This window comes from Ctenocephalides felis, unplaced genomic scaffold, assembly GCF_003426905.1.
Source record: "Ctenocephalides felis isolate EL2017-DRISC unplaced genomic scaffold, ASM342690v1 CF-g0.4_SCAFFOLD_01886, whole genome shotgun sequence".
NCBI lineage: Eukaryota > Metazoa > Arthropoda > Insecta > Siphonaptera > Pulicidae > Ctenocephalides > Ctenocephalides felis.
The window spans coordinates 119869954-119942042 of record NW_020538040.1 but is presented as its reverse complement, the minus strand read 5'-3'; positions in this window follow the sequence as shown (position 1 = coordinate 119942042).

Genomic DNA, 72089 nt, shown 5'->3' with positions numbered 1-72089 from the left:
ATTATATTTTTGTTACAATTATGAGTCGTTTAATTGAAATCATTCAAACCTATATATTTCTTGGGAAATGTGTAATACCAAGAATGACTATGATACGAAAGTTTATCATTTATAATTATTTGATCTTCTAGACTTTTAGATCTACAATTCTTTTGTACAAAATCTCACGTCCTCTGTCAATGGATACACTGCCCCACGCTAAGCTTTTGCAGTTAAAATTCCCAATTATGAGTATTGACATGGAGATAGTTTCAAATACATTTTTTAATATTCTTGAAAAATTCCTTAGAGTTCGCCGCACAATAGACTGCGCACATTTAGATAAGATGGCACTAAATTGGGTGGTTAATTTTCTCGCATATTAAGTTATCTTTGACTAGTACGGCATCACCGCCATAACCGTCATCTCTGTCTTCTCGGAAAATCTGATATCCTTTGAGAAAGTATTTGTGACCTTCTTTAAGCAAGGTTTCAGACAGACCTTCCACATTAATTTTATGTGAACACAGATAATGTTCTATACTACTCTTGTTTGCTATCATTGATCTACAGTTATATTGTAAAATGTTTATTTGTTTCATGACGAAAAGAATACTGATTGAATTATTTTTCTGAACCCACAGTTAAATCCTCATTAGATTTTTTCTTTTTTAAGCTTGCAGGATTTATTTTGTGTTTGATTTTTATCATTTTGAGAAAAACATCACTTAACAGATTTTGCAATACGGGATCATTTGGATTATAGATGCTCTTAAGCAGCCTAATGAAATGATTCAGGCCTGATGTGATAGAATCTTCACTTCTTCTATTGGATTTTTCTTTTAATCTGATTTTTTTTTAATCTTTTTCTAGAACTTATATAATTTTCCTTATGTCTGATTACAGCCCCATACTTTTTATTTTTGGTTGTGGGTTGAATTTGAATACTTTTAGGTTTATTTAATGCCCTGAAGTTTGCAAAATAGCCCTGATTTTCCTCCTTTTCCAAGTCCGATAGAACCATGAATTTATTGTTTACTAATGCCCCACTCTGGTTAGGATTCTTAATTGTCATAGGAGGGCAATCTTTCACTTTATTTATGCTGCTAAAATTAACTTTAACTGTTCTAGAGTATTTATCGTTATCAAAGATTTTTTCTGCTTTATTGATTCATTTATAATTTTATATCTTTGATAATTCCTGCAATCTTCATTATAAACTTTGTGATTATCTTTGCACAGACAGCATAGATAGTTAGTATCTTCAGAACATAAGTCTTTAATATGCAGACCTGCACATTTGGCACACTTTCCCAAACATGGCCAAAACGCCAACTTCTGAATAAATGGGCTGACTGGACATTTTACTGAATGTAAACCTACTTTATCAGGCAGATATAAACCTCTGAAAGATAGTTTCATGCATTGCGAGTTAATTTTGCGCTTGTTGATATTTTTCGGTACAAAACACGTTATGTCTATTATCGAAATCACTGATTCTAATATTTCTAATATTTCTCCTTCAGTGAGATTAATGTCTACATCAAAGATTATAACTTCCCTAATTAATAAGTATTTAGAAATGTATGCTTTTAAAGTATTAGCTGTAAAAAAATTATCGTTAAGAAGACTATTTGTTGTTTTACCGTTCCTCAAAACTAGTTTGACTTTATTTTTATCAATCACGATAATCTTCAACAAATCTTCTTTCAGAATCGGTCAGGAACTGTTTAGTAATTTCCCGAGAGCCATAGGGTGTCCAATGTTTCTATTTAAAAACTCTACGTAAATGTAAAAAAGTCCAGTATCACACATATCGAAACAATTAGGTAAATGAATTTAATCAACTATCACTAAGTTCTTGCTTAATCATATCAATGTTTTGTGTTTTATTGTTTTTGTTACTCACATTATCTATATTAATCGACTCTTCAATTACCGTTTCAGCAGTATTAAATTGCATTTGATTATGTTCATTTCTTATTATGCTCCCTTCATTATTTGAATTACATAAATCTGTATTATTTTCATTTCCAACATAGCATTCACATAGCAACACATTCATAGCAACATACCAACACATTCATAGCATTTGCAACAGTCTCGTCAATTTCCGAACAGGTAGGAAGATTTTTATCAGGCGGGCGGCCCTTAATTTGTCCGGTATCGGACTCCATAAAAACACTAAATTTATTAACACAACAGAAATGCGGCTAATTTACTTAATTAACACTTATATTAACATAAATTACTTAATGTCGTACCCCGGCAAGGGGACACGTGTTTAACAGTATATATTTGTACACAATGTAGTCACTGTCACAGGTTACTGGCCAGATAGAAAAAATATTTGCACTTTTTGATGTTTATGTAATGGTATGATGTAAACGGGCTAGCGGTGTCGATATCGGTTAGAGCGTGGGCTAGCAGCAACTAGTTCCGGGTTCGCTGGTTCGATTCCCGCTACCGCCGTAGCACGACATCAGACAGCTTTGATGTCAAATTTCCACTTGGGGTTATAGATCACAATATAATTTCAAGTGTAAATTGTCCTTTGTGGACATAGCTGCAACATCCAATCATATGTTAACTATTAGACGTAAGAGCTAATATCAAAAATATCCCACACGTAAGAGAATGGTTAATCGATGGATTGCCTCTCATAAAATACGTAAAGTAGTCATAAGTCCTTAACAAACAAACAGGTTATAGAACATATAAGAGTTCTGATAGCTGTTCAAACAATAAAAAAACGATGTTAACAGTTCAACGTCTGAACAAGGAATGCAGTTATGAGTTTAATTTTATATAAATTTTTTGCTTCACTTTCTAGCAGTTGCTGCCAACGTCTTCGCGTGCAAAAATAGCGGGCGGTTTAACTACTGTTGTATTTTGACTAGTAGAAGTTGTTTTGTTACTCAGAACATCAAAGAAATTTTTTGTTAGCTTTGGATTTAACCAGTAATCTTTAGTAATTTTTGATTTTTAGTATTTAAAATTTCTCAATTGTAGTCTGATTCGGCCCTGGTAGGCTGTGTGTGTGGTGCTTGTGAATTGTTTTGACTGTATACGACGTCATCGCAAAACATTTCAGTGTCAATTTGTTTACTCTTTATGGACCAAGCGCTGGTGAACCTTTTGAATAACGTTATTCCTGGAAGACTAGAAATTTTTGTACAGATTATTCTTAACGTGCTTAAGTACGGGAACGACGGTCTGGCAGGTTTTAGCCCTGCACATCATGGTCGTTCAGGCGTTTGAAAGTGTAAAATAACCTGAAAATTAAACTTGTTCCTGTAAAGAACTGAGAAGTTGAAAAATCAAATTGCCAGACCATTTCGACCTGCACAAGTACCTACCAGACGAGCCGAAAAGTGACCAAAAAATTACCCAAAACAAACTTTGGCCTGTAAGGCTGATATTTACAAATGTATTTATCTAAGCATTTCTAAAAAGGTCTGTGCAATTGCCAGACCATTCTGGCCTGCATAAACCCTTGCCAGAAGAGGGCAAAAATGCTACGGCGGGAGGCGAGTTCAAACTGTATTATGGGAAATTACAAATTATGATCAAAATAAATTTAATTAGTCACAATAAATATATAATCATAAATTAATCATCATTATCAGATATATCACTAGTTAATACTGTCACGAATTCTCTTTTCATTTATTACTACTCCCCTAATCATGCTCTAATTTGTTATTACTGTTTGTACATTCGCGATCTTTCTACAACCCTACCGAGACGTCGCGATCCTGTAAGAAACTGATTACATTAAATACTACCAATGAAAAGGCGTTTGTTCGTTACTTAATTAGCTAACCTATATTTACACATAATAATCACTTATTCTAAAACATTTCTTATTCTGACATGCACTTATTCTAGACTTATCTTTAATTAACGTGCAACCAGTGTCTATTACATGTCCATACATCGGGCCCGATTCAAATTAATCACTTAACAATCACATTTATGTATTTACACTAAGTATACTTTCGGTTTGGGGACAGCTTCCGAAACGCTGTCCCCCCATGACGTCCTCTGGGCTCACATTAAAAACATTTTATTAACACTTTCGTGCGCTGGACCGCACGTTTGCCGACTCTGAAGCCATGCAGACAACTCACACCCTCGACCACGATTACTTCAAGACTGTCAACCCCGCGGGCCTTCGGACACACTCAGAGATGGTTTTCATACGCATATAGGGGGAGGGGTAGTTATGTGTAATTTTACATCTTTGTGTGGGTGCTCACCCACGCATTCGTAATAATACTTTATCGTCATACGATTCGCCATTGCTGATTCCTTCGTCTATAAAAAAAAAAAAATATATTAATAAGATAATAAGATATCAAATATTACAAATTTGAAACTTTTAACGTTACTGATTATGTGTAGATCAGCTCCGTTTGCATCGTCCTCAGCAATACGAGAAGGATGTTGCGATATTATTTCAAAAATCGAAGAAGGAACGGTATCTCCCTCAAACCAATTGAAATCATATTTTTTTTAAATCAACTAAAAATACTTCATCTTTTCTCTGTATTATTTCCAAGTTCCATAACTCCGCAAATTCTTTCTGAAATATATATATATATATATATATATACAAATATATATATATATATATATATATATATATATATATATATATATATATATATATATATATATATATATATATATATATATATATATACATATATATATATACAAATATATATATATATATATATATATATATATATTTAATAATTAATACAGTTTTTTTCCTCTTCTTAAAAAAGATGGGTTGAAATCGCATCCAGTGGATGAACGAAAACCAGGTAAACTTTGACATATAAGAGACCCCAATTTTATATACGTTATATAATCCATTTCTTTGAATTAAACTTGCCATATTCCATTTAAATTTCAAATTAGTATTACTGAGGTGGTCCATGTTTACGAGCATTATCAATAATATATCTGTGTTTGAAGCTTTTATTAAAACTTTAGATATATTGTTGCCCATGTGGCATATGTGATATATTATTTTTGTATCAGTTTATTCATCTGCTTTTTTATGATGCTTGTGCCAACTGCTCTGGCCCACATGCTGCAAATTATAAAGGATGCCCATATTATCAAAAAGTAAGTAAATCCAATAATTCTACACAAAATACTTCTCCAGTAAATAATAAATACCAATCAAATAATAAAAATATGATTTCTGCTAATAATAAAACATTCAGAATCGCCACCACTAATCATTTGCCATATCTCCAGGCTATTAAAGGTCAACAATCGAATTTAAACAACTCTCCTGTTTCTCAAAAATTTTCTTCAGTTTAATTTTTAAATGAATTTAAAGCGATGTTCAGTCAATTGAACAAAACTCTATGGTATTAAATATGCTATCGACCATCATTAATAAATTTAAATAAGGGCTAAATTCATTAGAATATGCTTATGGAACTCAAACGGCTTGACCCAATATAAGAACGAGCTGAAGCTTTTTTTAATAGAAAATAAAATTGATATCCTTTTAGTGAGTGAAACCCATTTCATTCAATATTCAAATATATATATATATATATATTCCTGACTATAACCTCTATCATACTCAACATCCAGATGGTACTGCACATGGAGGTACAGCAATTATAATAAAATCAAACATTGTGTACTTCGAATTAGAAAAATACTCAAAGGAATTTTTACAAGCAACTTCAGTAACCGTAAAACTTCTATCATACGACCTTACCATCTCTGCTGTCTATTGTCCACCACGACATTCAATAAACAGTGATCAATTTTATGAATTCTTCGAGTCTTTAGGATCCAAGTTCTTGGTAGGGGGAGAATTTAATAGCAAACGCACGCATTGTGGATCCAGGCTAATAAATCCCAAAGAAAGACAACAGTTTAATGTTATTCAGCAACACAATTATTTGTGCTTGTTCACTGGTTCTCCAACGTATTGGCCCAGCGATCCCAGAAAATAGCCTGATTTATTGGATTTTTCTGTAACTAATGTTATAAATCCATCTTACGCAAAAGAACATTCTAGTTAACTTCCCTTAGGGCAAGTTATAGTAATCGCAAAAAAATCGAAAATGACTAGCTGTAAGTGGAATTCTGTCTTAAGGCAATTAAGGCATCGTGTCTTAAGGCAAATTGCTGGAACTTCCCGTACCAAAAATTATTATTTTTTTAAAAACGAATAACATTTTTGAAAAAAAATTACTTCAAAAAAATAAAATTTTTGACAAACAATTAGACAAAAAATTTTTGAAAAAAAAAATTTTTCTTTATTATTTTTTTTTTAATTTTTTTTTTTTTTTGAAAAAAAATGTTTTTTTTATTTTGACATATTTTGAAAGATCTAGACTTTTTTGCAAAGCAATCGTACTGTTTAACTGCATAAAGACGAAATATCAAGCCGCGTAAGCGCCGCGTCGACGTCTAACGCGTAAACATTGGTACGGAACCCATAGGAATGTAAACCAAAATTATACTTATTGTTAAAATCTCTATAAAATATCTGATAATTTGATGTGCATATGTCTAATGCTCATTTTTGACCGCCAAATGGCATTTTTTTTACTTTTTTTATTAGATCTCCGAAACCGCTAGACCTGCCTTTATGAAAATTTGATCGGTTCTTCACCTTGTCAATACAAGTAAAATGTTTTTTGAATTATTAAAATCGGACGCTCCGTTCTCTTAAAAACTGAGTTACCGTTTTCGGCACTTTTTGCCCCGTATCTTCGGAACGGCTAGACCTGACTTTGCCAAAAACTAATCAGCACGTCTCCTCATTAATACGAATCGAATGTTTTTTGAATTATTCAAATCGGTTGATCAGTGTTCCCGAAATCGTCGACGAAAATTTGTATCCGCACATACATACACACACGCGCACACACACACACACACACACACACATACATCCATTTTTTCTAAGGTATGCCAAAATATTCAGACACCTTTAAAACGTCGAGAAATGCAAAAATTTTCATTTTCGATTTTTTGCGATTACTATAACTTGCCTTACGGGAAGTTAAAAATTTGTATATATCTTTACGTTTCAGAGGTTTCTTAACATTTTGGCATACCTTAGAAAAAATGGATGTATGTGTGTGTGTATGTGCGTGTGTGTATGTATGTGCGGATACAAATTTTCGTCGACGATTTTGGGAACACAGATCAACCGATTTGAATAATTCAAAAAACATTCGATTCGTATTGATAAGGAGACGTGCTGATTAGTTTTTGGCGAAAGCAGGTCTAGCCGTTCCGAAGATACGGGGCAAAAAGTGCCGAAAACGGTAACTCAGTTTTTAAGAGTACGGAGCGTCCGATTTGAATAATTCGAAAAAATTTTATTTGTATTGACAAGATGAAGGAGTGATCAAATTATCATGAAGGCAGATCTAGCGGTTTCGGAGATCTAATGATAAAAGTAAAAAAAAATACCATTTGGCGGTCAAAAATGATCATTAGTCATATGCACATCAAATTATCAGATATTTTATAAAGATTTTAACAATAAGTATAAATTTTTTTTACATTTCTATGGGTTCCGTACCAATGCTTATCTTTTAGACGGCAGCGCGGCACTTGCGCGCTTTGACATTTTGTCTCTATGCAGATAAACCAGTACGATTGCTTTGAAAAAAAGTTCAGAATTTCCAAAATATGTCAAAATGAAGAAAACATTTTTCTTTTCAAAAAAATTTTGTTTTCAAAAAAATTTTTTTTTTTTAAAAGTAATTTTTTGTCAAATTTATAGTTTTTCAAAAATCTAATTTTTTCGAAGTAATTTTTTTTTCAAAAATGTTAATCGTTTTTAAGAAAAAATAATAATTTTTGGTACGGGAAGTTTCAGCAATTTGCCTTAAGGCACGATGCCTTAATTGCCTTAAGACAGAATTTCACTTACAGCTAGTTATGATCTTTTTTCCGACCATTTGCCAATAATAGCTAGTATCAGCTCAACTTTTTTCATTTTTTTTGCAATCCGAGATTTTGCAATAACAAGACAAACTGGGAAAAATTTCGTACTTGAGTTGCAAACAATATAAATCTTCAAACAAGGTTGAAGACTGAGACAGAAATTGAAACTGCAATCGAATTACTCAATAAAATTATTCTTGGATCATCTAGTTTTGCAACACCTGATATTCCAAAATCGTCTCATTCAGGTATATCATTGAAAAAGGTTAATAGCCAACAGAAGGAAAGCCAGGCAAAAATGGAAAAATAGCCACTCACCCTTAGACAGACAAAATTTTTATTAATTTAACAATAAGCTCAAAACTAGGCTTAACTAATTAAATGATAATAGCTTTGCCAACTACGTGTCTAACCTCAATCGCTTTGACAATTTTATTTGGCGTCCTATTAAGTCTAGAAATAAGCCGTGCATCAGAAATCCACCTATTCGAAATGATACAGCCGGTTGCTGGGAAAGAGATGACAAGGAAAAAGCAGAACTTTTTGCTGAGTATCTTAGTTCAGTTCTTCAACCGCATGCAGCTGAATCTAATACATACAACTTGTACCCACAGCCTCTCTCACCACATACTTCTGTCAACTTCAAGAAAAGATTATACTTTCTGAAGAAGATTGTTTCAGTTTCAAGAAAGCGTTTTGGGTCATTTTTGTACCTTACATCTACTAGTGATTTTCCAACCATGACGATCTTTACCACTGCTACTTTTGCTGATGATATTGCTATTCTGGTTAGCAATGAAAATCCTACTTTTGCTTCTAATAGCATACAAAATCATCTTAATGAAATAGTGACCTGGACAAAGAAATGCCGCATCAAAATTAATGAAACGAAGTCAAGTCATATTACCTTCACGCTTAAAAAGTCACCTTGTCAAGCTGTGTACATAAATGAAAGACAAATACCAATCAAAGACACAGTCAAGTACTTGGTATTCACATGGATCGCAGATTAACCTGGAAGCCGCACATCGTGGCCAAAATATAACAATTTAAACTTACGCTTTCAAAATTAAATTGGCTTATTGATCAAAAATCAAAATTATCATTAGATAATACGCTTCTAAGTTATAAGCCCATAATTAAACCTGTATGGACGTATGGAATCCAACTGTGGAGATGTTGTAGTAAATCAAATGTGGGACTTGTTCAACGATTACAATCTAAAAGACTACAGACAATTACTGATGCCCCGTGGTTTGTCAGCAACAAAATCATACATGATGACCTCAACATCTCTTCCGTAGTGGATGTCATCAAGAATACCAGTACTGGACATCATGCTAAAATTCTCGATCATCCTAATGCATCTTTGGCTCATCTGCTTGATAATCCACCTATAAGAAGACTACGCAAGAAACAACCTATAGACTTAATGTAAAAAATTGTTTTTCATAGTCAATTGCTTATTGGAGCAATTACTACAATATGTTTTTTTTCTTTTGTTTTTTTTTTTTATTTTTCCTTTATTTATTTTCTTTATTATTAATCTATATATATATATATATATATATATATATATATTATTATTATTTTTATTTTTATTTCTTTCTGTGATTATTATTATTATTATGTGTAATTTAGCCATATAACTCATAGGGTATGTAAATAAATCTGATTTTTATATGATATTAATGAATAAAGAAAAAATGATGCTTGCAAGATAAGTTGTTGTTATGTGCATTATAAACATGACATTCTTTGTAATTTAAATATACTCTTGTACCTCCAATAAAGTTCTGATCAAATAGTCTGACCTAGTCTGGACCAGTTATCAGATATTGTACTCGTATATTGCATATTTCGTGGCGTTGGATTTGTTCATAATTTAATAGAAGGCGAATAATACTGGTCAAAAACTATATCCACTCGTGGAGCATGTGCTGCCGTTGAAATAGATATTATTTTTTTCGAAATATTACAACATGTTTTTGGTACATTTTTCATTGAATGCAGTAAATCAAATCCATCGAAAACAACAGCATCAAATTGTTTTGGTATTGTGTTATCTGTTACATTTGCTTGTAAGGCTTCAATCATTGCTGATTTTGCGGTTTTATGGATAGTTCCATCTGCGTGGCAAAGTGACATTGGAAAAATTGTAATCGGATATAATAATGTTGTTTCAAGATCAATATTATATTGGATTGATAGGTCTAATAGGCGACCAAATAAATCACGTTGAACACAAATTTTGTGAATTTTATTACCAGCTTTAATATGTTTCTTCTTTTTTTCTGAAGACAAATTCATTATTTTCACCTGTCAAATTTTTTCTTCAAATCTCTTACCCTCCGTTGAACATTCAGAAATAAATGTTTCTTTCAAATTTTTACCTATTTTCAGAAATGTAAATAATTTGTCTGTTTCGATATAGAAAATTATTCAAAAGTTAAAAAATTCAATATTTTCAATTTAAATACTTTTGCAATGTCCCCGTCATGTGTAACAATTTACGCACACGAAAATTGCAAACTTCATGAAGCTTGAATTGAAGTATTAATTAGCGATATATTTCATAATAATGATTAATTTATGATTATATATTTATTGTGACTAATTAAATTTATTTTGACCATAATTTGTAATTTTTCATAATATAGTTTGAATATATGCTATAAGTTTCCACGCAACGCCTATTATTCGCCTTCTCGCCATAACATTTTTGCCCTCTTCTAGCATGGGCTTATGCTAGCCAAAATGGTCTGGCGATTGCGCAGACCTTTTTAGAAATGCTTAGATAAACACATATGTAAATTTCAGCCTTACAGGACAAAGTTTATTTTGGGAAATTTTTTGCTCATTTTCCGGCTCGTCTGGCAGGTACTTGTGCAGGTCTAAATGGTCTTGCAGTTTTATTTTCTAACTTCTCAATAAATAAACTACATCGTAAAAAATTTGAACCTTACGGGAACAAGTTTAATTTTCAGTTTTTTTACACTTTCAACCGCCTGGACGACCATGATGTGCAGGACTAAAACCTGCCACAACCGTTGTTTCCGTACTTAGCACGTTAAGAATCACCGGTACAAAAATTTTTATCCTTGCAGGAACACCGTTATTACTGAGAAAACATTGGATTTGTTGAGTTTTGGAATTGGATTTGGAATGGTTTCAGCATTGATTTTGATGATTTTTTTTCAGTGTTTTTAGTTATGCTAGATTTTTTTTAATTGATTTGAATAAATTTTTTTGTGATTTCAATTGAAGGAATATTTTTATTAGATATGTTGTATACAGCGTAAATGGCGTTTGAAACGCACGTTCCGAGTTCCTCAGTTTGACTCCCGTCGTACTCGAATGCATTTTGCTGCCCGTAGGCAGAATATCACATGTCACTTAAACGATCTATATATATATATATATATATATATATATATATATATATATATATATAAAATTACTTCTTGCAATATTCAATTTGATTAATTAATGTGAATAAAATTTTATCAAACAGAAACTAGGCATGTCCCGTTAGAGAACACGCGCCCGAACTGTGACAGGTAAATGTAGATAACACTTCACTTCAGGTAAAATGTGATATCACTACACTTGTTTATATTTTTATTTTACGATCCGACCTCATCGGCGGTTGTCGAAAGAGTGCCTTTTGGATATAATTGATTAATCTCTTTTATATTATTTTTATACGTATTGCGTAATTAAAAATCGCATACAGTCCTAATATTTTGCCCTAATACAACAAACAAGCTAATGAAAGCGAGTTGAGTAGATTTTCTCAATTTTTGAGGAAATTGTTGATTGATGATTACAATTTCCTTGGATAAGGTTAAATGTTGTTCAACAAGGCAAGTTACATGAACTTCTTGATATGTGTAATTAATCGACTTAATAAAAAATAAATTAATTTATGAGTGACTAAAAGTATTCCGAGTGGATTTATTACACATAATTGAAAGCGAATGAACACGTTAACTCTGAGTATTTGCTAAAAGCAAATGTTCAAAAATCAATAATATTTATAATTGAACCAGTTTCCGTAGGACTTTAATGGTTTATTATGTTCATTAAGACCAAGTACACTATCGTTATACCAAGTAAATCGTCTATTTTGATTTTAGCAAACGTCAAAAAACTACTTATTTTCTCAAATTTTGATGACTTTTTAAAATTAAAGTACCTGTCGTAATGCCGTAATAATTTAGTAAGTTCTACAAGGCCATGGTATATATTTCCAAAAAAAGTTTCATTAAAATCAGCTCGGTTTAATTACAAAAAAAAATTTTTTTTGGTAGATTTTCACCGAAAACTAATCAGTATCATTCCCAAATAATATCTTTCGAACAGTTTTTAATTTTTTATAATCGATTCGATAGTATGAGCCTAAATGTGGACAAAAACTTCAACACTTTTTTTCCAAATTGCAAAGAAACGGCTCGGCTGATCGTCGCTTTTAAATTTCTGAAATCGGCTCAGTCGTTTCTGGGCAAACGTCGATAAACGGTGTAATTTTGACAAACGCCGAAAAACGATACTGATTTTTGCAAAGGTTGACAAATTTTTAAAATTAAACGACTTGTCGTAGGGCCGTAATATTTTAGTATAATCTAGAAGACTATGGTATCTACCGTCAAAAAAAAAAAAAATTGTCTAACAAATTTTTTTAACACTTTATTATAAAAAAAAAACGGCCCGGCCAATCTTTACCAAAAACTAATCAGTACGATCTCCAGCCAATATCTTTCGAACAGTTTTTGAATTTTCAAATTCGATTCAGAATTACGGACTAAAACGTGGACAAAAAAAAATTTACTTTTCTGCGATTTACAAAAAAACGGCTTGGCTGATCGTCAAACAATTTGATAAACGCTAGTTCCCGTCGAGATACATCGAATGGCTTGTAAATTTTTGAATTCGGTCTAGCTGTTATTGAGAAATCGTAGATTTAGGGCAAAAAATTTGTTCACATACACATTCACACACACACGGAATAACGATCCGGTTTAAAATTACAAAATCTCTGCATCACAATTTCGCTAAATTTGATTTCTTTTTGATCAGAGTGATAAATTGCATATTCTGGGTTGTTTTTGCAATTTGCAACTTATACATAGTTTCATTTTGAGTTCTAATTATGGATAGTGTCCGTAAAAAACTAAATTTCAAATAATTCAAAACTTTGCGAGATTTCTTGAGCGCGAACCCGTCCGCAGCAGCAATTGCTATCGACGTCTAGCGAAGCTAACGATAAATATGTGTATATCTTCTTATACATAAAAATAGAGCTCTACGTTCTGTTAGGTATGCTAAAACTTAAATTTGGCTGAACAAATTTGATCAGTTTTAGTTTTGATATATTTATGCAAATTAAGAAATTGTGCAAAAAGTGAGAAATTGCTTCAAAACCGCGTAAAAACTTTACGTTTTCAATTTAAATTTTCTTGTAGAAGCGTAACTTAAAATAGAACAATGAACGGTGGCTCATACGTCAAATGTCAAATGGTTTTGACAGATTATGTTTAATAAAATTTTATAGGATGTTTTAGATGAATGAATGATTTATTTAATTGTAGTAAGTAGTTTTATTTTTAGTTTTATTTGTACACACAACATTATTTTATTTATACACACAAACTGGTTGCAAGTGTTATTAGAAACACAAAATATCAATTTTTTGGAATGGTAATATAAAAATACACTTTTTGGCTTATGGCAGTCTATTTCTTGCAATCATAATTTTTCAAATTCATTGCTCTGAAAGAACTCATTTGTATTTATAAAACATTTTTTAGAATATATTATTATTTTACCTGATTTTGAGTTCATTTTTGAGACAATTTAAATAAGAAAATACGGCTGATGACATAAGAACACACGCCTGTAAAAATGTCAATAATGCGCACACAAAATTACAAGATTTTCTGAAACAAAATATTTGTTATATAGCTTGCATTACATCGAGTGTTATCAACACCGGATCCGTTTAAATAGATTTTTTTTTATTTTGGATTGAATTTACATCTGTCCAATAGACATTAGGTAAATTTTATGAATAACAAAATAACAAAGAAGCTGTCTGCAAAATAAACTATTGAATGCTTGAGAGCGTGCACAGTTGCAATCTCTCCTAATTTACAGTCGGTCAAGTAAGAGCGTGGTCGGGTTAATTTATAAAAATAATTATTTCATGAACCTTTAATATTTATATATGCATTGTATACGTTAAAAGCAAGGATGCAATTTTAGTCAATATGTGTCCAGTCACCACCGGAGTCGACAATTGCCTGGCATCTCCGACGCCTCCTTTTTACTAATTTAACGGATTATTTTAGTCCGACGGGTCGTATTTTAATTTAACGGCTCGATGAGGGCAGTACGTGCTCATATAGAACTTTTATAAGTGAAAATGACATTTTCAAAATCTCTAACAATATTTTCATGTGCTCAAGCGGAAAAGGAGCGCACGTTTTTCAGTCGTCAGAGGCTTACCCGTTGTGTTGCGCCATTTCAGATCATGAATACGAAGAAAGGTTCAGATAGTTTTGTAGATATTTTTGTAGATATTTTTGTAGATATTTTTGTAAATATTTCTAAACATTTTGCCATTAATTTTGCTCGTCCTTGCTGCAGTGTTAAAGCAGGATTCCGCAAATACCCATTCACTGTTCTTTTTTATTCTTTTTTATTTGAATCACGTTCTGATAAATCATCGACTTTTTAGCAACTTTATATAGGTGTATCGAATTCTGTACAAATGCCTTCAACTTTCTCATATATTTAGCAGCAGCTGATTGCTACATTTGGGTACCTTTTAGGTGCATGCAAAAGGGCGCAGCCTCGTAGCGCGACGCGTAACTTAGCACTCATGGCGTTTAACGTAATTTTTTTTCAAAAGATCAACTGCAACTAAACCTTTTATGACAATGCATCAAGGACAAAGCTTCACTTTATCGGCTCACGAAAGAATTAGACCGAAATCTTTCATTAACTGTCGTTAAAGTCGACCACGCTCTTACTTGACCGACTGTAAGAAAAGATTATGATCTAGATTGACTTGGGATGCCAGTTAGGTCCAAAGGCGTTTTCCTTTTTAATCTTTTGGTGCAGTTTGCTGAGATGAGTACCTTGGCGAGCCCGTTGGGATGGTTCTCCAGTCGGTGACTGTGTTTGATGGCGTATCTTGTAATTTTTTATGCAAGTATGCAACCGTATGCAAGCCCGTGTCCTGGTGGAGCAGCCATACCGGTACATATTTTGAGGCGTTCAGGATGATCCTTAGTATCTTATTTTAAAACTTTTGAATAATTTTTGTATTGCTCTTAAATGCTGTCCCCCAAAGTTCAATCCCGTAGGTCCATATGGGTTTTAGGATAACTTTGTAGATCAATAGTTTGTTGTATGTAGTTAGTTGAGATTTTCTACCTAGTAGTTTATAGTTTATAGTTTATAGTTTATAGTTTGGTGAAAAGTTTCAGACATAAAGAAATTTCACCTCTAAACGCTTTATTGTACGTTACATAATCATGAACATTACCACTCAATTTCTGAGTGACTTTGAACATGGGTAACGCGTATTTACGCTAAAATATGAAAAAACAAAACAAAAAATTAAATATATATATATCGGAGATCATGAAACCGCAAGTGACACGATTCGAGTTCATCCAAAGTCTGGAATGAAAAGAAAAATTAGATATGTTCAGTTGAGACCAACTGAAACATTTTAGATAATCAATGCATGTTTTCAGAATATGATGCACAATTTATAAACTTTAGGGAAAAGATGACATGAATGAGAGGCAGATGATTACTAAATTATCATTGGTTAGCAAAGTATTGTTTAATATCAAAATTAATAAATTCTGAAATATCATAGAAATATTGAGCTTTTAAGAATTTTACTATAGTATTGTGGAATTTATGATTATTTAGTTTTCGTATGTGAAGTGGTAGTAAGTTAAAAAGTTGAATTCCAAATCCGTCAATTGAGTTAAAAGACGTTGCAAGTTTAAATACTGGTGCTTTAATAGTTAAGTTTCTTGTCTTGTAATGAGAATTCGACATTGAAGACAAATTGAAACGTTCAGGATTATTTTTTATAAACGATAAAGTAATGAGCAAAAATATACTGGGAACGGTAAGAATACTATGTTCACGAAAAATGTTTTTACAAGAAGATAAAGAACTAATAGAAAAAATTATTCTCAAAGCTCTTTTTTGAAGTTTGAAAATGCGGTTAAGAGATGGAGAGAACCCCCAAAACTGGATTCCATATGCGATGTGTGAGTAAAAATTGGAATAGTAAATTGAGAGAAGACAATTTAAACTAACCTTAGATTTAAGAACTCTTAACATAAAACACGTTTTCGTTAAATTAGGTGTTAGTATAGAATCAATGTGATAGTCCCAATTTAAGTTTTTATGCAATTGTATGCCTAAAAACTTTGAAATAGAAGAAAATTTGAAAATAGTATCATTTACGTTCAGCGAGCTTATCTCATTATTAATTTTATTAACGGAACGAAATGACATTATTTGGGTTTTATCATTATTGAGTAAAAAATTATTGGATTTAAACCAATTGGAAATTGAAGCCATTACTAAATTTAATTTGTTACTAATTTCTTCCAAAGAATTTCCCTTAACAATAATACTAGTCAATCAGCAAAAAGAATAAATTTACAAAGATCTGAACAATTTGGAAGATCATTTATATATATAAGAAATAATAAAGGTCCAAGTATTGAACCTTGAGGGACACCGAGTTTGATATTTAATTTGTCTGATATTATTACCGAACCATCATCATTGCTCAAGTAAACAGACTGAGTCCTGGTTGATAAATAAGACGAAAATAAGTCAAGAGCTAAACCACGTACGCCGTATTTTTCAAGCTTATTACAAAGGATATCATGGGAGATACTATCAAAGGCTTTGGACAAGTCACAAAAAATTGTAATGCAAAAGCTACCATCTTCAAAAGAATAAACAATATCATGTAATAAAGTGTATATAGAATGGGATGTTGAGCATTTTTGTCGAAATCCAAACTGATTTTTAAATAGAATACCATTTTTTGTTGAAAAATTATTAAGGCGACTATGTAAGATTTTTTCAAAAATTTTATCAAAAGTATTTATTAATGAAATTGGTCTGTAATTATTAATTAAATCAGTGGCCCCTTTCTTATAAAGAGGCTTAACTTTTGAATGTTTAAGATGATTTGGATAGGTGTCTTTATCGATAGCGTTATTAAAACATATGAGAAGTTTATCAATAAATAATGGGAATCTGGTCCTGAGGAATAAGAATTATTAAGAGAAAAAATTGCATGCGACAATTCCTCGGAGGATATAGGATATAGATAAAAGGAATTTGAATTAGTTTTTATTTTAGAAAAGATTGCATTTGATATGACCGGATCAATAGTTATATTTGAAGTAAAATTAAAAGCTTCATTAACGAAAAAATTATTAAATGCGTTGGCAATTGATAGCTGATTTATATTATTAATATTAAGGCATTCAATATTGGTAGAATTTGCTTTAAAGTTAACTTCCGATTTTATGAGTGACCACATCGCTTTTTGTTTATTATGAGAAGTGGAAATAATATTATCATTGTACTTAATTTTTGTTAGTTCACATAAATCGTTGAAAATTTCTCTATATTTCAAAAAATAAATAATAAAACTAAAATTACTATTATGTTTGGATTCTCTTTCTAAACGCAATAATTTATTATATGAAATACATAGGCCTTGAGAGTACCACGTTTGAGTTTTATTAATGTTCAATTTATGTTTTGATATAGGGAAAGCAGTGTTGAAATTATGTAAAAAGGAATTTATAAATGTATCAAATGTAAGATAACTGGATTGATCCAACATATTCCAAGTCTCTTTTTCTAGTAGTTCATTGAAAAGTAATTTATTTTTTATATTAAATTTTCTTTTTTACCGATACACATGGGAAGTAGAATTAGTAGTATTAGGCAAAGAGAGCGAAATTCCATAATGGTCAGAAAGACCGGTATTAATTACACAGGAATTTACCGTAGATATATTTGTGAAAAAATCAATACAATCAATACAATATGAGGAGGAGATAGTTATTCTTGTAGGGTCTTTAATAGTAGGAAATAATCCGAATGATTCCATGCTAAATTTGAAACTATCACTAATCCGGTCTCTTTTGTTTAAATGGATATTGAAGTCACCGCACACAATTATTGAATCATATTTATTAAAAAGTTCATCTAACAGATTATATACTGAACTTATAAACTTCTTGACGTCTTGGTCAGGAGATCTGTAAACACAAACAACACAAAACGTGCTGTGAGAAAAATGGGTTTCGATGGCACAAAATTCAAAGACTTTTTCGATAGGCAAAATATTAGTTTTGATACTTTTACATTTCAATTTTGTTGAAGCAAAGATACAAACACCGCCGTGTTTGAAGACATTGCGGGCAAAGAAGGAGCATAAATTATAACCATTTAATTTAATTAATAAAAGTTTAGAGTCGGTTAACCAATGTTCAGTCAAGCATAAAAAATTTGGTTTATATTTAGTCAGAACTATATCAAGTTTGTTTAATTTGTTAGGTAAATTTTGTATGTTCTGACAGAGAATAAATGAATTAACGTCATCAGCGAAAGCGAAAGGATTTGGAGTTACCGGAATTTATCAGAGGCAGCATATCTCTTGTGAGAATACGACAAAGCTTCTGTTTGGCACTGGAAATAAAATGAAGGCCGTGCCTGGTGTAGTCAGTTCTGTTAACGAACCTATTGATATCAAAGATCCTAACATTATTGAATTTACCACGACCAAAGTCACGGAAAATTCAACGATTGGCGTTGAAAATTCTGGAATTCAGAGCATAATCGTCATATCGGTAAGGAATTGTAACAATACAAAGATTTGTCTTGCTACATGAATGACGGGCTATCTCTAATGCATCCCGAATAGCATAATTAGATTTAGTGTCATTCGTTCCAGCCAATATAACAACATGATCACGAGCGCCAAAATTCGCAACTAGACCCGAGATATCAGCAAACACGCTAGAGAACCCCGCACCGGGTTTGACCACTCCAAGCACACTGAATTTGGTACCTAACAAACCTCTTAAGAACTCGGACCAAGATCTGCCGTGGCTGTCAGACAAAATCAGTAGTTTAGGAGTGGCCTGGGGAGAGGAGAAAGAAGGAAGTGTGGGAGACGCTTTGGCCGATTGACTTGTACTATTAACTGCTGGGGGTGATGCCCGTAATCCAGATTGCATCTTTGAATTTTCGCCATTCAATTTGGAATTGGCTATTGCCAACTCTTTCGTTAACCTGGCAATAATTCTGTCTTTCTCGTCAAGCGCTGCTTTCAGTAAATTTTTACATTCACGTAAACACAAACACTCGGCGCAGACAACGGTGCTGTCCAAATTAAACGCATCCTCAAAAACCAGTTTCATCTACTGAAATATTACTCAACATTTGACTTCTTGTATTGACCATCTTGACCATAAAGGGCGCAGGTAAAAACTTGTATGGGCAGGTAGTAGAAATCGTCCGTTCGAGTGAGTTCACAACACAATGGAATTAAATGCACCAGGTATATTATATTTCTTAGAAGGTAATAAAGTAACTTATTTTAAAATTAAAATTAAAAAGAAATTGAGAATAATAAATGTGAAAAATATATATAAGAGACTTGTGTACTCTTCCGAGGTCGGCGGCGGAATGGAGTAGCCAATAAAGGCTCTTGAATTTTTCTTCCAGTTATTTTTTTTTCTTCTGAATGTGTGTTTTCCAATTAAGTTTCCTATCCAGATATATACCCAGGTATTTAACGGCAACTGCTTGTGGTATCTGTTCTCCATTAATAAATATTGGTGGGCAAGTATCTTTCCTCAGTGTGAAAGTGATGTGGACTGTTTTTTGGTTGTTGATTCTTAATCTCCAGATTTTGTGCCAAGTTTCAATCATTAGAATGTGACGCTGCAGAAGTTCGGATGCTATTTTAGGGTCTTCATGCTTGGATAGGATGCATATGTCATCTGCAAACGTAGCAATTTCAGTGTCTGGGGAAGTTGGCATGTCGTAGGTAAATATGAGGAATAAAACAGAACCTAGCACGCTACCTTGGGGATGAGGTTTGGTTTGGTTTCTGAGGGATGAGGTTTGGTTTGCCAGGCTAATGTAGAATTTCCTCTCAGTAAGATAGGGTTTTAATATTGCGAATTGTTGTGCTGGTAGAATATTCTTTAATTTATGAAGTAGTCCGGCATGCCAAACCTTGTCATAGGCTTGGGATATATCAAGGAAGCAGGCTGAGCAGTACCTCTTTTCATGTATTGTAGCATTTATCTGTTCAAAAATTCTGTGTGTTTGTTCTATAGTGGAATGTAGCTTTCTAAAACCAAATTGATAGTCCGGAATTATAGATTTGTCATGGAGTATTGTTAGAACTTTTTTGAGCAACAGTTTTTCAAATATTTTAGAGAGGGTTGAAAGTAAACTTATTGGTCGGTATGACTTCAGAAGAGAAGGATCCTTATCTGTTTTGGGAATAAGAATTACTTTGGCTATTTTCCACGCCTTAGGAAACACTTTTAATCTTAGGAGAGAGTTGAACAGAATTGTTATGTACCTCAGAGTTTTTGGTGGGAGCTATTTCAGGATTTGGATTGATTTAAGATCGTGGCCAGGAGATTTACCTGTTCTTGAGACTGAAATTTCATATTTGACTTCTGATGCCAGGAAGCGAATTTGAGTACACTCTTGGTTGGAAAAGTTTTCAAACTGTATTTCATCAGTGGTTTGCTCCTCTTGGAAGCAGTTTTGCGAAAATGGTTGAAATACGTTTTCGAAGAAATCTGCAAATAAATCGACCTTTTCTTGGTGACTTTTTGCCCAGGAGTTATCATTTTTTCTAATAGTAATTACCGGGAGTATAGGTTGTTTGAAATGTTTAGTAGCTTTCCATATAGAGTAAATCGTGTCCTTAGTAGCCGTCAGGTCTATGATTCTTTTTTCAAGTACGTTGTTGTTGTATTCTTTCAGTAATCTTTTTACTTCTTTACAGGCGCTGTTCAATCTTGAGGACATCTTGATTTTTGCCATATTTTTCGCAGTCTTCTTTTAATCGCAATATGTTGTTTGATGTACAGAGGATAGTTGAGTTCATTACTGGTTGTAATTGAAGGAGTGCTATTTAGTGCCGATTGATGTAGTGTTTCGGTGAGATAATTTACCGCGTTATTTATGTCGTTTTCTGACTTTAATAACATATAACAGTTTAAGTTGATATCAAGCAGTTCTCTAAATTTGTTCCAGTCCGTGAATTTGTTGGTCAGGTAAGGTTTTATGAAAATCGGTGGTTGTTTACAAAAAATGGTTAGTATAACAGGAGAGTGGTCAGAGCTCAAATCTAAGCTATTTTGAGATTTCATATTACTGATTGTTATTCCTTTGGTTATGTAGAAGTCTAACAGATCCGGATTTCTGTTCGGGTCGCTCGGCCAATAAGTTGGTTCACCGGCTGTAGAGTTCACGCCTTCTAGGATTGGTAAGTCTTGATCCCCAATATGGATGTTTCGCATTATAGTCACCTCCAACTATAAACTTATTTCCTAGAGCACTGAAAAAAATGTCGAAGTATTGTTTAAATATTTTATGTTTTGGGGGGCAGTAAATGGCAGAAATTGTGATTCTATTTTGAGGAAAATCAATAGAAATGTTCGTGGCTTGTAGAAAATCATTGCAGTGTGGATCTAACAGAGAATGTTTGATTTTAGACTTTATTATGATGGCTGTTCCACCATGTGGTTTGTCGTCCGGATGTCTAGTACTGTATGTTGTATAATGTGGAATGTTGAGGTAGCTTTTGCTAGTAAAATGTGTTTCACTAATTAGCATTATGTCAATATTGTTTTGACGAAGAAATTGTTTTACTTCTTGGTGGTGCTGCGCAAGACCGTTGGCGTTCCATGTACATAGTTTGTAGTATAAGGCCATCATTTTCTCAAAGGTAGAAGGTTTGTCAAAATGTTCAGCATAGTGCTCATTTGGCTCATGAGTGTTTTCATCATATCTTTTAGTTCTTGCATGTCTGTTTGTTGGTTACTTGGAGTAATTATTTGCTGTTGATTGTCTGTCGACAGTCCTCCTTGGTTGTCCCTGTGGTTTCTGTTGCTGTTTATGCTTCTAGAAGTAGCATCTGAGAAGGAAACGTTTGGACGGACGAAAGGTTGAGAATTGTTACTAGGTTGGGCGGGTTGTCTTTGCCTCAGGGGAGGGAATCTGCGTCGTCTTTCTTCTTTATAAATGGTGCACCCTCTATAGCTGGCTGGGTGATTACCAGAACAAAGAGCACATTTAACGCCGGCGTTGACAGGGTCCTTCCAGGGGCAATCTTTTGTTAGATGCTCTTTGTCACATTTTACGCACCGAGCGATGCGTGAACAATAATTTTTCGTGTGTCCAAGATTTTGGCATCTTGTACACTGCGGGACTTCTCTTCTATGGCGCATAGCTTCTATAGTACCTTTTGTTCTGTAGAGGTATTCGATGGAGTGAAAATCTTTATTATTATTGCTTTGCTCAAGTTCCACTACAAAAATGTTAAGTGGAGCTTTTGTAACTCTGTGTTTCATTAAGTAGATGCGTACGACCTTGTGACCGAGTGTAGTAATTTCTCCTGTAAGTGTTTCGATGTCAGTGCTATGGTGCAAATTTTTTACCACTACTTTAAATGTTCGCTCACACTTTGCTTGATAGGAGTGTAATTGTGTGTCCTTTTCACGTAGCAACTTTAAAACTATATTGTAGACGTGAGCATCTTTGGTAATAATTTTGACTTGATCATTTTCTACTATTTTGTATGAGTACTGACCTTTTACGTGGGTCTCAAGTAAACCAAATAAAGGTTTAATGTCGTTTACGCCATGTATAAAGATAGGTGGTGTGTTTGTTGTTTGTTTGTCGGCATTTTTTTGAACTGATGTGCTTGCTAAGACATCAAAGTAGTTACTAGTGGGAGTTGGGTTCAGCCAGTATTCCTTTAAATTATGTTGTTCCATCGGAGTACTTGAATTTTCTGACTGTGAACGTTTTTTATTTTGAACGGTTGTCCAGCCCTGGTTAAGGTCACTAGTATCAATTGATGAATCACTGTCGACGTCGTTCATAGCGGCAACTTCCATAACATTGTGACTTAGTTCTAAATTGCTATGTTCCATTGTTATATTTTGGCTAATTTTACTAGGAATATTCAGTTTAAGTTGTTTATTTTCAATTTTATTGATAGTACCAGATTTTAACATTTCTGGAATAATGTCAATATTTTTTTTATATTTTTTTCGGCATTTTTGCTAATGCTAGGTTTGATTTTATGTTTAATTTTTGAGTTTCCTAATGACTTTTTTTACTTATAATTTCGTTAACCCAATAATCTGCATTGTTTGTGTTATATAATGTTTGTATTGCGCTCGATACGCAAGCACCGATTTTGCCGGGTCGGGTCCCGTTAATTTCGGAATTATTTACCTGCCCGTAGGCAGCGTCACTCATGTCACTAACACTTTTAATTTCACTTAAATTAAACTCAATTGAGTTAATATTTGATAGATGGAAAATTAAATTCACTTGCGTGTACCCACAAGAGGCACATGACGGTTTTAGATATCTACACTGCACAGGTATAATATGTTTATTATTATTTGACTACAAGTAGACTGACTTGTTATTATGTTATACTGATAACACTCTGCGATGTGTACAGTTTGACTGTCGGTAATCGAATGATGACGGTTTAAATAGATATACATTCAATCATTCGATCAATTTACAGTACAGGTACAGGTAAAGAATACTAAAAAGTCTTGATGACAGTATTGGAGTTTTGCAAATATATGGTCGTCTACATTTATATTTAAAGGTTACAGTAGTATTATTTACAATTATACACAAAATCCAGAATCCAAAAAGACTCTGAAAAACTTGAAACGTAATCAATAAATCGAAAGACAAAATATTTAGAAATTGTTTACAATCTACCTTACTTAGCAAAACAACGTTTGCCGGCTAGTATATATATATAAGTGGAGCTCTCAATAAAATGATCCGCTAAAACTCAAACCGATTTGGCCAGACTTTGTCTTGAAAAATTCGTGCTAATCAGTAGATTGTCGGAAAGGCATTTTTAATTTCAGAATTTTTGGTAAACAGCACTTGATTTAAAATGCTTCCTACACAATAATATTCATATGACAAATGAATCGCTTACTCATATGACACATGGTTTTGACAAGTTGAAACAGATTATGTTCAGTGCTAAATAGTGTTGTCATTATTTTAATTTTAAAATTTAATTATTATTGAATATATATATATATATATATATATATATATATATATATTTATATATATATATATATATATATATATATTTATATATATATATATATATTTAAATGTTATTAAGAAGACTTATTTTGATTTTATTTAAAGTTTTTCTTTAATTTTCAAGTGACCATTTGTTTGCTCACTGCCTTTTGTATTCTTTTTTCACACATCCTATTCATTTCAAACTCTGTGCTGTTAATGTACTTTTGGGTTTAATGTGAATAATGTGTTACCAAAACATTTTCTGAATTATATTATTGTTGCATTTAGGTTATTCAAATTAGGATCCTGGATTTGGAATTCATCGAAAGAGACACCATAGGCATTTTTGTCTGATCACTTATTGCGAGTTATAATAGACAGGGATATGAATAAGAAAATTGGATTATAACACAGATAGTAATTTTGGAAATTATATTCATAAACATTTCAATTATGTGTACATGCAAATATAAGATTTTCGGAAACAAAATTGTTTGAAAAATGCTTATAAAGCTCTCTTTATGACATGTGACATTAACATAAGTACAGTACAACATAAATAGATATGGAAGTAATCATTACAAATACATACAGTACAATATATTTACAGTACAAATTCTTCATTACAATACTAGAACGAGTTCTGTAGTTACAAGGTTCATGACATTTATATTTTAGAGTTTGAAAAATGTCACAGTTCACAGAAGGCAACAAATATCACAAAAGAATGGAAAGTACCAGCAGTGCAAACTTGCTTTATATTACATAATTTTATCATCCAAATAGGTCTTCTAATGCATAGAAAGAAGTTTTTCCAGCATTCCAATTTGCAATGAGAAAATTAAAATAGTTAAACATACCCCACATGATATTAATAAAAATTTTACAGAATTTTTCTTATGTTGTTCAGATACTGATGCTTTTACCGATCGGTTCTTTTCCCAATTACTTCCCGAGCATACTATATAAAAGTCATGGTGATAACAAAGATGCCACTAATTTGGATATACGGTTGCAAAAAAGAAAAATCAAAATAAACACATTGAAATTTATAACAGTATGTACTCATGTTAAAAATGTAGATATATGCAAGCAATCCGGGGTAAAACTTTGAAATGGCTGTACGGATTGGGCCAGTCTTAGTCTTAAAAAATTCGTGCTAATTAATAGGTTGTGAGAAGGGCGAGATATTATTTCAATACCGTGTAAAAACTTTACATTTTTAATTTGAAAATTTTTGTAAAATCGTAATTTAAATAAAGCAATGGACTGCGGCTCATACGTCAAATGTCAAATGGTTTTGCCAGATGATTTTCAATTACATTTATTAAGATGTTTTAGGTAAATATTATTTGATTGTAGTAAGTAGTTCTGTTTGTAGTTTTATTTATACACAAAAAACTTATTAAGCGGGCAGCAAGTGTTATTAGAAACTCAAAATATTAAATTATATTAAATGTTAATATGAAAATGCACTTTTTGGCGTTATAGCAATCTTTTGTGCAAATCATATTTTTCTCAAACTTGGTGCTCTGAAAAGACTCATTTGCATAATTTTATATTTATAAAATACTTTCTAGATTATATTATTATTTTATTTAGATTATTTAAATTGAAAACCTAAAGAAAGCGATCAAAGTGGACATTTTGTCAAATAACTTATTCCCAGACTAGAACTTTAATAAAAAGATTTGGTTGATAATATAACTTTGGAACACACACCTGTAAAAATGCCAATACACATTACAAGTCCTCTGGAATAAAATATTTAGAAAATTGATTATAATGCTCGCATTCAATTAAATGTATTAACAGTTTCGGTACTAGAATAATTATAGCAAATAAATGATTCACTAATGTCCTACAATTTTGAAGGAATTCCTTCCAAACGATATGTAAAAATCCATGCATTTTAGACACAGTCAGGTATCGTTCATGTTTTATTAATAAATTGAAAAAGATGAAAGCAATGACTTGAGCAATCATTGGATAATGCAATGTAAAATATAATTCACTAATAGTTACTTTCCACTAATTTTGAATAATAAACTGGAATAATTTTCTATGAATTTATCGAAGAAAGGATGATAATATATGAAGATCCGAGGTTAATAAGGTCCACCACCAACATCTCAAAATCCAGTAAAGTTTAGCATCGTTCAACAATAATATTTGAAAGGAAAGGGAAAAAGATGTATAATCAGCTATAACCTCGATTCTTATGACTTTGCTATTGGGAAATAAACGGTAAAAAAATATTTCCTTCTGTTGTTTGTTTTTTGGGCTGTGAGCATTGTGATTTAGTTTACGGGACCTTAATATAAATTTCAACTATACGCTATTTAAGCAACATTATAAAATGTAATGTTGATTTTGAGTGAGTTTCAACAGTTTTTTTATATAATCACTTTAAAAACTCACTTCTGTGTGGGGCAAAAATGACCAACTAAACATTGACCATGACTAAAGACTGAAAAAAACTTGGATTAAATTATACCATATTTTATAGAAAGTGTATAAAACTTCCAGTTTGATTGTAATAACAAAATATGGACAAACGAATATTGTTATTATCTTCTATATATATATATATATATATATATATATATATATATATATATATAATAAGTCGGTTTCCTTCCTGATGAAATAACTCCAGAACGCACGAACTGATTTCGACAATTTTGCATTCGTTGGAAAGGTCTCGGGCTCCGCAAGGTGGTGCATGGCATAGTGCCCTAATGCAAATTGCTGAAACTTCACGCACCGTAATTAAAAATTCGAGTAATTACATTAGTGAAAATTATCAGAATTATGCTTGATTAAGTCAACGAGCAATTCTTGCCGCAAAGAATAATGATGTACACGCACTGAATTTCACCATTCAATAAAAAATTGCTGGCGATTTGGTGACATACCAATGATTCCGACTGGTCTTCCGTTTGACTTCAAACGATTGCAATTTCCAGTTCGCCTTGCGTTCGCAATAACAAGTCGCAAGGCCAATCGCTTAGTGTTTGCGGAATAAATTTCAAATAGATTATTTAGAAAATCATTGTTTTTTACATGGGCAGTTATACGTTGTCTGTTCACGAGTTGGAAATCCATCCGCTTTGTTTGTGTTAACGTCAGACCAAAAAACAAAAAATGTGGTTTACCAAAGAGCAATTCAATGAAACGGATAATTTGCGGATTCACTTTCATTTACTTAGAGAAGTTCAACTAAAAAACACTTCATTTTTGTAATCGAAATAAATTCATTACTGTTGTATTATAAAATCACATTTTTTCTTTTCAAATATAAAACAAACAAAAAATTTCTTCATCTTTCTCACGAAACCATCAGGTGGCGAAACGGAGTTCGTCGGGTTTAAAAATTATTTCAAAATCGCGTAAAAACTTTACGTTTTTAATTTGAAAATTTTTGTAGAAGCGTAATTTAAATAAGACAATGAAGAGTGGCTAATACGTGACATGTCAAACGTTTTTGACAGATGATGTTTAATTACGTTTAATAGGATGTTTTACGTGGATATTATTTAATTATGATTAAATTGTAGTAAGTAGTTTTGTTCGTAGTTAGATTCATACACAATAACGTTATTAAACGGATCGCAAGTATTACTAGAAACTCAAAATATAAACTTTTTTGAAATGTTAATATGTTGTAGTACTATTTTTTTGCAAATCATATTTTTCTCAAACACGGTTCTTTGAAAGATCTCATTTGTATAATTATATACTCAACGGTATTTATAAAATATTTTCTAGGTTATATTCTTTTTTATTTATGTTATTTAAATTCAGAACCTAAATTTGGTATCGATCGATCAAAGGGATATTTTGATTTGAAAAAAGACTTGGATTGGATTATGCCATGTTTTCTATAGAAAATGAATAAAACTTCCAGTTTGATCGTATTGAGAAAATATAGACAAACTAATGGGGTTTATAATACCTCATTATATATATCATTCAAACAACACATCCTTATACACTTAAAGTATTAATATTTTTGATTCTCTAGAAATTGTTTAGGATATACCTTACTTAGCAAAACAATGTTTGCCGGGGCAGCTAGTATATATATATATATATATATATATATATATATATATATATGTTAGAGAAGTTAGTTTTGATGTTGAGAAATATGAGTAAGTTCTTCAAGGGCATACATCAAATAAAAGGCAAAGATTTAGAAGTTAATCTTTAATTTTTCCAAACGTTTCGACATAGTATTTTATGTCATCATCAGTGGATATCAGTAGCTAGCGCAAGGCACATAATTTTGCACTATTATATATATACACTAACTTGTTTTTTTATATTATTATTTTGTTGAACAGAGCATAGTAAAATATTTGTGAGATATATAATATATTTTGCACAGAGAACGTAGTTTATTTGACCGAGCCCGAGGCTGTAGTCAATGAGTACTACAGCTGGAAAAATTAAAGATTAACTTCTAAATCTTTGCCTTTTATTTGATGTATGCCCTTGAAGAACTTACTCATATATACGAGGTCTGTTCAAAAAGTACCCGGAATTTTCGTTTTTTCAAAAAAATATTTATTTATTCGTCTACATTAATGTGGTCCCCTTCAAAGTAGTCCCCCCCAGATATAATACACTTATGCCAGCGTTTTTTCCAATTTTCGAAGCACCCTTGATATTCACTTTTTGATATGTCCTTGAGCACTCTCAGCGATTTTCTTCAATCGAGGAAAACCGCCGTCCTTTCATGGGTCTCTTCAACTTTGGGAATAGGAAAAAGTCACACGGAGCCATATCTGGTGAATTTTTGCACTTTGCAACACTTTATTTCATTTTTTACGCAAAATTTAATACAAATTCTTTGACTTTTCAATTCTTCCATTGTAAAAATCGCCGAGCTCAGAAAAACACGTCGAACCTTAGCGACTACCACAGACAAAGTAAACAGTGAATATAGCTGAAAATTTCATCATACTTTAGGGGCATGTATACCAACACAATAAAAAAAAATTTTGACAATCAGACACTCCAGACCCGCGAAATTTAATTATTAGTAATTCCGGGTACTTTTTGAACACACCTCGTATATATATATATATATATATATATATATATATATATATATATATATATATATATATATATATATGTAATTAATCTTGAACCTTGGTTTTTATAAATGTTTAATTGTATAGAATGGAATGTTTGTATATTGTAAAATTTAGAAAATGTTGGGAATATTGAATGATTTGGAAAAATTTAGATGTTTAATTTATATATTATATTATATATTTATATATTATTTGATTTTTTAAGCTAAATTGAAACGCAATCAGTATCCTATTGATTGATATTTGCAATAATTATATAAGTCGCAAAGCTAAACATACAAAGTGGGTAAACAGTTTTATTGTATTTGCGAAATATGGTCAAACTAATATTGTTAATATAAATTACATTGGAAAAACTGAAATTGGGGGTTTTATTCTTTTTACAATACCTCATTGTCTATATCACTCAAACACTACATCCTTACACACTTATGAAAAATTAGTAGGTTTTCGACTTCTTTCTAGCAATACATTACGTAGCAAAACATTGTTTGCTAGTTTTTATATATAAATATAGAGGCTGACAATATGTTAGAGATACTAAAACTTGAAAACGGTTGAACCGATTTGCCCAGTTTTAGTATTAAAATATGTGGGATAGTCAAGAGGGAGTCGCAGAGCTGAGAACTTATTTTATATCCGCGTAGAAGCTTCAAAGTTTAAATTTAAAAGATTTAATAAGCGGCGGGAAATACACAATTTTGAGTGGTGTATGAGAAGCTGGCCAGTTGATTTGACAATTGTTAAATGCTTTTGATAAATGATTATGTTATGTTAAGGGTTATGTTTAAATCTTAGTTATATTTAAAATTTACAGCCAGCCATTTTTTAAGTTTTATCAAATAACTCTACAAAAAGTAGATTGAAATTTCTGCATAAAGAAGACGCAACCTGTCACAAAAACCAACATGTATATTTCTTCTTATTTTATTTTACATATAGTCTCTTCTTTACATCGGATCTGTTGGTCCGATTTTAGTAATTATTTTTTGTATACTTGGAGTATACGTTAAAAGCCAATCACTTTTGACAGGCCTAATTTTTTTGGCCCTGTAATATATGCAAAATAGTACTTTGCTATTTTTTCCATTGTATAAGTATGTCATTTTGTCGAAACTTAACAAAAAATGAATCATTGATCAAAATTCCAACTAAGAAGTTTGTTTTTGACAATACACGAATTGTATGATTGAAAAAACATTTGGTTTGCGACAAGCGCGTAGCGTGCCTTGGCGGAGCCCCGTCAAAACTTGTTTGGGAGGCCCTTAAGAAGGGTAATGATTTTTTATAATACAAAATGCATAAAATTAACAACATATTTATTCATCGTCATTCATCTGCAAACTTTCTGAATTCTTTACAAATGATTCCAAACATATATTCACGTTCCTTGCGTTTTGATTTATTAGGTAATATAACCTCATTTTTTCTGAAGATTTTGCTATTAGGGACGATAGTGATTTGTCTAATAGACATTTCTCCCTTGAAGTTCCTATGTAAATTTTAATGAGTCTTAATTTCGAAAAATTTATTACGTCTATTGCGATTGTAACTGGAAGATCGCATGCTGTATAATTTTTAATTTCCCGTAGGGTAAGTTATTGTAATGGGTCGAAAATCAAAATTGAAAATTTTTACATTTCTCGACGTTTTGAAGGTTTCTGAACATTTTGGCAAACCTCAGAAAAAATAGATGTGTGTGTGTGTGTGGGTGTGTATGTATGGATACAAATTTTCAGTCACGTTTTCGGGCGCACAGATCAACCGATTTGAATGGTTCAAACAACATTCGATTCCTATTGATAGGGTGATGAGTTCATTAGTTTTTGGCAAAGACAGGTCCAGCATTTACGGAGATAAAGAGCAAAGAGTGCAGAAAATAGAAATCGAATTTTTGAGAGAACGGAGCATTCGATTTGAATGATATAAAAAACATTCAATTAGTAATGACTGGGAGAAGTGTTTGTTAGTTTTTGGCATAGGCAGGCCCAGCCATTTCGAGGATACGGAACTAAATGCGTAAAAAACGGTAGTTTTTTAAAGAACTTTGCGTCCGATTTAAATGATTCAAAGAACTTTCTGCTTGTCTTAACAAAATAATTTATTTCAGATTTTATTTTTAATTCTGACTATAGTTCTAATATACTTTGAACAAATAATTTCAAATGTGAAATTCAGTTTATATAATTCTTATAAATATTAAACAATGTTACAATATTAATAAGAATCTATTTCAAAACATTCAGTATTCCTCGAACATTTCGTTGCGGTACGAGTAGTTCCAGCAATTTGCCTTAAGGCACGATGCCATGCACCTGACTAGTTATAGTTATAGTTATATTGATTGTCACTGAATGAAGGCTAAGATGCTAGCCGAAATATATGGATTTTAACTAAATTATATAAATAATATAAATAACATATAAATAAAAACTCTCATACTATTCTTATTGATGTAACGCCCGACTTTTAAACTCAAATTAAATATTTCATATCAACATCAAATTCAAGAATATTCAATATATATATATATATATATATATATATATATATATATATATATATATTGTAGAGTTTCGAACAAGAATCCAAAAATAATACAAAATAAAAAACAAGAAAAGTTTTTAAAAAAACAATTTCTTTATTTAATTATTTGTTTATTGTCGACGTTTCGGAACTAGGTACGTTCCATCTTCAGGACATCTGTCAAGAAACATGATCTTGATGAGATTTTAGCAAACAATATGTTTAGGAAAAGAAAATAGATTTTTCTTAAATAATGAATTAAATTGTAAAAAATATAATAATGTACAGAAATATGATAATATGTTCAAAATAAAAATGATAAAAATAAATGAGTGGATTATCAGAACAGGATATTAAACATAATAGAAAATTTTTTTGAAAGTTATGGAAATTTTTTAAGAAAAGGTTAATGACAAAGTTGAATTAATTACCTGTATGTTTGAATATTTGTTAGCACTTTTTCACTAAACAAGCTTTTTTAACAAAAATGATTTTGTGAGTTAATTTTCCGCCGAATAATTAGATTTTGTAAATCATAATTACTAAAAAATTTGTCTTTTTTAAAATTATTATTTGAAAACACAAATAATATTGTTCTCTGGATGTTGTTCGATTGGCTTTCGAAAATTAACTAAATGAAACTGGTGTGCCCTTTGTAACACGTGTAAACACTTGAACGAGAGATGTGAGATTGTATGTGTGTGTTTTTATATGTCAGGGTGTGAATACTTAAATTGTTGATATTAAAAGGAAGTCGATATTAATTGTTTGTCAAAAAGTGTAAAAAATTTAAATATGAATCATGTAATAGGTTGTGATCTGATCTAATGTTGACACTGTTAGAAACATTTATGAGGATGAGACAACTCTCCGCGAATAACCTTCTAAAGATGCAACTTTCGTGATATAAAATCTTTGGAGTGAAATTAAATGAATGGGCGTTTTCTATTTTTTACAATTTAATTCATTATTTAAGAAAAATCTATTTTCTTTTCCTAAACATATTGTTTGCTAAAATCTCATCAAGATCATGTTTCTTGACAGATGTCCTGAAGATGGAACGTACCTAGTTCCGAAACGTCGACAATAAACAAATAATTAAATAAAGAAATTGTTTTTTTAAAAACTTTTCTTGTTTTTTATTTTGTATTATTTTTGGATTCTTGTTCGAAACTCTACAAAATATACACAAATCCAAGACTCTACCATTCAATATATATATATATATATATATATATATATATATATTTATTTATTTTATTAGATATACTTTTTTTACTTGGTGTTACTGCCCGATTCTAAACAATTCATCAATATATATATATATATATATATATATATATATATATGTATATATATATAATATATATATATATATATATATATATATATTAAATGGTAGAGTCTTGGATTTGTGTATATTTTGTAGAGTTTCGAACAAGAATCCAAAAAGTAATAAAAAAAAAACAAGAAAAGTTTTATTTTTAATAAACAATTTCTTTATTTATTTATTTATTTACTGTCGACGTTTTGGAACTAGGTACGTTCCATCTTCAGGACATCTGTCAAGAAACATGATCTTGATGAGATTTAAGCAAACAATATGTTTAAGAAAAGAAAATGGATTTTTCTTGAATAATAAATAAGTTGAAAAAATAATAATGTACCGAAATATGATAATATGATCAAAATGAAAATGATAAAAATAAATGAGTGGATTATCTAACAGGATATTAAAAATGATAAATTTTTTTTTGAAAGTTATGGAAATTTTTTTTAGAAAAGGTTAATGACAAAAATTTAATTAATTACCTGTATGTTTGAATATCTGTTAGCACTTTTTCACTAAACAGGATATTACCAAGAAATGAATTTATGAGTTATTTTGCAGTCGAACAGGTAAATTTTGTAAATCATAATTACTATATGTTTTATCTTTTTTAAAAAATTATTATTTAAAAACACAAACAATATTATTATATGAGGTCGGCTATTGGAAACGAACTGACTAAGTCTGAGTCATACACAAAACACGTGTAAAACACTTGAGAACTATGCGATTGTATGTGTGTGTTTTTTTATGTTTTTTTTTTCATATATATTTTATTTATTCAATTATACATTTATAATTTTACATTACCTTGCATAGATTTTACAATATATTATATAAATAATAACCAAAATTTTCATTCTTTCTTTTAATTTCTTCTTGTCTTTTCAACCTTAAGTTCCTTTCAATTATTGTGATTTCTTCTAATCCTTCTAACAAATTGTGTGAAACGCCAGATAGGAGCCAAACAAAAGTATTAGATATATCTTTTGATCTATATTTAATATCAAATTTTAATAATTTGTTATTATCTTCTATCGATTCCTTGCTGATCTTTTCCAGTTTCTTTCTTAACCAATCCCACACCTTCTTTTTTTGTCCACATTCAGTTATTTTAAACACATTACCGAGTCAGACAATTTAATTTTATATAATTTATTTTTCATATTTACGCATTCATTAACAATTTTATAATTCCAACTTTGCCATTCCGTTGAAATATTTTTATTCCTCACATTTTTAAAAATATTTTCCCAATTGAACTCAGATCTGTCTTCTATTATTTTAGGAATATGTTCTGTAATTAATGTATTATAGATTTTTTTTGTCGTTATTTCTCCATCAACCCATTCTGGGTTATTGGCTATTACTTCCAATCTTTTTTTAATAACATTTGGTGAATTGTTTTGTTGTGACCATAATTTGATAAATTCGTTATTAATATTATTAGTTTTATAGCTTTTTACTATTTGTCTTAACATTAATGCTTCACTTTTTTCTTTAGTACTTATTAAACTTAGACCTCCTTTTGAATCCTTTAATCTTAATTGTTTTCTATTTATTCTTATTTTATGATTATTCCACAAGTAGTATCCTATTAAAGATTCTACTTTTTGTGCATCTAAGGTTCTCATCGGAAGCACTTGGGCTATATACCATAATTTTGAAAGGGCATAATAATTTTTTTTAATTTAATGTACGTTTTACAGTTATATCGGTTTCAATGTCGATATCTATATTTTCTAATAATTCTTGCATAACGTCATCTGTATTCGGTGTTTTTATCTCATTATTTCTATTAACAACGGGTGTTTTTTCTGACTCATTTCTGCATATTTCTTTTTCTTTTATTTCCGTTAGATCCTCAAAGGAAGAATCCTCAATTTGTGTGATTTTAATTTTTTTATTATCTTCTTATATATAAAAATGAATCGCAAAATGTGTTGGTAAGCGCATAACTCAACAACGCCTGGACCAATTTGGCCAATTCTTTTTTTAAAATGTTTGTTGATGTCCAAGGATGGTTGTTACGGCGAGAAAAAATTGAATAATTGCCGGGAAAACCCTAAAAACAGCCCTTTTCTTTTTTAATCGAGTAGGCAACAAAATTTATAGAAAAAACAATAATCTATGTCATGACATTTTGTGTATTTTTTGATAATCTAATTTTTAATATATTTATATAAACATAGAAATATCTTTCTATTAATTAACGAGCTATATTGGCAGCCAAAAACATTGTTGTAAATGAATTGAATTTCAAAATTCAAGAACAAATTACAGGCAAATCATTTGATTCGGCAACTAACCAAGACGATCCACCGGAGTTTTTAAACTCGCTGGATTTGCTAGGACTGTCACCTCACAATCTTCAATTAAAGGTTGGATCGGCAATTATAATGTTGCGAAATATCGACCAACCGCGCCTTTGCAACGGCACAAGGTTAGCGATAAAAAACTATCAAACAACGTGATGGAAGCAACTATATTGAAAGGATTGTATAAAGCAGAAGATGTTCTCGCACCGTGCATCCCAATGATTCCGACTGATGTGCCATTTGAGGTTGAACAACTACAATTTCCAGTGCGCTTATGGTATCATTAAGTGTTTGCGGTATTAATTTGGAAAACCCATGTTTCTCACATGGAAAATTGTATGTTGTCTGTTCATGTATTGGAAAACCATCAGATTTGTTTGTTTATGCGCCAGGTAATCAAACAAAAAACATCTTTTATCAAAAAACACTACAATAAAAATTGAATTGATTTTTGAATTATGATTTACATGATTAAAATTACTTGCTTTTAAATGCATATAGTGTTTTATTTAATTATTTTTAATTCACACCGAATTATTACCAGGGTGACGGTTCTGTTCAGGATAATTTTTTGCAAAGAATAGAAAAAAGGCAGGAACAAAACACCGCCACAATACAAATTTTTTTGACAGGACGAAGTCTGTCGGGTCGGCTAGTTTATAATATTTTTATTTTCCTTTGTATATATTTCTACGTTCATTTCTTCATCTGTATCACTTTTTGGTTGATTTTCTAAGAAGTCATTTTTATCATTTTAGATATTTATGCTTTCGTTTATTTCACAATTATTTTTTTGAATGTTATTATAATTTATTCTATTTGTTGAAATTACATCGCAATCCTTTTATAATGATTCTGACTACCACATTTAAAACATTTACGAGGTTGTCCTCTTATAACTATAATGGAATTTTTTCCATTTAATTTATTTTTTTCTGGTAATTCTTTATTAACAATTATTTGTAGGGTTCTATTTCCCGTATAACATGGAATTACTTCATCTCCTACCCATTTATCTTCTTGACAGTTCAACACTTGTCCATACGTTGACATTTTACTAATAATGTACTCTTTCGTTATTTCCCATTGCACATTTAACAATTTAACCCACTGTGCTGGTTTAGTGGGTTCACAAATTTTAATTTTATAAATTACATTTTCCGATTTATAACTAATTTCATTGCCATATTTTTCCCGTATTTTTTCTATAACATCTTTTTTATTAAATTTTACGTTTAAAATTTTACTTTTCATTCCTATTCCATGGATAACACTAATATTTTCTGAAACACTATTTATTATAATTTTTAGCCAATTATGCACTACAAATGGTGAAATTTTACCTTCCACCATTTCAAAATCGAAAAGAAGCGTATTGACTTGGTCAAAACGCTTGGGTTATTGGCTATTACTTCCAATCTTTTTTTAATAACATTTGGTGAATTGTTTTGTTGTGACCATAATTTGATAAATTCGTTATTAATATTATTAGTTTTATAGCTTTTTACTATTTGTCTTAACATTAATGCTTCACTTTTTTCTTTAGTACTTATTGAACTTAGACCTCCTTTTGAATCCTTTAATCTTAATTGTTTTCTATTTATTCTTATTTTATGATTATTCCACAAGTAGTATCCTATTAAAGATTCTACTTTTTGTGCATCTAAGGTTCTCATCGGAAGCACTTGGGCTATATACCATAATTTTGAAAGGGCATAATAATTTTTTTTAATTTAATGTACGTTTTACAGTTATATCGGTTTCAATGTCGATATCTATATTTTCTAATAATTCTTGCATAACGTCATCTGTATTCGGTGTTTTTATCTCATTATTTCTATTAACAACGGGTGTTTTTTCTGACTCATTTCTGCATATTTCTTTTTCTTTTATTTCCGTTAGATCCTCAAATGAAGAATCCTCAATTTGTGTGATTTTAATTTTTTTATTATCTTCTTATATATAAAAATGAATCGCAAAATGTGTTGGTAAGCGCATAACTCAACAACGCCTGGACCAATTTGGCCAATTCTTTTTTTAAAATGTTTGTTGATGTCCAAGGATGGTTGTTACGGCGAGAAAAAATTGAATAATTGCCGGAAAAACCCTAAAAACAGCCCTTTTCTTTTTTAATCGAGTAGGCAACAAAATTTATAGAAAAAACAATAATCTATGTCATGACATTTTGTGTATTTTTTGATAATCTAATTTTTAATATATTTATATAAACATAGAAATATCTTTCTATTAATTAACGAGCTATATTGGCAGCCAAAAACATTGTTGTAAATGAATTGAATTTCAAAATTCAAGAACAAATTACAGGCAAATCATTTGATTCGGCAACTAACCAAGACGATCCACCGGAGTTTTTAAACTCGCTGGATTTGCTAGGACTGTCACCTCACAATCTTCAATTAAAGGTTGGATCGGCAATTATAATGTTGCGAAATATCGACCAACCGCGCCTTTGCAACGGCACAAGGTTAGCGATAAAAAACTATCAAACAACGTGATGGAAGCGACTATATTGAAAGGATTGTATAAAGCAGAAGATGTTCTCGCACCGTGCATCCCAATGATTCCGACTGATGTGCCATTTGAGGTTGAACAACTACAATTTCCAGTGCGCTTATGGTATCATTAAGTGTTTGCGGTATTAATTTGGAAAACCCATGTTTCTCACATGGAAAATTGTATGTTGTCTGTTCATGTATTGGAAAACCATCAGATTTGTTTGTTTATGCGCCAGGTAATCAAACAAAAAACATCTTTTATCAAAAAACACTACAATAAAAATTGAATTGATTTTTGAATTATGATTTACATGATTAAAATTACTTGCTTTTAAATGCATATAGTGTTTTATTTAATTATTTTTAATTCACACCGAATTATTACCAGGGTGACGGTTCTGTTCAGGATAATTTTTTACAAAGAATAGAAAAAAGGCAGGAACAAAACACCGCCACAATACAAATTTTTTTGACAGGACGAAGTCTGTCGGGTCGGCTAGTTTATAATATTTTTATTTTCCTTTGTATATATTTCTACGTTCATTTCTTTATCTGTATCACTTTTTGGTTGATTTTCTAAGAGGTCATTTTTATCATTTTAGATATTTATGCTTTCGTTTATTTCACAATTATTTTTTTGAATGTTATTATAATTTATTCTATTTGTTGAAATTACATCGCAATCCTTTTATAATGATTCTGACTACCACATTTAAAACATTTACGAGGTTGTCCTCTTATAACTATAATGGAATTTTTTCCATTTAATTTAATTTTTTCTGGTAATTCTTTATTAACAATTATTTGTAGGGTTCTATTTCCCGTATAACATGGAATTACTTCATCTCCTACCCATTTATCTTCTTGACAGTTCAACACTTGTCCATACGTTGACATTTTACTAATAATGTACTCTTTCGTTATTTCCCATTGCACATTTAACAATTTAACCCACTGTGCTGGTTTAGTGGGTTCACAAATTTTAATTTTATAAATTACATTTTCCGATTTATAACTAATTTCATTGCCATATTTTTCCCGTATTTTTTCTATAACATCTTTTTTATTAAATTTTACATTTAAAATTTTACTTTTCATTCCTATTCCATGGATAACACTAATATTTTCTGAAACACTATTTATTATAATTTTTAGCCAATTATGCACTACAAATGGTGAAATTTTACCTTCCACCATTTTAAAATCGAAAAGAAGCGTATTGACTTGGTCAAAACGCTCCATCTTGTTTATATTAGATATACACAGGCCAATGCCTGGTATTCTGAGCCGTATTATATAATATATATTATTTACTATTATTTCGATGTGTTCTATTCTATTGCTCGGTGCGAACTATGTTAGGATATGAATACTTAAATTATTGAACTTAAATGGAAGTCGATATTAATTGTTTGTCAAAAAATATAAAAAATTTAAATATGAATCATGTAATAGGTTGTGATCTGATCTACTGTTGACACTATTAGAAACATTCATAAGAATAAGACAACTTTCCGCAAATAATCTTCTAAAGATGCAACTTTCATGATATAAGATGCTGTACTAGGGTACTTTTAAATTTTTTTTGTTTATGGTGGACCACACTTAGTTCATGTTGTCTCATTCTTTTGTGTACATATTGCGAGGTTTGTCCAATATATTGGAAAGTACAGTCGTTACAGAATACAGAGTATACTACGTTAGTATTGAAATTGGATGGGGTAGGGGATTTAATGTTCGTAAATTTTTTTTTGAAGGAGTGTAAGGCTGAGCCTGATACTAAAATGTTTTCATCTAACAGAGTTTTGGCAAAATAATAATATAATTCTTCCACGTAAGAAATGCTGCAGTAAATAAAATTGGTGTTTTTGATGTTGGTAGTGGTATTGGGAAAATTAATTTGTGTTTTTAAAAAAGTTCGTCTTTTTTGAATAACCGAATGAATAAGATTTTTTGGGTAACTATTTTCAATTAGAGTTATTCTTACCAGGGATAAATTTTGTGGATGGGAAGTTTGGTGAGACAACAACATAGCATGGTCTGTAAGGGAAATAATAGTGTTTATTTTATAGTTTCTGGGACAGTATGAGGAAAAGTGTAAGTATCTACTCGACCATGTAGTTTTTCTATACCAATTTGTTCGAATGATGTTGTTAGTATTGTAAACGGATACATCCAAGAAATTAAGTCTGTTGTTATTTTTTAGTTCATGTGTTAAAGTTATATTATTGTTAAAATTATTGAAACGATCTAGTATTGTGTTTATATGTTTTTTATTAATGATAAAAAAGTGTCATCTACATATCTAATATAAAAGTTAATCTGAAATTTTAAAGTTGAGAAAACGGAAATTTCTAGGGTCTGTAAAACTAAGTCTATTTTCGCAAAATCGCAATCGCAAAAAAATCGAAAATAATTTTTTTTATATATCTTTACGTTTCAGAGGTTTCTGAATATTTTGGCATACCTTAGAAAAAATGGATGTATGTGTGTGTGTGTGTTTTTTTTTTTTGTATAGCGAAGGAAATACGTTTACGTATTCAACAGACGCCGAATTGTCTGGATATGTCGAACTCAAAAATGTTAATACCGACTAAAACCTCCGCTTTCCGCAGGCCTTGTAACCCCCACGGAAACCGCCGTTAGGTATTACTTCGCGGGAAAGGATCTAGCAACAGCTTTTTCTAATTGTAGCTAAGATGTTATATATCTTTTATTACCTCTCTTTCTCTCAATGAAACGTAGTGTTATAATGACTTCTGTAACATACGAACTACTGGCGTTCCAAGCATCTTCTGATGAAAGCATTGATTCAATCAGTGTTTCTGGTTGAATCTTTTGCTTTAAGAATCTTTCCAGTTTATTCCGCTGTGCACTGAAGCGCGGACACACAAAGAAAACATGATCCGCATCTTCATTAAATCCTTGGCAAGCTGGACATTCAGGAGAATCATCGTGCTTAAATCGGTGAAGATAAGCCCGAAAGCAACCGTGTCCAGACAGCATCTGCGTTGAATAATAATTGACCTCTCCGTGTCTTCGGTTCAGCCAAACGTTGACATTAGGTATAAGACGGTGCGTCCATCTACCCTTCTCTGCGGCGTCCCACTGTAATTGCCGTCGTCTTATGCTGTTTTGACGTTCTTCGGTTCTGAGATCATCAGCGCTTAGTGTCGTTGACCTCTTGCGTTGGTAAAGATTTTTTCTTTCCTCAGCTAAGACTCTGAGAGGCAGAGTCCCGGCAATGACACATACCGCTTCCTCAGATATTGTGCGGAAGCCGACAGTGTCCATTCACCGATTTACTTTCTCGAAGGTAATGTTGAAAATATGACGTATTTCGTCTACATGTTTCGCAACGATCACTACGGCTACGTCGTCCGCATATGCCACTAGTTTGGCGCGTCTTGGGATCTTCAATCTCAAAAGCCCGTCATACAAAGCATTCCACAGAAGTGGTCCAAGAACTGAGCCTTGAGGAACACCTCCGGTGATATTATATTCTTTTGGGCCGTTTATCGTGTCGTACTTCAGAACCCTATCTGTAAAATAGCTTGCCACTATTTTACATATGTAACCCGGTACATTCTTTTCTTCAAGAGCTTGCATTATGCAGTCCCAATTTGCGCAGTTGAAAGCGTTCTTGATGTCTAGTGTGGCCACAAGGCAGTACTTTTTGTACCTCCCTTCCATCTTGTTCCTTTGATTGCTTTTTTGGCAGTATCGACAACTAGCTTTATTGCGTCCAGGGTTGATCGTCCTTTTCGGAATCCATACTGGTTGTCCGCCAGAAGTGGGTCAACGACTGCCTCAATTCTTTGGTGAATTATTCGTTCCAATATTTTACCAGCCGAATCTAGCATGCAGAGCGGACGGTAAGATGACGGCTCTTCTAGCGGCTTATTTTTCTTAGGGAGAAGTACAAGCCGCTGTTGCTTCCACTTACTGGGAAAACTCCCTTCTTTCAGGCATGTGTTGTAAACGTCTAGAAATAACGACGGCGCCGCCTTAATAATGGTTTTCAGTGCAATGTTAGGAATACCATCTAATCCTGGCGCTTTATTACTTCCTATACGGTTACATGCCTCCATTAACTCATCTTCAGTGACCAGTGGGATGCCATCCAGTTTAGTTGATGCCAACTGGTAGCTGAAACTGCGTTGCTGTGGAAACAGCGCAGTTACAACTTTCCGAAGAAAATGAAGACACGTAGGCGACTGCACTTGTTGCTTTTTTAGCAGTGTCATGATTACCTTGTAAGGCCTACCCCAAACGTCTTTGTCCACCTCACTAATGAGATCTTTTCAGCATCTTTGTTTACTTTCTTTGGTGGCCCTATTCAATTCTCGACGAGATTTATTGTACTCTGCGATTAGTTCCTCTACTAGTTAGGTTGCTTATAGCCACGCTGTGCTAATCTTCTTTTTTGTGGCATTCTTTACGAAGGACACTGATGTTATCATTCCACCAATAGACGCAGGTCTTGAATTTATGCCACCCTTTTGGGACATACTGGCATCACAAGCCTGGGCCATTCTTTTCATCAGGGTTTTGGTCCTTTCTTCCGCGCATTCAGTGTTGATCGGGCTAACGTCAAGGGCTACTAGCAATGCATCTCGGTTAAAAGATTTTGTTTTCCAACTAGCGCAGTTCACTTGCTTGATAGGTCTTTCAAGATTCTGTTTGGACGATATTTCCCAAAGTATTGCGTTGTGGTCGCTGGCTGTGTACATATCCATCACCCTCCAGTTACAGTTACCTCTGACGAGACTAGTGCTGACAAAAGTGAGGTAATATAATCGAGCTTGCGTCGCCTTTGGTGTAGGTCGGCGAATCGCCACTATTGAGCAGGACAACGTCTAGTTTACTAAAAGCTTCTAGTATTGCTTTTCCTCGTGCGTTTGTGTACTTGCTGCCCCAGTCTACTGCCCAGGAGTTAAAGTCTCCGGCTATCGCAACTCGATGATGTTGCTTAGCGTCCTCGATCAGTCGGTCCAAAAAATCAGTAAATTTCACAAAGGAGAAGCTAGGTGGTGCATAGCAGCTGTAGAAGCGGATGCCATCTATGGTTGCTGATACAAATCCGACGCTGCGTTTGGTAATTGTGCCCCGGAAGGTGAGTTTGTTACTGGACCAAATAACAGCTTTAGTGGTTGTGTCCGCTTTCCATAGTTCGCCAGTTAGATGCTTGTATGGCTCTGCTAGGAGCACAAGATCAAGCTTCAGCTCTCGTACTGTCTGCATAAGCAGATCATGTTTAGCTTCACAATGATTTAAATTTAGCTGCAATATCTTCATGATTTTTTAATTGATGCCTTCTCGAGTGCCTCTTTATATACAGGACATCTGTAGGTTCCTTCATGGTGGGCAGCATCCTCTGCGCTTCGGTGTTCAGCGCATAGTGCACATTTTGCTGGGTTTGGACTTGTGTCCTTCTTGCCCGCATCTAATGCAAAGGTTGGAACGGATCACTTTACTTCTGCACTGAAATCCGTGATGCCCGAAAAGCCAACATTTGTAACACTTGGTTGGCCTATTGGTTGTTTTTATACGGCAGTTTACCCAGCCAATTCGGATTTTGCTGTTTCCTTCAAGCAATTTCAGCGCCGTGGCTGCTGGTAACGTTACTGTAGCTACCTGGGTGCCTCTGTAGGCTTTACTTAACTTAATTGCCTCCGCCGGTGTTTCACTGGCTTCTCCAGGTGCATTTTTTAGAGCAGACTGAATGTCGGCCTTAGTTGTATCGTCATCAATGTCTCTGATTTCGATTATTTCTTGTGGCCCTTTGCAAAATACTTTGGCGTCATCTTTAAGGATGCTCCGTGGTCTTTATCTGCACACTTTCTCGAGATTGTAAGCAACATGTCTCCGGTCCTGGTCTTGTTAATCTTATCTACCGTCGTTCGGACCTGCTCGTCAGGAATGTCCTGTTTTAGTCGACGTAGTATCTCGGCATACTTTGCCTTCTCTGCTGGTCGAATTAGGACTACGTCTGGTTTGATAAATTTCCGCGTTTTTTTCCTCTTAGGTTCCGGCCGGCGCTCTTTTGGCTGCTGCTTTGCAAGCTGTTCTTTGGCTAGCCTTCTTTTTTCTTTTTTTGATTGAACCTTATGCCAATCAGTCACCTCGTTTTGTTTGGCTTTCTGTTCTGCCACAATTTTCGATGGACTTGATTTTAGGTCTTTCTTTTTCACGACCTGACTGTACGTCGGGTCTGGAGAGTTCCGGTCCTTTCTCTTTCCAGTGATCAAGATTTTCTTTTTTACTTCTTCAGCGACGGATTCATCGTCGGCTTCGGCTCCGGTGTCTCTCGCTTCTTTAATTTCCACAACAGTTTGGCTGTTTTTTTTTGGTGAGGGATGCCGTAGGTTTTCCAACCATCGATTATCGAGGTCGAGAAAACGCGTCATGGCAGTTGCAACACTACAAGTTTTTGTCTTAATCTCCATGTGAATGTTGGATTTCGACTTAATCATCTTGTGGAGGTCAGTAAGAAGTGTTTCAAGGCGTTTCAGTGCCTCCATCCTTTGATTTTCCACGCTCTTTTATATACTTCCAGTAGCATTTCTTGACAGCAAAGCCATGGGGTCCACTACGCTGTCCAAACGGTCGCATGATGACGACGACTTCGGGCCCGTTCGCAAACCCTCGGCCGCCGGTACTGAGGTATCCCTCCACTGTACTGTAAACGATTCTACTTCATTGTTCTCCATATTCATTGACGTTCTTCCGCTTTGCATGGTCAGGTGGAGTGACCAACCCTACCTACATGTAGGGGAGTTTTGTACATGGGAGCTATTTTATTTCACTCCTACCCTATGTTCCTAACCGCTAAGCAGGCTTTGCGAGCCAAGAACAGGGAGGGTTTTCTCCAATCCACACGTGGAGACGCGCCCGGTAGCAGTTTATCCTTAGCCCCGAGATATATATGTGTGTGTGTGTGTGTGTATGTGTGTGTGTGTGCGTGTATGTATGTGTGTGCGGATACAAATTTTCGTCGATGATTTCAAGAACAGGGATCAATTGATTCGAATAATTCAAAGAACATTCGATTCGTATTGATAAGAAGACGTGCTGATTAGTTTTTGGCAAAGGCAGGTCTAGCCGTTCCGTAGATACGGGGCAAAAAGTGCCGAAAACGGTAACTCAGTTTTTAAGAGAACGGAGCGTCCGATTTGAATAATTCAAAAAACATTTTACTTGTATTGACAAGATGAAGAATTGCTCAAATGAAGGCAGGTCTAGCAGTTTCGGAGATCTAATGAAAAAAGTAAAAAAAAATGCCATTCGGCGGTTAAAAATGATCATTAGACATATGCACATCAAATTATCAGATATTTTATAGAGTTTTCAACAGTAAGTATAATTTTTTTTTACATTTCTATGGGTTCCGTACCAATGCTTATGCGTTAGACGGCGGCGCAGCACTTGCGCGCTTTGACATTTCGTCTCTATGCAGTTCAAGCAGTACGATTGCTTTAAAAAAAGTTTAGAATTTTCAAAATATGTCAAAATGAAGAGAACATTTTTTTTCAAAAAAATTTTTTGCTTTCAAAAAAAAAATTTTTGTCGCAAAAAAATTTTTTTTTCAAATAATTTTTTTTTCAAATAAAAGTAATTTTTTGTCATATTTATAGTTTCTCAAATATCTAATTTTTTCGAAGTAAATTTTTTTCAAAAATGTTAATCGTTTTTAAAAAAATAATAATTTTTGTACGGGAATTTCTAACCATTTGCCTTAAGGCACGATGCCCTAATTGCCTTAAGACAGAATTCCACTTACAGCTAGTTTGACAAACAATTAATATCGACTTCCATTTAAGTTCAATAATTTAAGTATTCACATCCTAACATAAAAAACACACACATACAATCGCATAGTTCTCAAGTGTTTACACGTGTTTTGTGTTTGACTCAGACTTAGTCAGTTCGTTTCCAATAGCCGACCTCATAACATCGAGAGAATAATATTGTTTGTGTTTTCAAATAATAATTTTTTAAAAAAGACAAAACATAATAATTTTGATTTACAAAATTTACCTATTCGGCTAAAAAATAACTCATAAATTCATTTTTTGTTAATATCTTGTTTAGTGAAAAAGTGCTAACATATATTCAAACATACAGGTAATTAATTCAATTTTTGTCATAAACCTTTTCTAAAAAAAATTTCCATAACTTTCAAAAATTTGTTTATCATTTTTAATATCCTGTTAGATAATTCACTTATTTATTTTTATCATTTTCATTTTGATCAGATTATCATATTTCTGTACATTATTATTTTTTCAACTAATTTATTATTTAAGAAAAATCCATTTTCTTTTCTTAAACATATTGTTTGCTTAAATCTTATCAAGATCATGTTTCTTGACAGATGTCCTGAAGATGGAACGTACCTAGTTCCGAAACGTCGACAGTAAATAAATAAATAAATGAAAAAATTGTTTATTAAAAAAAAAACTTTTCTTGGTCATTTATATTTCTAAAAGTTTTACCTCTTATTATTAACTTTTAGATAGTTCAATCAAAGCTTTGTATGGAAATAGCATGGAACATTTTTCGAAAATTTGAAACATGTTTTTTTAGGTATAACTTAGCGACAAATGAATTAAAAGTGAAAATTTGTGTCATTTTTTGTTGAAAATTCGACGCTCTGCAAAATAGGTTTTTGCAGATATATATATATATATATATATATATATATATATATATATATATTTTGAAATATGTGAGTTTGGTGTTGATATATATTTTGATGAGTTATTTAGAATCGGGCAGTAACACCAAGTAAAGAAAAAAAACTAAAGTAATTTTTAAATATTTTATTTATCCATACGTTTCGGTCTTCATCGAGACCGTCATTCAGTGGAAAACTAAAAGATTTTATATGATGTAGGAGGCAATAATATAAAGTTATAACTTATATATAAGTACTTACAGAATTAATTATACAAAAATACACTACACTATTACACTGTGATAACCAGGCTATTAATAATTGGAACATTTAAACTAATTAATTTTTTTTAGACAATTTTTGCTTACATTCTAGTGTGTACAAATTGACTAACGTCTAAAAACTGAATGAATTGTGTTAACATTTTTTTTTTTTTTTTGAGAAAGTGTAAAAAAGACCGGCAGACATATGTTTTTTGTAAAATAATAAAATAATAAAAATACACGCTTCATTCAGATGTGGTGGTGTTTTTGAAAATAGTCGAGAGTTATTTTATAGTCATTTGCAAAGTTACGGAGATAAGGAGCAAAGAGTGCAGAAAATAGAAATCGAGTTTTTGAGAGAACGGAGCATCCGATTTGAATGATCTAAAAAACATTCAATTAGTAATGATTGGGAGAAAGGGTTATTAGTTTTTCGCAAAGGCAGGCCCAGCCATTTCGGAGATACAGAGCTAAATGTACAAAAAATGGCAGTTTTTGAGAGAACTAAGCGTCCGATTCAATTGATTTAAAGAACTTTCTGCTTGTCTTAACAAAATAATAGATTTTGGAAAAAAAAATTTTTGTACCATTTTTTTTTTTTTTTTTTTGTATGTCGAAAATAATTCAGATTTTATTTTCAATTCTGACTATAGTTCTAATATACTTTAAACAAATAATTTCAACTCTGCAATTCAGTTTATATAATTCTTATAAATATTAGACAATGTTACAATATTTAAAATAATCTATTTGAAAACATTCAATATTCCTCGAACATTTCGTTACGGTACGGGAAGTTCCAGCAATTTGCCTTAAGGCACGATGCCACCCACCCCACTAGTTATTTTTTGAATTGTTTTTGTGTTGAGATGTTCTTTTGTGCAGGTTCTGACTAGTTTCACCTATGTAAACGCAATTACAATCTAGACAATTAAGCTTATAAACTAGATTACTTAAGATTCTTGGGTTAAATTTTGATTTTAATTTTGTAAAAAGAGTTGAAAAAGTATTTTCGGAAGTACAAACTACTCTAATATTATTTTTATTGAAAAGTTTTCTCCACGGGTAATATAATTCTTTGATGAAAGGTAAACTTATAGTTCCGACGTAGTTTTCAAGGTTTGGGTTATTAATTAAATTATTGTGACGGTTTTGGAGATATAAGATTCTATTTTTTGTTATGGATTGGATGAGGTGTTGTGGGTAGGAGTTTTTGGTTAGGATTTGTGAAATGAGAGAGAGATTCTTTCTTAAAAATTTACTGTGTGATAATAATAATGCGTGGTCAATTAAGTTTATGATTGTGCCTATTTTGATAGAGAGGGGGTGGTAAGAGTGGTAATTAAGATAACGGCCTGAGTATGTTGGTTTGTGATACCAATCAGTTATTATATTATTATTTTCGCGAAAAAATTGTACATCTAAGAAACTGATAGATTTATTATTTTCTAATTCATAAGTGAATTGTAGATGTTGGTTGTGGACATTAAAAGAATTTACCAGAGTTGTTGTGTCACTGTTTGGAATGCATGTTATGATGTCATCAACATATCGATAGTAAAAATTTGTTTATTGTAGGAATTTAAAATTGCGTAATCTATGTGTTGAAGGGCTATTTCAGCTAAGGATGGGGAGACTGGAGATCCCATTGGTGTACCAAATGTTTGGAAGTAGAATTTACTATCGAACTCAAAATATGTGTTAGAAATTAAAAATTTAATTGTTTCTCGAAACCAGTGTAGGGAAATTGTGGTGTGGAAGGATATATCGTGCCATTTTTTAGTTATGGCTTCAAGGATAAGGTCTAATGGAACGTTTGTAAACAATGATACTACGTCTAAACTAATTAAAACGTTATCATTTGGAACTGTAATTTGTTTAAGTTTTTCGACAAGCTCGAAAGAATTTTTTTATGTGAAATGGGGATTGTTTAGTGACAGGAGTTATGGAATTGTTTATATATCTTGATAATTTATAAAGTGGTGAGTTAATCTCTGATACAATAGGACGGAAAGGTAAATTAGGTTTATGGATTTTGGGAAGACAGTATAATCTTGGGTGGTAAGGATGTAAGTTTTTTAAACTTGAAGCTGTGTCTTTGGGTAACTGTTTATTAGTAACGAGTTTGTCGATAAACTTGTGGCAAATACGGTTTATGTGATCTGTAGGATCATTAACAGCGATGTTGTAAGTTTTTTGGTCTGAGAGTAAATTCGAAACTTTATCTAGGTAATCTTTTTTGTTTAACACAACGATTTTTTGATATTTAGATTCTTTAATTTGTTATTTTTGCCCTAGGCCCGAATTTTGCGGTTCCTATCAATTCTCACAAATTCAATTTCATTAACATTATCAGTAACCTAGAAAATTGTTTACAACAAATTAAAGAATCTAAATATCAAAATTTAACCAGATCCATCTTTTGCAAAAAACTCATCTCATTTACAAAATCCTCATGCACAAACCTTGACTATAACTATATCTTAAAAGATCTGAAACAATGTAAACTTTTTTTGAAAAATAATCCTGAAATTATTGTTACTAGAGCCGATAAAGGAAATGTAACCGTTGTGTTAAACAAAAAAGATTACCTAGATAAAGTTTCGAATTTACTCTCAGACCAAAAAACTTACAACATCGCTGTTAATGATCCTACAGATCACATAAACCGTAGTTGCCACAAGTTTATCGACAAACTCGTTACTAATAAACAGTTACCCAAAGACACAGCTTCAAGTTTAAAAAAATTACATCCTTACCACCCAAGATTATACTGTCTTCCCAAAATCCATAAACCTAATTTACCTTTCCATCCTATTGCATCAGACATTAACTCACCACTTTATAAATTATCAAGATATATAAACAATTCCATAACTCCTGTCACTAAACAATCCCCATTTCACATAAAAAATTCTTTCAAGTTTGTCGAAAAACTTAAACAAATTACAGTTCGAAATGATAACGTTTTAATTAGTTCAGACGTAGTATCATTGTTTACAAACGTTCCATTAGACCTTATCCTTGAAGCCATAACTAAAAAATGGCACGATATATCCTTCCACACCACAATTTCCCTACACTGGTTTCGAGAAACAATTAAATTTTTAATTTCTAACACATATTTTGAGTTCGATAGTAAATTCTACTTCCAAACATTTGGTACACCAATGGGATCTCCAGCCTCCCCATCCTTAGCTGAAATAGCCCTTCAACACATAGAATACGCAATTTTAAATTCCTACAATAAACAAATTTTTTACTATCGATATGTTGATGACATCATAACATGCATTCCAAACAGTGACACAACAACTCTGGTAAATTCTTTTAATGCCCACAACCAACATCTACAATTCACTTATGAATTAGAAAATAATAAATCTATCAGTTTCTTAGATGTACAACTCTTTCGCGAAAATAATAATATAATAACTGATTGGTATCACAAACCAACATACTCAGGCCGTTATCTTAATTACCACTCTTACCACCCCCTCTCTATCAAAATAGGCACAATCATAAACTTAATTGACCACGCATTATTATTATCACACAGTAAATTTTTAAGAAAGAATCTCTCTCTCATTTCACAAATCCTAACCAAAAACTCTTACCCACAACACCTCATCCAATCCATAACAAAAAATAGAATCTTATATCTCCAAAACCGTCACAATAATTTAATTAATAACCCAAACCTTGAAAACTACGTCGGAACTATAAGTTTACCTTTCATCAAAGAATTATATTACCCGTGGAGAAAACTTTTCAATAAAAATAATATTAGAGTAGTTTGTACTTCCGAAAATACTTTTTCAACTCTTTTTACAAAATTAAAATCAAAATTTAACCCAAGAATCTTAAGTAATCTAGTTTATAAGCTTAATTGTCTAGATTGTAATTGCGTTTACATAGGTGAAACTAGTCAGAACCTGCACAAAAGAACATCTCAACACAAAAACAATTCAAAAAATAAGAATCAGTATAAAACACAATTAACAGATCATATCAATGAACTCAAACATAACATTGATTTTTCCAATCCCACGATCCTACATTTCGAAAATAATTTATTTAAAAGACGATTTAGCGAAGGTTGCTTAATATCTTTACACAAGGATACAGCCATAAATTTAAGAACTGACAACAATTCGCTTTGCAATGACTATAAAATAACTCTCGACTATTTTCAAAAACACCACCACATCTGAATGAAGCGTGTATTTTTATTATTTTATTATTTTACAAAAAACATATGTCTGCCGGTCTTTTTTACACTTTTTCAAAAAAAAAAAAATGTTAACACAATTCATTCAGTTTTTAGACGTTAGTCAATTTGTACACACTAGAATGTAAGCAAAAATTGTCTAAAAAAAATTAATTAGTTTAAATGTTCCAATTATTAATAGCCTGGTTATCACAGTGTAATAGTGTAGTGTATTTTTGTATAATTAATTCTGTAAGTACTTATATATAAGTTATAACTTTATATCATTGCCTCCTACATCATATAAAATCTTTTAGTTTTCCACTGAATGACGGTCTCGATGAAGACCGAAACGTATGGATAAATAAAATATTTAAAAACTACTTCAGTTTTTTTTCTTTACTTGGTGTTACTGCCCGATTCTAAATAACTCATCAAAATATATATATATATATATATATATATATATATATAGTCGGGTTTTCCTTCCTGACGAAATAACTCCAGAACGCACGAACCGATTTCGACAATTTTGCATTCGTTGGAAAGGTCTTGGGCTACGCAAGTTTTATAGCTAAAAAAATTAGTTGTGCATAGCATCGTGCTTTAATGCAAGCTGCTGGAACTTCAAGCACCGTAATTAAAAATTTGAGTAATGACATTAGTGAGAATTATTAGAATTATGCTTGGTTAAGTCAACGAGCAATTTTTGCCGCAAAGAATAATGATGTACACGCACTGAATTTCACCATTAAATCAAAAATTGCTGGCGATTCGGTAACATACCAACGATTCCGACTGGTATTCCGTTTGACTTCAAACGATTGCAATTTCCAGTTCGCTTTGCGTTCGCAATAACAAGTCGCAAGGCCAATCGCTTAGTGTTTGCGGAATAAATTTCAAATAGATTATTTAGAAAATCATTGTTTTTCACATGGGCAGTTATACGTTGCCTGTTCACGAGTTGGAAAACCATCCGCTTTGTTTGTGTTAACGTCAGACCAAAAAACAAAAAATGTTGTTTACCAAAGAGCACTTCAATGAAACGGATAATTTGCGGACTTCATTTTTGTAATCGAAATAAATTCATTACTGTTGTATAATAAAATCAAATTTTTCCTTTTCAAATATAAAACAAACAAAAAATTTCTTCATCTTTCTCACGAAACCATCTGATGGCAAAACGGAGTACGTCGCATTTGCTAGTATATATATATATATATATATATATATATATATATTTTATATATATATATATATTTATATATATATATATATATATATATATATATATATATATATGTATGCATTTATATGTTTTATATGTTTACATATATTCATTACATATAATTCTAAAATTTATAGCTGAATATTAGGACAATTTCCAAAATTGTTTCCATATCAAAATAAATGTGTTATTTTAGTTCAATTAACATTTATATAAAAAAAAATCATTAAACAAAAATAAAAATTATTGCTTTTGCTCAAATTAATAGAATATTTACTCATGTAATGCTTTTAGTTTTCTCAAAATTTATTATTCTAATTTATGTAATAGAACGAGTATATGGACTAAACCAAAATCCAATGCTCCGCCTCCTGCGTCAGTGGTAGCTGCAGCTAGTAGGTGGAAACGACGCAGACAAAAAGAAGCACTCAAGGTAAATTTCATATAAATATGAAATAATTTTCATTGTGTTTTTCATTAATTTGAAACACCATATAACTAGGTGTTAGTGGCGTTTTGCCTTAAGACAAGTTCTTTCGACTCCCAATACGTATAATTAATCTGTTTAATCAGTAGCTATTTAGATGAACTTTCACACTATTTAGTTTGAAAATAAAGTAAGGTTTTTCAAGTAAAAATTCAAGCAGACTTATAATATTCTTATAATCATTAATGTTTTTAAAAAAAATGCATAATCGAAACTTACTCCGTGTCTGGTGCTATGATCTATGGTATTTTATTAGGTTTTCTAAGACTAAGATTTTCATTATAATTATTATCAACAAAAAATTATGAAAAAACTGCGCATCATTTTATTTTTTTTTTTATTTTTAAGATCGCTTAAAAAAATTTAACACATGAGAGAATATTTTTGTACTATTTGCGAATTTTAAAGAAACTATCGTCCCGTAAAACGAATTAGCATGAGTTATCTAGTTACACTGAATGGTTTAAAATCTTTTGAAATCGGTTCAGTGGTTTTAAGAAAAAGTTAAATTTTATCTTACGAACACATACACTCATACACACTTATACTTTTTTCAATTTTAAGCTGAAATGATTAAGTTTCAATTTGAACTTGAAACGTCGAAAAAATACGAAATTAGACAGTTTTCTGGCACAAACATGAAATATCAATATATATATATATATATATATATATATATATATATATATATATACATACATACATATATATATGAGTGAGTTCTTGAGGGCGATACATCAAACAAAGAAAAGACAAAGATTTATAAATTATTCTTTAATTCCAAACGTTTCGACATTCAATTTAATGTCACCATCAGTAGATCTAAAAATATAAAAGATAGAAAAGGTAATAGAAACTAGATAAAATAAAAAAGATTATATATATATATATATATATATATATATATATTTAATGGTAGAATCTTGGATTTGTGTATATTTTGTAGAGTTTCGAACAAGAATCCAAAAGTAATAAAAAACAAGAAAAGTTTTTAATAAATAATTTCTTTATTTATTTATTGATTTACTGTCAACGTTTTGGAACTAGGTACGTTCCATCTTCAGGACATCTGTCAAGAAACATGATCTTGATAAGATTTAAGCAAACAATATGTTTAGGAAAAGAAAATAGATTTTTCTTAAATAATAAATTAATTGCAACAAATAATAATGTACAGAAATATGATAATATCATCAACATGAAAATGATAAAAATAAATGAGTGGATTATCAGAACAGGATATTAAAAATGATAGAAATTTTTTATGAAAGTTATGGAAAAATTTTTTAAGAAAAAAATTAATGACAAAATTGAATTAATTACCTGTATATTTGAATATACGTTAGCACTTTTTCACTAAACAATAATTTTTAAACAAAAAATGAATTTGTGAGTTATTTTTCCGCCGAATAGTTAACTTTTGTAAATCAAAATTACTAAAAGAGTTGTCTTTTTTAAAATTATTATTTGAAAACAAATAATATTGTTCTCTCGATGTTATGCTATCGGCTTTTGGAAACAAGCTAACTGAATTTGATGATTCATGTGTAACACGTTTAAACACTTGAACGAGAACTGTGAGATTGTATGTGTGTGTTTTTATATGTTAGTGTGTGAATACTTAAATTATGTTCATTAGATCAGATCACAACCTATTGCATGATTCATATTTAAATTTTTTACACTTTTTGACAAACAATTAATATCGACTTCCTTTTGAGTTCAATAATTTAAGTATTCACACCCTAACATATAAAAACACACACATACAATCTCACAGTTCTCGTTCAAGTGTTTACACGTGTTACACATGAATCATCAAATTCAGTTAGTTTGTTTCCAAAAGCCGATAGCATAAAATCGAGAAAACAATATTATTTGTTTTCAAATAATAATTTAAAAAAAGACAACACTTTTAGTAATTTTGATTTACAAAAGTTAACTATTCGGCGGAAAAATAACTCACAAATTCATTTTTTGTTTAAAAATTCTTGTCTAGTGAAAAAATGCTAACGTATATTCAAATATACAGGTAATTAATTCAATTTTGTCATTAATTTTTTCTTAAAAAAATTTTCCATAACTTTCATAAAAACTTTCCATCATTTTTAATATCCTGTTCTGATAATCCACTCATTTATTTTTATCATTTTCATTTTGATCATATTATCATATTTCTGTACATTATTATTTGTTGCAATTAATTTATTATTTAAGAAAAATCTATTTTCTTTCCCTAAACATATTGTTTGCTTAAATCTTATCAAGATCATGTTTCTTGACAGATGTTCTGAAGATGGAACGTACCTAGTTCCGAAACGTTGACAGTAAATCAATAAATAAATAAAGAAATTGTTTATTAAAAACTTTTCTTGTTTTTTATTACTTTTGGATTCTTGTTCGAAACTCTACAATATATATATATATATATATATATATATATATATATATATATATATATAAATGCACATATATGCCTACACATTCATATGAATACATACATGTGTATGTGCACAGAGGCAAATGCATATCCATATATGTACTTAACGTACACGTGTACACATATACATATACACATATACATATATACATATATATACAACATACACATATACATAAATACATATTTCTTTGTTTGATGTATCGCCCTCAAGAACTCACTCATATATTTCAACATCAAAATTAACTACTAAATCATATATATATATATATATATATATATATATATATATTTATTTATATTTATATATATATATATATATATATATATATATATATATATATATATATTTTTGAATAGTCTTGAATTTGATGTTGATATATATGTTTAATTTGAGTTTAATATTCGGGCGTAACATCAATAAAAATAGTATGAGTTTTTTTAAAAAATTTATTTATTTAAAATCCATACGTTTCGGCTAGCATCTTAGCCATCATTCAGTGGTAATCAAGTTAACTATAAAAATTAAAACTAAATAAATTATATGAAAGGAAATTTCAAGAAAATACAATAATAATAATAATAGTAATAAAACACTTACAATTTTGTATCCTAATATAGCATATGAAACCATTATTAATCCATGGTATGAGTATGTGCACATTGATAAGATATGTATTTTTTAACACAAACATCACAAATGGTAAAACACACTAATAATCATGATAACTTGACAAGTTGTCGAAACTATGTATTTACTCTTCGGAGTTTAGGATAGAAATGTCACAACTTTCTCAAAGTAGTTTTTAGCATGTGTTGATATTTTTTGGAAAATTTAAAAGGCGATGGGATTTTGTTATTTTTTAAGGAATTTTGACACGCTATTAAGAAACCACGTGTTCGCTTCGTTCAGGGCCGTATTGTCAAAGCGTTTGTTTATCACTTTGTCGTTATGTAATTGTAAAAACAACCCCTCAGCGAATCTTCTTTTAATTGTATTCTCTTCAAAATGTAAAATTTTAGGGTTAAAAAAATCGATATTATGATTAAAATTTTTAATATGCTCAGTTAACATTGTTTTAAATTGCTTGGGATTTTTTGAATTATTTTTGTGTTGATTAAGGCGTTTACTCAGGTTTTGGCTAGTTTCTCCAATATAAAAGAGTTCGCAATTAGAGCAATTAATTTGATATACCAAATTCCTGAGGCGGTCAAAATTGAACTTAGATTTCATTTGTGTAAAAATTGAACTAAGGGTTGCATCACAATTACATACCAACAGAATGCCACACTGTTGAAATAGTTTTTTCCACGAGTTGAAATAGTTTTTTCTAATTGCGAACTCTTTTATATTGGAGAAACTAGCCAAAACCTGAGTAAACGCCTTAATCAACACAAAAATAATTCAAAAAATCCCAAGCAATTTAAAACAATGTTAACTGAGCATATTAAAAATTTTAATCATAATATCGATTTTTTTAACCCTAAAATTTTACATTTTGAAGAGAATACAATTAAAAGAAGATTCGCTGAGGGGTTGTTTTTACAATTACATAACGACAAAGTGATAAACAAACGCTTTGACAATACGGCCCTGAACGAAGCGAACACGTGGTTTCTTAATAGCGTGTCAAAATTCCTTAAAAAATAACAAAATCCCATCGCCTTTTAAATTTTCCAAAAAATATCAACACATGCTAAAAACTACTTTGAGAAAGTTGTGACATTTCTATCCTAAACTCCGAAGAGTAAATACATAGTTTCGACAACTTGTCAAGTTATCATGATTATTAGTGTGTTTTACCATTTGTGATGTTTGTGTTAAAAAATACATATCTTATCAATGTGCACATACTCATACCATGGATTAATAATGGTTTCATATGCTATATTAGGATACAAAATTGTAAGTGTTTTATTACTATTATTATTATTATTGTATTTTCTTGAAATTTCCTTTCATATAATTTATTTAGTTTTAATTTTTATAGTTAACTTGATTACCACTGAATGATGGCTAAGATGCTAGCCGAAACGTATGGATTTTAAATAAATAAATTTTTTAAAAAAACTCATACTATTTTTATTGATGTTACGCCCGAATATTAAACTCAAATTAAACATATATATCAACATCAAATTCAAGACTATTCAAAAATATCACTCCTGGGCTGAAAAAAGGATTATTGACTTAATACACTAGTTATCATATAATTTTCTTAAAAATCTACAATACACTCTACGAACCATGGATCCACATCGTCATATCAAACCATTCGTCCCTCAAGTACACAAGAACAGGCAAGAAACCTTCAATACACGTGATGACCAATCGTTTTATGAATTTATCAGGCGCAACTACGGGATCTATATATATTCACAATTTAAAGCAGTTTCTAAATTAAATTCAAAAATCATTGTAAACACTAATAAACATGTCTTCTTATTAAGATGTCGAAAAGAAAAAATAATACCAAACTTTTACAAAATCAATGTAAAAAAATTCAAACCTATTTCTAATAAGTCACAGGATAATACAGTAGAAAATCTTAGCTTAAAATTTATTTCTTTAACGATAGAAAGTTGCATTAAAAATATACACAACTTCAGGAATACCACCGCAAAAATTACCAATTGGTTGTTTCGTACAGTTGAGTCCGAAATTGTCAACGATTTTCTCCACTTCGAAAATATTAAAAACAATAAACATTCCATTAACCTAAAACAATCTTACAAAAATAAATTTAACAAATTATTACAAAATAAAATAGAACATAGTAAAATAACTTTAGATGAAAACGTCATCAACAAATGGCTAAAAAACTTCTCATCTATTGAGATCCCAGATAGACTTCGATACATTTTTGCATTAGGCCCCAATTTTGCTGTTCCTAACTGCCCTAACAATTTTAATTTCATTAAATTACTCTCGAACTTAGAAAATGGTTTGCAACAAATTAAAGATCCTAAACAGAAATCTCATACCAGAACCCTTTTTTGCAAAAAATTTATTTCGTATATCAATTCTTTCAATATAAAAAATTCGAATTATACTGACATTCTTAGAGATCTCAAAAGCTGTAAATTATTTTTAAAAGACCATCCTAACATAATTGTTACAAGAGCAGACAAAGGAAACGTCACAGTTATTCTTGACAAAGAGGACTATTTACAAAAAATTACTGAATCACTCTCGGACGACAGTACCTACACGACCATAAACAACGACCCAACCGAACACATTAACCGCTCCTGTCATAAACTTCTAGACAAATTAGTTACCAATAAACAAATCACAAAAGATACAGCTACAAACTTAAAAAATTTACACCCATACTTTCCAAGATTATACGGTCTTCCTAAAATACACAAAACAAACCTACCTTATAGACCGATTGTTTCAGACATAAATTCTCCACTATACAAATTATCCAAGTACATTAGTAATATCTTAACAATAATAACAAAACAGTCCCCATATTACATTAAAAATTCCTTCGAGCTTGTCAAACTTATTAATAATATTTCCATTCCCAACAATTATAAACTAATTAGCCTAGACGTTATATCCCTATTTACAAATGTCCCACTAGACTTAATACTAGACGCCATCACCAGCAGATGGAGTGAAATTAGCCTTCACACCACATTATCTTTACATTGGTTTAGAGAAATCATCAAATTCATTGTCTCTAACACCTATTTTGAATTTAATGGATCATTTTATTACCAAATTTTTGGCACCCCAATGGGATCTCCCGCATCTCCGTCTTTAGTAGAAATTTCCTTACAATTAGTAGAAAACAAAATTTTTAATAATTATAATAAACAAATCTTTTATTACCGATATGTAGACGATATCATTACTTGTATTCCGGAAGAAGACATTAACATATTTACTGATAATTTTAACAATTTTAATAAAAAACTACAGTTTACCGTAGAATTAGAGACAGTGAATTCGATTAGTTTTCTAGACATCAGACTAATACGTACAAATGACCACCGACTAATTACTAACTGGTACCAGAAACCAACTAGCTCCGGACGATACATAAATTACCACTCATACAACCCTCTTAAAATGAAAATAGCGACAATAATAAATTTAACAGACCACGCCATATTACTATCTGACAAAAACTTCTGGGACAAGAACATTGACCTGGTTATAAACACACTGAAAAACAACTCATATCCTACGAACATAATCAACTCGGTCATAAATAACAGACGCAGTTACATTTTTAACAAACAAAAAGACCTCACAGACCATAAAAACCGTTTAGACTTAGAATCATATACTGGTGTCATTTGCCTACCGTACGTAAAAGATTTATATTTCTCGTGGAAAAAACTATTTCAACAGTGTGGCATTCTGTTGGTATGTAATTGTGATGCAACCCTTAGTTCAATTTTTACACAAATGAAATCTAAGTTCAATTTTGACCGCCTCAGGAATTTGGTATATCAAATTAATTGCTCTAATTGCGAACTCTTTTATATTGGAGAAACTAGCCAAAACCTGAGTAAACGCCTTAATCAACACAAAAATAATTCAAAAAATCCCAAGCAATTTAAAACAATGTTAACTGAGCATATTAAAGATTTTAATCATAATATCGATTTTTTTAACCCTAAAATTTTACATTTTGAAGAGAATACAATTAAAAGAAGATTCGCTGAGGGGTTGTTTTTACAATTACATAACGACAAAGTGATAAACAAACGCTTTGACAATACGGCCCTGAACGAAGCGAACACGTGGTTTCTTAATAGCGTGTCAAAATTCCTTAAAAAATAACAAAATCCCATCGCCTTTTAAATTTTCCAAAAAATATCAACACATGCTAAAAACTACTTTGAGAAAGTTGTGACATTTCTATCCTAAACTCCGAAGAGTAAATACATAGTTTCGACAACTTGTCAAGTTATCATGATTATTAGTGTGTTTTACCATTTGTGATGTTTGTGTTAAAAAATACATATCTTATCAATGTGCACATACTCATACCATGGATTAATAATGGTTTCATATGCTATATTAGGATACAAAATTGTAAGTGTTTTATTACTATTATTATTATTATTGTATTTTCTTGAAATTTCCTTTCATATAATTTATTTAGTTTTAATTTTTATAGTTAACTTGATTACCACTGAATGATGGCTAAGATGCTAGCCGAAACGTATGGATTTTAAATAAATAAATTTTTAAAAAAAACTCATACTATTTTTATTGATGTTACGCCCGAATATTAAACTCAAATTAAACATATATATATATATATATATATATATATATATATATATCCTAATATATATAAATTTAGTGTCACAGCCGTTGTCCGCGATAAACGCCTAAAATACTGAACCGATTTAAAATTTATTTTGCTCACCGTGTGCATATGGATCCCATTTAGGACATAGGGTATTTTAAAAATCTCAATTAATAGCCGAAAATTTATATTATTTAATAAAAAATATTTTGACGTTTTACCATAGTTTGAGTTCTGTCGAGAGTTCACAACTCTAGCACAAAGACCATAGAGCATCAAATGCAATGAACGATTAGATGTAGGAGTTAACGCATTACGATGCGTTTCTATGAGCTACGGTGACGGTTGGAAAATTATTATGTATTTTTATGTTGCCAATTTTGATTTGGTGTTGATAAATAAGCATACGGCGAAATATATTTGTGAGGTTAGGTTATTATATGTCAAATGATTATTAAAAGCGGAGTTTTAGCAGAGAATAATAGAACTATTCATGGTATGTATATTAATATATTGAACACCGTTATATTATTACACAGTACAAATCAAGCATTATAACAAAATTTATCATTCTCCTAACAGCAACTAAACCTAATAAATCATCATCTATTGATGATGAACGTAGTGATAAACTTGCAGTTCATTGAGACTTATATTAATTGTATTGATGGTGCGTCTATTGAGTCTATTGAAAAATTACCATGTTGAAACATTGAACATTGAACATGTTGAAACATTGAAACATTGAAACATTGACGAAGGCAACAAACCTGCTGTACATTAACACGAGCATTATTTGTTCGTCTTGCTTTTGATTATTAACTATTCTGCTTATTGAAAGATTGCAATTGGTGCAATGAATAAAGTATGCCAATATTGTCAGGCAATGAACTTTAGAAATAAAACAGAAGGCATGTGCTGCAAGGAAGTTTTAAATGAGGAGTGAATCTTCTACATCGAATTCGTACGTTACACTCAGATTGCGCGATACCATTAAAGAGGTTACAATTTTTGATACGATTTTCATTTGTGATGTATATCACCAAGGCTCAGAGACAAACAATGCTCGTTTTTTGATTTAATTTAGAATATCAATGTTTCTTGCACAGACAATTATATGTGGGATGCTCACGTATAATATCGCCAAAAAATTTATTTGTGTTGGCCAAAAAGAATTTGGTCAAAAATATCTTGCATCAATTACTTTCAAACTTGATTAATAAAAGCATTAATTATTGAGTAATAATAATTGAATGGGAATTTATGATCCAGCTATATAGAAAGTTAGAGGTTGAAACGTGTAAATAATTGAAATTGAAATAATGTATGTGATGTAATAAGTTATTTATCTTTTATATAAAAATGGTGCTCTCTTTCAAATGTCTAAGTAAAACTCGAAAACGGCTTAACAGATTTGGCCAGTCTTAGTCTTGAAAAATTTGTGCCAATCCAGAGATGGTCGAGAAGGTGAGATATTATTTCAAAATGGCGTAGAAACTTTACATTTTTAATTTGAAATTTTTTGGAGAAGCGTAATTTAAATAAAACAATAAACGGTGGATAATACGTGAAATGTCAAACGTTTTTGACAGATGATATTCAATTACGTTTAATAGGATGTTTTACGTAAATATTATTTAATTATGAATAATTGTAGTAAGTAGTTTTATTTATATACAAAAACGAAAATAAACGGGCCGCAAGTGTTACTAGAGACTCAAAATATCAACTTTTTTGAAATGTTAATATGAAAATGCACTTTTTGGAATATTTTTCTCAAACATGGTGTTCTGAAAGATCTCATTTGTATAATTATATACTCATTGGTATTTATAAAACATTTTCAAAATTCAAAACCTAAATTTGGTATCGATCAAAGGGACATTTTGCCGAATGACATTTTCCTAGTTATAATTTTGCAGAATTTATTGAAGAATATATATATATATATATATATATATATATATATATATAGTAATATATGAAGGTCCGGGGTTAAAAAAGGAAAAAGATGTATAATCAGCTTGATTCTTGTGACTTTGCTATCTGGAGATAAACTGTAATCTTTCAAAATCCATAATAAAAGTATTTTTTTCCGTTGGTAGTTTTTAGCATTAGTTAAAAATGTAATTATTTTGTAAAATACCTTTAAAATTAAAATAAGACATTAAATCTGTTTGCCACCTGGCCGTTCCAAATTACCCTGTCTATGGGATAAAAAGGTCTACATAACAAATTTTTTAAAGACATCAAAAAGCAGATCAAAGAAGAAATACTTTCATTTTCTATCTCTCCTCGCAGAAATTTTAAAATTTTTCATAAACTCAGTAGTATTATTTACAATTATACACAAAATCTAGAATCCAAAAGGAATCTGAAAAACTTGAAACGTAATCAATAAGCCGAAATATCAAAAAAGACTTGGATTGGATTATGCCATGTTTTCTATAGAAAGTGTATAAAACTTCCAGTTTGATTGTATTGACAAAATATAGACAAACTAATGGGATGTATTGTTTTTATAATACCTCATTGTATATAGCATTTAAACAACATATTCTTATACACTTAAAGTATTAATATTTTTGATTCTCTAGAAATTGTTTAAAATATACCTTACTTAGCAAAACAACGTTTGGCGGGTCAGCTAGTAATATATATATTTTTTGTATATTGTGATATTTAATTTTAGGATAATATTATGCAGTTAATTGTATGTTTCCATAATAGTGTTTATTAAATATGTGTATGTTGAAAGTAATATAGGTGGTGTTTTAATTAGTTAATAGCAAATTTGCTTAGAATATTTTATATTACAATTATTCGTAATTATGACGATAATTATCTAACGATATTATTACTTGTATTTTGGACGAAGACATTAGCAGAGTTACTGATAAATTTAACAATTTTAATAAAAACTACAGTTTACTGTGGAATTAGAGACAATGAATTCGATTAGCTTTCTAGACATCAGACTAACACACCCTCTTAAAATGAAAATAGCAGCAATAATAAATTTAACAGACCACGCCATACTACTATCTGATAAAAATTTCCGGGACGCCAACATTGACCTGGTAATAAGCACACTAAAAAATAACTCATATCCTACAAACATAATTAACTCAATCATAAACAACAGACGCAGTTTCATTTTCAACAAACAAAACGACCTCATCGACCATAAAAACCGCTTAGACTTGGAGTCATATACTGGTGTTATTTGCCTACCGTACGTAAAAGATTTATATTTTTTGTGGAAATAAGTATTTCAACAGTGTGACATTTTGTTGGTATGTAATTGTGATACAACCCTTAGTTCAATTTTTATACAAATTAAATCTAAATTTAATTCTGACCGCCTCAGGAACTTGGTATATCAGATTAATTGTTCTAAACAATTTAACACGATGTTAACCGAGCATATTAAAAATTTAAACCATAATATAGATTTTTTCAACCCTAAACTTTTACATTTTAAAGAGAACGTAATTAAAAGAAAATTCGCCGAGGGGTTGTTTTTACAATTGCATAACGACAAGGTCATAAACAAACGTATCGACAATACGGCCCTGAACAAAACAAACACATGGTTTCTTAATAGCGTGTCAAATTTTTTTAAAAAATGACAAGATCCCATCGCTTTTTAAATTTCCCGTAAAATTTGAACACATGCTAAAGAAAACTGCTTTAAGAAAAAATGTGACATTTCTATCTTAAACTCCGAAGAGTAAATACATAGTTTTGACAACTTGTAAAGTTATCATGGTTATTAGTGCGTTTTACCATTTGTGATGTTGAAAAATATATATTTTATCAATGTGCACATACTCATACCATGTAATAATAATGGTTTCATATGCTATATTAGGATACAAAATTGTAAGTGTTTTTGTTATTATTATTGTTTTTCTATGAAATTTCTTACATATTATTTATTCAGTTTTAATTTTTATAGTTAACTTGATTACCACTGAATGATGGCTAAGATGCAAGCCGAAACGTATGGATTTTAAATAAATAAACTTAAAAAAAACGCTCATACTATTTTTATCCGAATTTATAACTCAAATTAAACATATATATCAACATCAAATTCAAGACTATTCAAATATATATACATATTAGAGATGGGCTTATCATATCCGAAGCCGGATCGACTCGGATTTAACTCCGCTTCAGGGAGGAGTTATATCCGCTTAACGACCTCACGACTCCGACAACTTTGAAACCGAAATACTCGACACAAATGCGTCGAGTGCGTTGTTTATGCATCTAAGGATTTTCCAAATCCCATTTAATTTTTTTAAATGAAAATTTATGAATAAAATAAAATTAAAAAAATATTAATAAAATAATTTTTCTAAAAAATTCACAAATAAATGACGAGTTGTAAAACTTTTCGGTCGACCACATGATCGACTCAACTACTCGTAATTTTAACAGTGTTGACCAAAGTAAAAATGCAAAACTTTGTTTTGATGAGAAAATGATTTTTTGGAATAATTTTATATAAAAATAATGTAGTAAACTTTGTAATAAAAGCAAAACATTTATCATAAAATATTTTCATCAAATAATAATACTTCTGCTTTATAATTTTTTCTTCTGCTATTTCCATTCGAGAATTAATATTATATCAGGTAGTTTGATTAGCATATTACTACTTTTATACAATTATATAATTGTGTAAAAGTAATAATATAATATAAATATTTTTTGCTGCTTAAATACATTGACGTCACTGATATATTTTACACTCGAAAAAGTACTGTTATTTCAGGTATTGGTATTGTTATTTCAGGCTATGGAAAAAACAGACTAAATGTGTCCAAATTCACGGCCAAAGATTGTCGTAGTTAGAAATATGACCCCTACTATTCAATAAATTATACATTGGAGTTATTCACACTTGAACACAATTTCATTGTTCTGTATCTTTGAAGTAATATTTTTGTATTTTCTGGAAAAAAACGTATACCTAAAAGGTCATAAAACTGCCTGTTTAGAAGACGAGAAAGCGACAGCTTCCTTAGTACCAGTGTTCGCGCCAATTAAAGCATGCGGTAATATTGATATATAAACAAAAAATCATCAGTCGAAAATCACATAATAAATAAAATCAATCAATACGTTATCAAAAAACATATTAAAATTATTGTAAATACACATATAACTTGTTATTAACATAAAATAAATATTACTAGTTACAAATTATAGTATTTTACAATTGGTCCTTCAAAATTCAATCACAACAATCATTGAAAAAACAACCAGTTTAGGAAAGTCGGATATGACAAATCCGGCGAGACAACTCCACTCGGATTCACTCCGAGGTAGGAGTTGTATCTGAGTGATAACTCCGGAGTGAGTTACCCATCTCTAATTCACACACATATATATATATATATATATATATATATATATATATATATATATATGAGTAAGTTCTTGAAGGGCATACATCAAATAAAAGACAAAGATTTAGAAGTTAATCTTTATTTTTTTTCCAAACATTTCGACATAGGATTTTATGTCATCATCAGTGGATCTACAGAATGAACATTGAAAAATTAATATAAACTAGGAAAAAATGACAAATTGGAAAAAAAACTATAGATATAAGTAATAAAATTATAACAATAACAATTATACTTAACAGATAGATAAACAAGAGAAATAAAAAGTAAAAAGAAATATATATAAACATACAAGAACGTAATATATATACATAAATATACACACAAACAAACATATATATATATATATATATATATATATATATATATATATATATGATATACCTGTACAAACACGTACACATATACATATATACATGCAACTAATACGTGCATGAAAATAGGTACTATAATTAATTTAGTTGACCACGCCATACTTCTCTCGGACAAACAATTTTGGTCTGCTAATTTATCGTTAATCCACACAACACTTATCAATAACTCTTATCCTTCTAATCTCATAAACTCTGTCTCAAACAATAGACTCAAATTTCTCAATAATAACAATAACATATCTTCTTCTTCAACCAAAATCTCCAAAGACAATAACATTATTGGCAATGTTTGTCTCCCGCTTATTAAAGAACTCTTTCCCATTTGGAAAAAAACTGTTTCACAAGGTCGACTTAAGATTAATTTGTAACATAGACTTAACTCTTAGCTCTCTTTTTTCCAACCTCAAATCACCCACTAGTTTAGAACGCACATCTAATATTGTCTATAAATTAAAATGCAATGATTATGATTCCATTTACATAGGTGAAACTGGACAGAATTTAATAAAACGACTAAAGCAACATGACAATAACTCAAAAAATCCTCGACAAAACCAAACCATGATAACAGAACATATAAAAAAATTTAAACATTCTTTTAACTTTTACAACGCTAGTATACTTTATCACGAACGGAACATTATTCAGAGAATGTTTGCTGAGTCCTGCCTAATCAGTATCAACAGATTTTGCATTAATAAACGTCATGATGCCTCCTTACTCTGTGAAAATTATCAGGTGATACTTAATAATATTTCCAAATTTGTTTCCTCTTAACCAGCGTAATTCCGAACCTGTAAACCTACCCTTTGATCCCGAACTTTGATTCTTAGCCTCTTCACCCACACTTCGAAACACTGATTGTAAAAACCCGCCAACTATTCCTTCAAACGGTCCCTTCAAATAATTTTTAAACATATGTGTTAATACAGCCTCGGGCTTGGTAACATAAACTACATTCTCCGTGCAAAATATATTATATATTTCATAAATATTTTGCTATGCTCTGTTCAACTAAACAAAAAAACAAGTTAGTGTATATATGATCGTGCAAAATTATGTGCCATACGCTGATGTAACATAATACTGATGTACGACCATATTTATGTAAGTTAGCTTCGTTGTCTATATATGTGTATGTCTGTATTGTATATGTATGTATGTATATATATATGTATATATATATATATGTATATATATTTATGTATGTATATATATATGTGTATGTGTATGTGTACGTATTAGTTGCATGTATATATGTATATGTGTACATGTTTGTACATGTATATCATATATATATATATATATATATATATATATATATATATATATATATATATATATATATATATGTTTGTTTGTGTGTATATTTATGTATATATATATTACGCTCTTGTATGTTTATATATATTTCTTTTCACTTTTCATTTCTCTTGTTTATCTATCTGTTAAGTATAATTGTTATTGTTATAATTTTATTACTTATACCTATAGTTTTTTTTTTTCAATTTCTGTCATTTTTTCCTAGTTTATATTAATTTTTCAATGTTCATTCTGTAGATCCACTGATGATGACATAAAATCCTATGTCGAAACGTTTGAAAAAAAATTAAAGATTAACTTCTAAATCTTTGGCTTTTATTTGATGTATGCGCTTGAAGAACTTACTCACATTTCTCAACATCAAAACTAACTTCTTTAACATATGAAATCCTGGGCTGGAAACAGGACTTTTACTACTACTCTTCTATGATTTAGAACAAGACTTCACTACGCTTGCTTTCAAGACACATTCTCTTTGTAACATTTTATGTTCTTTATTTACTTAAATTTGGTTTATATACATACATACATGTATTCCTTGTATATGTGTATAGTTGTACTTCTATGTGTTACATAATTAAGCTTTTACTTTTATTTAATTTTCAAGTTTTATGTGTTTTTGTGTGTGTTTTAAGGTTATGTATGTACATATATATATATGCATATAGTTGTGTATATATATGGTTTTTTATATATGTTTATATACGTTTGTGTACATATGTATGTGTTTATATATACATTTAATTACATTTAATATAACCTCTGTATTTCTGTATCCCTCTGACATTTTTACACCATACTTGCCATTTCTCTTTTACCGTTTTTTTTTGGTTTATGTTTTTCTGTACGCTCTGACATATTTGCACTATACTTGTCTTTTTTCCTTTAACGTCTCTTTGTGTTTCGCTTTTGTTTTTTGTTCCCCTTATCCTCTTCTTTCTCTCACATTATAAAACCCACAGAGTCCAAACCCAATAATCCTAACCACGGGCTTAACACCTCTAATGACCTTCGCCTTAATCCTTCTTTTTACTCTTTCATTAAAAAATGCTATGGATCGTACATCCTATCTGAATTTAAACAAATCGCGAAATTAAATTTGAAATTATCCACCAACATTAACAAACAAATTTTCCTGATAAGATGCAGAAAAGAAGGTATCATACCAAATTTTTACCGTCTCAATACTACGAAATTCAACCATTTGAGCACTTCACTCAATAACAAGTTCTCGCGTTTAAGCTTACATCTCCTCTCATTAGAAATTAAAAATTGTATCCGCAACACCAATAACTTGAAACATGCCATTAATAAAACATACTCTTGGTTGGCTTATACTGTTGAAGCGGAGATTCTTGAAAGTTTCACGAAATTTGAATCTGTTCGTAATAAACATGTCTATAACAAATCAAAAAACTCTTACACTAACAAATTCAACAAACTTTTACAATCCAGAATTAATTCGTCCAAAATAACCTTAAGCGAATCACTCATCAACAAATGGCTAAAAAATCTTTCGGACGTTACGATTCCTGAGAGACTCCTTTACATCTTTGCTCTAGGTCCAAATTTTGCAATCCCGAATAACTCTCACAACCTAAATTTTATTAAAGTGCTTAGCAGTTTAGAATCAGGTCTCTACAACATAAAAGACTCTGAAATAAAAACAAAAACCCGTTCTATTTTCTGCAAAAATTTCCTCTCCTTCATTAAATCTTTTAATTAAAAAAAATCGACTGTTTAGATATTCATAGAGATATTAAAGCTTGTAAAATTTTCTTAAAAGAAAACCCCGATATTCTAATCACTAGAGCCGACAAAGGGAACATAACAGTGATTTTAAATAAATCATCTTATTTAGAAAAAGTCTCCGCGCTAGTTGCTGACACAAAAACTTACTCCCCCGTTATCTCAGATCCTACAGAACGTATAAACCGTTCCTTTTACAAATTCATCAGCGTTTTAGTCTCAAAAAAACAAATTTCTCCAGAAATTGCGCCTAGCCTCAAAAACCTACATCCGTACAACCCCAAAGTTTACGGACTACCCAAAATACATAAACTTAACGTACCTTTCAGACCAATCGTTGCTGACTTGAATTCCCCGCTCTCAAAATTCTCCAAATTTTTCAACACCATACTTTCTTCAGTCACTGTTAAGTCCCCCTTTTTCGTAAAAAACTTCTTTGAATTGGTTAATAAACTCCGTGATATTGTACTTTCTGATAATTCTTTACTAGTGAGTTTAGACGTGGTTTCCCTCTTCACTAACGTTCCCCTACAATTAATTTTAGACGCTATCACAGCTAGATGGGACGAAATCTCTGGTCATACAACTATTTCATTACACTGGTTTCTTGAGTCAATGAAATTTATAATTTCCAACACCTATTTTGAATTCAACGACCGTTTCTATTTCCAAATTTTTGGCACACCTATGGGTTCTGCTATATCTTCAGCACTCGCTGAGTTATCTTTACAATATTTAGAGACCAAAGTGTTTAATTCTTGCAAATTAGATCTTCAATTTTATTACAGGTACGTAGATGACATTTTTACTTGTGTTCCGGTTAAAAACTTTGAACTTTTACTCCACAATTTCAACTCTTTCAATGAACATCTCTCCTTCACTTTCGAAAAAGAACAGAACAATTCCATTAGCTTTCTTGACGTCAAAATTATAAAAACCTTAGATAACCGTATAATCACAAATTGGTACCAAAAACCTACTTGGTCGGGTAGGTATTTAAACTTTCATTTCTATCACCCATCTAGCATGAAAATAGGTACTATAATTAATTTAGTTGACCACGCCATACTTCTCTCGGACAAACAATTTTGGTCTGCTAATTTATCGTTAATCTACACAACACTTATCAATAACTCTTATCCTTCTAATCTCATAAACTCTGTCACAAACAATAGACTCAAATTTCTCAATAATAACAATAACATCTCTTCTTCTTCAACCAAAATCTCCAAAGACAATAACATTATTGGCAATGTTTGTCTCCCGTTTAATAAAGAACTCTTTCCCATTTGGAAAAAACTGTTTCACAAGGTCGACTTAAGATTAATTTGTAACATAGACTTAACTCTTAGCCCTGTTTTTTCCAACCTCAAATCACCCACTAGTTTAGAACGCACATCTAATATTGTATATAAATTAAAATGCAATGATTGTGATTCCATTTACATAGGTGAAACTGGACAGAATTTAATAAAACGACTAAAGCAACATGACAATAACTTAAAAAATCCTCGACAAAACCAAACCATGATAACAGAACATATAAAAAATTTTAAACATTTTTTTAACTTTTACAACGCTAGTATACTTTATCACGAACGGAACATTATTCAGAGAAGGTTTGCTGAGTCCTGCCTAATCAGTATCAACAAATTTTGCATTAATAAACGTCATGATGCCTCCTTATTCTGTGAAAATTATCAGGTGATGCTTAATAATATTTCCAAATTTGTTTCCTCTTAACCAGCGTAAACCTACCCTTACGCGGTCCGATCCCGAACTTTGATTCTTAGCCTCTTATTGATGTAAGACCATATTTATGTAAGTTAGCTTCGTTGTCTATATATGTGTATGTCTGTATTGTATATGTATGTATGTATATATATATATATATATATATATTAATGGGCCAATTTTTTGCATATTGAGGCACCTAGCTAATTTAACTTTTTACACCATTTGAAACAATATTGTAAAAAAAAGCATAACTTGCAAATGAATTTAAAGCCAGCGAAAAATTTAAAACATTTTTTAATTTAAAGAAAAAATTGAAAAATCTCATGAAAATTATATTATGACATATATCAAGTTATACATCATTTTATTCGTAATTTTATTCTGCATCTTTCGTACGAACAAAGTTTTTTCGTATCTTTTACCGTTTCGGAGAAAATCGATGAAAACTAGTGAAAACTTTTAGGGGACATTAGCGAGAAAGCGTAACCTAGAATCTTGCATCGAAACAGGTCAAACTTCTTTTGTAGAAAAATATTGTTTTTGGGTATTTATAACATATATTTATTATATTATTTATTTACATGTCATGGTTTAAATAAAACATTTTTATTTCTTTAAGTTATATTTTTATTTAAAATAAAATTTCTTACATTTAGCTAATACAATTACAAAAAACTAATATCTGAAATCTTGCTTGCTTTCCAGTCGAGGATGCTTTTTACGAGATTGTAGTGTTGCAGTCATAACTCCATTGCGATTTCG